Source organism: Gastrolobium bilobum, unplaced genomic scaffold (assembly GCF_033153095.1).
Source record: "Gastrolobium bilobum isolate Gb01-03AN ecotype WA unplaced genomic scaffold, APGP_CSIRO_Gbil_v1 utg51766, whole genome shotgun sequence".
In the NCBI taxonomy this organism is placed as follows: Eukaryota; Viridiplantae; Streptophyta; class Magnoliopsida; order Fabales; family Fabaceae; genus Gastrolobium; species Gastrolobium bilobum.
Genome location: NW_026898840.1, coordinates 1 through 63933, shown reverse-complemented (window position 1 = coordinate 63933; position 63933 = coordinate 1). Strand labels below are relative to the sequence as shown.

General features: G+C 35.1%; 4 protein-coding genes across 8 annotated transcripts; 2 read left to right on the top strand and 2 right to left on the bottom strand.

Moving 5' to 3' along the window:
- The first annotated feature begins 18077 nt into the window (after window positions 1-18077).
- Window positions 18078-20115, top strand: LOC133284627 (probable glycerol-3-phosphate acyltransferase 3). The gene is made up of 2 exons (XM_061481692.1): window positions 18078-18797; window positions 19128-20115. Exons 1-2 carry the CDS (start codon window positions 18078-18080, stop codon window positions 20034-20036), a joined length of 1629 nt encoding a protein of 542 aa, XP_061337676.1. The 3' UTR covers window positions 20037-20115.
- Window positions 20116-27265: 7150 nt separating this feature from the next.
- Window positions 27266-31413, top strand: LOC133284626 (probable pre-mRNA-splicing factor ATP-dependent RNA helicase DEAH2). Of its 3 annotated transcripts, XM_061481690.1 has the most exons (7): window positions 27266-27651; window positions 28097-28299; window positions 28427-29511; window positions 29924-30049; window positions 30146-30384; window positions 30509-30627; window positions 30983-31413. In XM_061481690.1, the coding sequence occupies exons 1-7, from the start codon at window positions 27385-27387 to the stop codon at window positions 31086-31088; spliced, it is 2145 nt and encodes a 714-aa protein (XP_061337674.1). In that variant the 5' UTR covers window positions 27266-27384; the 3' UTR covers window positions 31089-31413. The 3 variants fall into 3 exon arrangements, 1 of the variants encoding a protein (XP_061337674.1); XR_009747917.1 differs by lacking the exons at window positions 30509-30627; window positions 30983-31413 and having other exon boundaries at window positions 29824-30049; window positions 30146-30166; XR_009747918.1 differs by lacking the exons at window positions 30509-30627; window positions 30983-31413 and having other exon boundaries at window positions 29814-30049; window positions 30146-30166.
- Window positions 31414-35502: 4089 nt separating this feature from the next.
- On the bottom strand, window positions 35503-41788 carry LOC133284624 (long chain acyl-CoA synthetase 1-like). Of its 3 annotated transcripts, none has more exons than XM_061481688.1 (20): window positions 41707-41788; window positions 41089-41252; window positions 40455-40518; window positions 40282-40371; window positions 40115-40171; window positions 39979-40027; window positions 39776-39852; window positions 39618-39657; window positions 39442-39536; window positions 39188-39355; window positions 38985-39095; window positions 38365-38452; window positions 38223-38289; window positions 37995-38070; window positions 37679-37796; window positions 37326-37571; window positions 36721-36860; window positions 36441-36623; window positions 35899-36018; window positions 35503-35800 (listed from the first exon to the last, which is right to left on the bottom strand). In XM_061481688.1, the coding sequence occupies exons 2-20, from the start codon at window positions 41232-41234 to the stop codon at window positions 35747-35749; spliced, it is 1989 nt and encodes a 662-aa protein (XP_061337672.1). In that variant the 5' UTR covers window positions 41235-41252; window positions 41707-41788; the 3' UTR covers window positions 35503-35746. The 3 variants fall into 3 exon arrangements, with proteins under 3 accessions (XP_061337672.1, XP_061337673.1, XP_061337671.1); XM_061481689.1 differs by having other exon boundaries at window positions 39442-39509; window positions 41722-41767; XM_061481687.1 differs by having other exon boundaries at window positions 41722-41766.
- Window positions 41789-62115: 20327 nt separating this feature from the next.
- On the bottom strand, window positions 62116-63856 carry LOC133284628 (uncharacterized). The gene is made up of 5 exons (XM_061481693.1): window positions 63262-63856; window positions 63045-63163; window positions 62731-62919; window positions 62577-62628; window positions 62116-62433 (listed from the first exon to the last, which is right to left on the bottom strand). The coding sequence occupies exons 1-5, from the start codon at window positions 63550-63552 to the stop codon at window positions 62323-62325; spliced, it is 762 nt and encodes a 253-aa protein (XP_061337677.1). The 5' UTR covers window positions 63553-63856; the 3' UTR covers window positions 62116-62322.
- Between the last annotated feature and the right edge of the window lie 77 nt (window positions 63857-63933).

The window sequence follows — 63933 nt, the reverse complement described above, 5'->3', positions numbered from 1 at the left end:
GGCATGATGATTTTCTGGAAAGGTTAGCACAAAATAAAACAATGTGAGATAATTCTCAGTAATATTGAGATTTTTGAACTATAACCATTTCCAGCCGTGATAACGGAAAATATTAATCTCTCAAGTAATTCTCATAAATTGGAATAATATCACAAATATTAATATGCAATCTCGTAATATTTATCTGTAGCTAATTTAATTCCCAATTTTGTGGGTTTCCTGCATGTGAAAGGTTATAATATGGCGGAGCTCAAGCCATGATAAGGCGTCCCTTACCCTCAAACCTTTTGATCCCAAACTTTGTGGGTCACTTCATAGCAGTATTATTAAGATAAAATTTACACATTCTTTTAATATTCAATTGGTATGAAAATAAAAATTCAAAATCTGAAAGAATCATATTAACATAACAAGCATAACAAAATTAAAAGAAAGATTAAGGTAAAATTAATAGATAAAAAAAAACATTACTAAAGAAGAGAAGAAATTAAGAGAACATTTTGGCATAACAACAACATATAACTTTCTAAATATATATATATAAAAATATGATTGAAGAGAAGAAAGTAGAGAGAAGATTTTACTATCTCAATATTACCTTTTACTTATTTCTACGTCTCTCTCTTTTTCTCCGTAACAAAGCAATGAAATTTACTCTGATTGCTTGATCCCTTCACCGTAACAAAGTAACGAAATTTACTCTTGATTGCTTGAAAATGACCACTGAATGATGTTGTTGTTATCAATTTATATAGATGCAATATGATGACTCACCACTTCTTTCTTTCTTTTTACGTTCTTATTTTTATTTTATTTATTTTATTTTATTTTTGACATCATTACTCATACCTCATTGGTATTACATCATTTCACTTAGGATGTGGCTTTAGAGGTGTGACCCACGTGGCCCCCTCCTTGCCATGTATATATATATATTTTTTATTACATTAATTTATTTATAATATTCATTTAATTAAAATAGTTATAATATTGTTATTATTAATAATTTAGAATATCTAAAAAAAATATTTAATTAGAATTTTAATGTAATAATAAATTTTAAGAAATTAATTTAATATATATATATATTTTATTAAAATTTATTCTTTTATTTAATTATTTTATTTACCATATGTTATTTAATTTTTATAAGTAAATAGTATTCATCATAAGGCTTATCATATATTACATTCAATGTTGCCCATATAATTTTATGTAGTAACACATGTAACATAAATGAAATTTATTTTTTTACTTATTTATTAATAATACTAACTTATTTATTTATAGAAAATATAATAATGATAATAATAATAATAATTCATTTATATCATATATATATATATATATATATATATATATATATATATTTTCTATATTATTTCTTTGACTATTATTTTTTTATTATTTGGTTATTATAGGTTAGGTTTCACGCGGGTTAATATCATGTTTTTTTCTCAAAATTTCGATGGAAAAAAAAATTTGTCAAAAGTTTTCGATGAAAAACAAAATTTCTCGAATTTTCATGTAGATTGATGAAATGGGGTGAGGTATCACGCTGATTGTTGACTTTGTTTTTTTGAATTTTTTGACAAAAGAATATTTCGTTAGAAATTTTCAACGATAAAATATTCCATCGAAAATTTCTATTGACAAAAATAATTTCTTAAATATTTCGTCGAAAGTTTTTGACAGAAAAAAGAATTCTGTTAAAAGTTTCGACGGAATTTTTTTCGGTCGAAAATTTAAAAAAAAAACCCATGTCATCAATCCGTGTGGAAATTTTCGACAAATTTTTTTTTTTTGAAAAATTTTCATCGAAACTTATTGATGGAGAAAAGAATTCTGTCAAAATTTTGGACGAAAAATAAACAAAAATATTTTCATGAAACTTTTGATGAAATTTTGACCGTCGAAAATTTCTGTTAATAATTATGACTAAATCTTGTTTCGTCTCTAATTTCATGTTTAGTTTCGACAGAAATTTTTTTCGTCTCTATTTTTTACGGAATATGATTTTTGTCGAAAACTGCGTCGTGATGTAATTCCGTCGGTATTTGAAACTTTTATAGTAATGGATCACATTTAAAAAATGATTCACACTTATATAGTTTTCACATTTTAATGCTAAGGGTAGATAAGTAATTTCTAAAATTTTCTCTTCAACACCCCCCCCCCCCCAATTGGGGGAACTTTAATTTTAAGGATGTGAAGGATTTTGGAGGATTTTACAAAAAATCCTCAATTCTCTGTCCCATGTTTTTAAACTCACAAACAAGCAAAGATATAAATAAAACTCTTTCCTTCCTTCCATTTTCCTCCTAAAAGTGACTCCCAAACAAGCCCTTAATTACCGCGGTATATGGTGGAGCGGGGTGGAAGTGTGTGTTAGGGCTAGGTTCTAGTAGGAGGAAGGAGAGGGAAGCTCAGAGTGTCTAGTTGTCCAGAGAATCAATGGCTAAAGGACAAAGGTCGCTTCCTCTATTTAAATAATTGTGTCATTAGGTCATGTTCGTATCAGGCTAAGACATAAATGTGAATACACTTAATTCGAGTAAAGTATGTGTTACGATTATTAGATCATTAAGTCACGCTTATTTTGTAGATTGACATGACGTAAATAACATGCCTCAAAGCGTCTTATTTGTTGTGCAGGTTGAAAGATAGAACACAAATACCTGTCAACCAAGAGTCTTGTTATGTGGGTTGTGCTATGATCACATGGTTCACTTAGTTCATAATGAATAGCATGACAATAGTGGATAATTTTGGATAACCGTTTTAGGAGATAAGCATCCAGTGTTGGGTTGTTTTGTTTTTGTTTTATTTTGTTTAATTGTTGCTGGGTGATTATTATGTTCAGTTTGTGTTTTGTCTATTTATTTGTTATGTGGAATAAAATCAGTAGAAAATTAGATTTTTATTTTACTTGTGTGCTTGAGGTAGAGTTTCCTCAATAGAACTTAATTTTTTTTTCTTTATCAAAATAAGCGGCAGAGCCTTATATATATCAGATTGACATGATATAAATAATTTAAAAAAATAATATCGATCAAGATTATATTTACGGGTTAACATACAACACGAATTTGATAGTACAATACAATATTGATAAGTGAATAAGAAGGTAGCATGTTATTAGAATAGTTAAAACATTTCACTAATAATAGAAATATTTAAGAATCTTCCAACCGCACGACATTATATATTGTACTAACAGTGTTAGAATCAAGTTATATAAATTCTTATCAATTAATTTATTAAATTTTTTTACTACTTTTGATTAAAATAAATTACAACTTTTTGAAGTGTCTAGCTTCAAATCACGGAGAAGTTCTATTCATATATGCTTTGAACATATGGGCCTATTTGGTATGACGTATAAGGCATGATAGTATAAGCTTATATATATTATATGTTATGACATTTTCAGTTGTTTGGAGTGACCATCGTATAGTATAAGCTTATACTATACGTTATGACATTTTTAGTTGTTTGGTGTGACTATCGTATAGTATAAGCTTATACATCATAATCTCTTAATACATCAAAACGATGTATAACTTAATCCGGCCTAAGGGTGAGAGATAAGGCCTGATAAGAGATTAGTGTATTAACATCGTTAACCAATGTAATTCTCAAAAATTAATATATTATTTTAATATTAATCTATTAAAATAAAAATTAATTTTTCAATATATTAATTATAAAATATTGAATATTTTTATTTTTATAAAAATTATTTTATATTTTGGACACACTGATCAATAAATTTTTATAAAAGTTAATACCATATGACATTTTTTTGAAGAATTATATAAATTCTTTATTAAAGGATATTTTTATTAAAAATATTTATTTTTATCATATATAGTATTATACAGTGCATTACTAAATACTAGATGATATTATCTTATATAACATATTATTTTATACAATATCGTGTCAAACGCTGGATAGTATTAAATTTCAATCAGGTCTTATACAATCAGACTTTATCCTATACTATCAGATCTTATACTATCAAGTCTTATCCTATACTACATACCAAGCATGCGCTATATGTACCAAATGATTAAAATGAAAACGGTCGCTGGCAGATAAGTGAATGCACCAAGGCCGAACCACGCCTTCGAAGAAAGAGTAGGTAACTAGGCATGAGTTCAATTTCCTTAATATGTGTGCGTGAATTTTCGTTTTTGGGCCATTCTTATCTATCTTGATAATTCTCTCGCAGTTTGAGACTATTCGAGGATCCACAATTTCTGCGCGAATATTGTAGAAACTAGAAAGAAAATGGCGAGGATATGATGATAATGGTCTGCATGACAATCATTCTATTCCCTAGCATTGTTTCTGAAAAGAAACAATTCTTTTCTATTTATGTGCTTTGGAACAGTTTCTGAGAAAAACAATATATTTGATAACATGTTCTATTTTTATTCCGAGAATGAGAATTGTGTTTGATAACGTAACAAATAAAATAATAAAAAATAATTCTTATTAAATATAAATTTTTTTTGGATCATTACTTTCCTTTCCATATGGTATGGTTGTGGTGGTGGTAGTGGCGGCAGTATCGGTGGTAATGGTGGCGGCGACGTGGTAGTGGTGGGGATGGTGGTGGTGGAGGTGGCAGCAGTGGCTGCAACAATGGTGAGGGGATGGTGGTTGGTGGCGGCGACAATGGTAGCTATGGCATGGTAGTGGTGGTTGTGATGGCATCAAGGTAGTGGTGGTGGCAGTGGCGATGGTGATAGGTGATAGCGTTGATGGTGGTGGTGGCGATAACATGGTGATGATAGTGGCAAGGGTGGTGTAATGGTGCTGATGGTGGTGGTAGCGACGGTAGTGGCTGTGACGATGGTGGTGGTGGTTGGTGGCGATGGCGACGGCGAAGACGGTAGTGGTTGCGCAATGGTAATGGTAGTTGGTGACAATGGTGGTGATGGTAGTGGTGGCGTCGTGGTGGTGGCAGTGGTGGCGATGGTGGTGGTGACAGTGGCATGGTGATGATGGTGGTGGCGGTGACAATAGTGATTGCGATGATGGTGGTAGTGGTTGATGGCGGTGGTGACGGTGACAGTGATAGTGGTGCTGGTGATGGCGGCGGCGGTAGTTGTGGTGGTGGTGATGGTGGCATGGTGGTAGTGATGGGTGGGGTGGTGGTGATGGTGGCGGTGGCGGTGGCATCATGGTGGTGGCGGTGGTGACGACGGCACTAATGGTACAACGACGGAGGCGGCGATGGTGTCAGCGGTGTCGGGATGATGGTAGTGGTGGTGGTGGTGATGATGATAGAGGTGGAGAGTGATTGAGAGAGATAAATGTTTCTCATTTTGTGACCAGGAACAAAAAAAACAGAAATTTTTTTATTTTATTTTTTCTGTTCCCTAGCACAAAAATTAAACCGGTTCATCTTGTAAACAAAAAAAATAAACTGATTTTACCAAATGAGTTTTCTATCCATTACTGTTCTCGAGAACAAAAATTAAAAACGAATTGATTTCGGAAAAGTTGTCATCCACACCCTAAATTGATGGAATAGATGTATACTACTTTTCGAGTGGTTTAATTATGGTACATTACCCTTGTACGATTCACACGGAACATGAACGCCGAAGACCAAAGGTAATTGAAAAATTATCACGATCCTTCAACTTCACATGAGTTTTGGTCCGTTAACGTTATGGTATATGGTCCATAGAGCATGGCCATATATCATCAACAATAAAAGCTCACGATGGCATGGATCTTATATGCATGTTTGCCCCTTCCCTCGTCTGACGATTACAAGCCACGATGACGACTACTCAGCATTTATAATGCAATGAATTAATTAAATGGAGCTTATATAATAATTTTACAAAATTCAGTGAACGACTTCATACCCTCTTCCTTCTCCATTTTTTAAAAAATTTTAGAGAAAAAGAAGAAGATCTAAATGCAGTTTTTATGATATATGATATATCCATACGTATTTAATCATGAGACATTATTATTACTTCAGTGTTTGTATTAAACAGAGGCATGGGCTACTGAGTTATATCCACACCAGACGTATCTCATTTTGCTTGAAATTGGCGTGCACGACCATATCGAATTGTCAGCGCCTCCAGCAGCACCCTTGCGCGTTTCGACAGAAAGATTTCAAACCGTGGTCGGCTCAAAGTCCATCATTATTTTGCGTTGACATGCACAATTTTTCATCCACCTCTTTCCTTATGATATCATACCTGGAGAAGGGCAGACCCATGAATTTGTTGGGTCACGCACGGAGAGCTCATGACGGGGAGAGACCGTCAACCATGGGCCAAGTGAGCAGCAACATTAAGTGGGCTCGGAATACCACAATCAAACCCAAAACCTTAAGGCATTAGGTGCATGGGTCCTTCCACTTATATGGTGCTCACTTAGTCCATTCTTAACCAATGTGAGACTTTTTTCACTCAATCATTCACACTTGGATTCCTCAACAGAATTTGGGTGATGGGGCAAAAATTAAGAGTAGATTTTAAAAAAGAAGTATCAATATTCGACAATTTAATATTAGGAGTAGACGAGAACAAAGACTCGTCATTTTTTCTTTTAAAATAAGCATCAGTAGCATGCTTTCCCGTAATAATCACTTACAAATAACATTAGGAGTGAAACTGGGCCGGACCAGCTTACAGGGGCCTACGGCTCGGCCTACGTCAGGCCAGACCTGATCTCGTATATTTCGTAAAATAGGTCGGGTTTGAGCCTTGAAAAAGCTTGTTTAATAAAAAGGCTGTAGGCCCACTTTCACAAGACCTAGCCTATAAGTCTACAAGCAGACCTATATTGTACTATTTTTTTAAATAAAATAAAATGCAATAAGTATGCCTTGAAGAAAAATTAAAAGATATAAATTTAATCAATTGCAATTATATATAACTTGATTATATTCGATTATATTTTAATAGAAATATGATTTTATTTCTTGTGTAGGAGGAACCAACATCTCAGCATGTTAGATTGTGTATATGAATATATTAAAAGGTTTTTGGGAGATGTTATACTTACTACAAGCATCATGATGTGTTTGTTGGATTCATGTAGTTATTTTAATTTACATAGTATAGATTTGTTTGTTAGATCTGATAAAATATATGTTATTTAGTTTAAGCATTTTGCTTTTGAAAGTGACTTAAATGCAGATTGTATGAGTTTTGTTGTGATTCATAATTATGTTTGGACGTTGAAATTATGATTTTTGGTTTAGCAACAGAATTTGAATATTTTGTAAAGTTGATTCATGATTTTGCTTGGAAGTTAAAAACTAACAGGCTAACGGGTTAGGTCAGACCATTTGTTTTTTATAAACGGGCCAAACCAGGCTAATAGTTAAACTCGTACTAGACTTGAGCAAGCTAAATTGAAACTTTTTGACGTAGGCTTGGGCTTTTCGAGGCAAAGCTTGGCCCAGCCCATCCCACTTTCACCCTAAATAGTATGAATTATTTCATGACTAGTATGATTTTAAAAATATTATTAATATATATCAAACAACTAGAAAAACAAAAAATATATGCAGTTATGATAATAGTGTATCGCGGTATTTACGTGAAATCTTATTGTATACATGTTTTGTTGGTGTCTATAGAGGCTATAACTTGTTCCACCAAATTAAAGATACTACACCTAGTTGAAATATTATTACAAAAACTTGGGTTTTTTTTTTTTAGTTTTGTACTTTTACCAAAAGTGAATTAGGATTTTAATTTTAAATTTTTTTCTGGGAAAAATGTAAAATTGTATAAACCCAAATAGATTACAAAGTAGACGGGGCATACCTGCTACAGGAACCAACTAGAATAAATGCATTAAGTGCAAGTGTCTAAAAACAAGAAATTTAATCTTGTCAATTACATATTTTTCAATAAGGGGAAAATTCTCAAAGAGTCACAAGTTTCGAGCCATCCAGGTGCAATAGACAATGGTGGCTAATGCCAAGCGACAAGTTTTTCTTATATGACCTGAGATCGCCCGCCCATGAATAAGACTGTTGATGGTGCCTGTAGAGAGATGATGTGTTTGTTAAAGGGGAGCCGATCACGGATGGTAAGCCTGGTGCGAAGAGTGACGTTGCACAAGAATAAAAGGTGGTTGTGGCTCTCGGCCACCGTGTTGCCAAAAAGGCAGAGAGAGCCTCTGTTGGGTGCTCAGAGGCTGTTGGATGAAAATATAGTATGGTGAAAACGTCCCTCAGTTTACTAAGAAAGAACACAAGTGTTTTCTTAGTTCAACCCAAGTGCGCACGTGCACGCATCAAGTAATAAATAGGAGTATTATGGCCAGATTATCGATCCTACAAGGATAGAACTCTAATTAGTGTCTTATACTGTTTTATAAAGAATGAAAATAAAAAAGGAAAGTTAGTAATTGACCTGTTTGGTCAAACGTTCCCTACTGTCTTGACAACGTTCCTCAAGGACAATAGGTTCAATCAGACATCAAACAGTTCATCGCTTCGTTATGTATGTCAACCTTCTTACCTATGAAAGGAACAACAATATTCATGAGAGGTTTATAGATACAAGATTAAATAAAGAAAAAATACAAAAAGTAATAACAATAATCAAGAGACAACAGGGTGGATGGTTTAAGAACAATAATAACAGAAGGAACGGATCCACTACTCCATTCATAAATAATTATTTTCTCTACTCAGAACTCAACACTTAAGTATTTGTTCCAGTTTCTTTTCTGCCAACGTTTGATTCCTCAGCTTATGGACTAGATGGCTCACAAGTTTCCATATTCCTATGGCTCCCTTGACTCCAACAGGTACTTAGTGCAGAACCTTAAAATGAACGAAGTGGCCCCTTATTCCTAAGGCAACCAGCAACACTGTTTCCACAGTACTGCCTTTCCCTCTGGTTAAGCTGTCTGAAATCCCTTCCTTATGGAAGATCCTTTCTCAGTATGTGTTCGATTTCAAAAGATACACAATGAAGATAGCACACTTAACCAGAGAAACACAAAAGCTGTAATACAAGAGTTTCGAAAATAACTTTTTAAGAACTTTGCAGTTTTTTCGTTCCACAAAAAGTTTAGCCCATGGCTACTAGTTTAAACATAATTATTCCAAACTGAAGTCTCATAGACCCGAGATGCAGTTCAGAGATAACGAGTGGAAAGGATATAAATAACACTTGTATTTAAATGAAAACAAATTGCTTACAACAAAATGAAAAGTGGAGAAGATGGTTCTTTCTCGTGAGGAGTCTCAAGTGGGTGATACAGAAAAAAGAAGAAGTGTTGTCACTTAACTAAAGTTAAAACTGTACAAATAAAAACTACGAAAAATAAACTAAGTGATCTCTTCTTAAGGAATTCTATCCCTTAGGAATTCGATGATGTCTTCGTGCTGGAACGTCCTATTTATAGGCAGAAGAGTAAATGGCAAGCTTGTAAATTCTTCGGAGTCGGTTTCTTGACTGCATGAAAGGGGCGGTGTGACGCACGTGGCTGGATGAGACAGTTTTTGCTTAGATTTGTCTTTCCTTCTGAACCTCCCATGCCTTGCTTTTCTTTTTGTCCAATAGGAACCGTTTATTCCTTGCTGTGCACCTTTCTCCTTGGTTGAGTGTTGCCCACTTGTGCTTAATTGGAAACTTCTTTTCAACGTTTTTTGAAAAGTGGTCAGAGGGTTGAGTGAGTGAAGCAGGTGTAATAAATGTTCCAAATTCGTTTCCCTTTTTATATGTTTTCCAAAGATTACGTCACCTTCCATTTCCACCTGTGTTTTTGTGATAAAGATAGGAAATATGTGTTTTTAGTGCTAAAGTTGCTCATCGGGTGAAGGAACGGATGGTATTTTTCCATCAAAATGGGCTTAGATGGGCACAGATTTCTGTCCCATCAGCCTCCATTTAGAAACTCTGCTCTATCAAGAGTAACAGTCTCTACTTTGCAGCAAGCCAGAGGATGAATGAAATTTCGAAGGTAGAGTTGCATTCCACACAACGAAAAACTAGTGAACTCGCGACTTATAATCATAAGAAATGCAAGCAAGGATCTAGTCATTGTGAACCCAAGAATCAAGCTTCTACTTTGTCGCCTCCACATGACCCTCTCTGTTATTTATTAAGTCACGGATGAAGGCAATCCTCTTGAGAAGAACAGAATCAGAACCACTGTTGTGGAAATCCCAAACTGAGCCATCTTTGAAATAAAAATGATTCACCCAACGAACCTTTTTCGTCATGATTCTTATGCTTGTGTTTACCCCCTTATCTGGCTCAATCTGAACCTCTCTGTGATGATTTTCTTTGCTTGGCAAAGTTTGTTTCTGGTGAGCTTTATTATGAGCCTTGTCAACAGTGATTTTGTGCGGCTGCCGGGCATTATGAACTAGAGCAACAACCTATGCAGAATTTGTTTGACTTAAGGGCAGACCCTAAAATTTGGGTGACGGGAGGCAAAAATTAGGAGTAGACTTTGAAGAAGGAGTATTAATATTTGACAATTCACTATTAAGAGTAGACGAGGGAAAAGACTCGTTATTCTTTCTCTTAAAATAAGCATCAATGATAGCACACTTTCCCAAAATAATCATCTACAAAAAGCATGAATTATTTCATGACCAGTATGATTTTAAAAATATTAGTAATATCAAACTACTAAAAAAACAAAAATATGCATTTATGATAAAGAATGCATCATTAGTTTGTTTTCTTTTGCGATGTTTAACATCCATTTGGGTTTTAGAATCTTACCTGAGTTGCATTAAATATATTTCGTATGACATATAGTTCTGTCCTTTTTGTTTAAGACTAATAATAAAAAAAATACAAAAATAAATATATTACAAAAAAGAAGATAAAATATTTTGGAGTTCCTTTCACTGAGATATTAGAATTTGCATAGCTTCATACCATGCACTCTTTATGCTCTGATATGACTCAAAGCCTTAATTGCTAAGATGGGAAAAGTTGGAAACATCATACTGTCTTAAGAATTTAGGATCCTTTCATGCTTCTATTAGTTTGAATTACAAAACTAGTTCACAAGATAATGCTATAAAGTGTCTTTATTCCGTTTTATTTTTCTTATAGCGTGATGATGTTATACCAGTGTTCATTATTAGATCAAGAAAAAACCAAATAATAATTAGAAAACAAAGGAAACAATTTTCTAGCCTGGAAGAGTGACCTGCTTAACTAGAAGATGATCTGGAACTATAGTTGACTCAACCACTTCATTGGTATGTGGAGAGTTTCCTGGCCTGGAGGAGTGACCTCTTCCTGAAGAGTGACATGGGCAGGAATGACCTTCTCAACCACTGCTGGATGTGTTATTTGCATGTATTTCTTTCCTCCTCCTGAAGCTTGGCAGTTTTTCAGAAGATGACCAACCATATTACAATAAATGCAAAAAGTTGGAGTAGTTTCATATTCGATCTTCTAAATACATGAACGACCATTAAGGAGTTTGAATTGAACTTCATATATGATATCTTTGGCTGTGTTAACCTCCACAAGTGCCCTAGCAAAGTAAATTGACCTAAGGGATGTCGTAAGATGATCAGTGCGAAGAGGAACCCCAACCCGAGGCAAGATTATTCCCAGAGCATGAGAATTACAAAGTTTCAAAGGTAGATTACAATTTACAAAGCTTCCCAGAGCATGATTTTCATGAGCAAAAGGCGATAAAAATGAAGTAAGGACTCTCTGTCATCATTGAATTTGAAGACCAACCATCCACTCTTATGAACTAAATAGGAGAGTGACACTCCCCATTTCTGATGGGCTTGGAGAAGGGCTTTCTTTCTTGAAAAATGATCTGCAACATACCCTCTAAAGCTAAATCCCTAGATCTCTTCAAGGGATTTAACATCTTTCTCCTCAAGCAAAAGTTCATCAGTAGAGTTTTCTGGTGAATATTGCAATGTGAAAGATTTTGAAGGTTGTCAATTATCTTCGAAGAGATTCGCCCAGGGGGTTAAGGCATCACGTTTTTTCTTCACTTGCAGGTTCGTAGCTTCATTAGGAGGGTGTGCATCAGTGCCATTGGAAGCGAAAATCTCTTCATCTAAGTCAAAATTATCCTCCCCAAGAGTGCGAGAGACACTCGATGACTCCTTAAGACCTAGCGTTCTCACAGACCTTTTATCAAACACATGGTGTGCATGTGTAGGCCCTAGAATGGACATTGGTTCTCAGGCAGGTCAACGGGAACTTCCTGAGCCTTAGCGTCTTCTGTATCTACACCCACAAAGGAGGAGCCAAGCTTAGACGCCTTGGGATGCTTTTTTGTTTTTGACTTCCCCATGAAAGAGATAACAATAGAAGAAATTCAAGATTACAGTCTAGTAATAGAGAAAAGGAAAATCTCCAAAGACGAAGATTATGACATACAGAACTGGTATAAGACCTGAATCCGAGCAGGAACAAACTCATAGCAAGCCCCAACGAGTATATCCGAACAGTAGAAAAAGAAAAAGACACCAGCGAAATGCTCTGTGTTGTTGATCTCCACGTGTACAACCCGAAAAACCTCTACCACAGTGATTGGAGCCACTAGGATAAGCCCAAGGAGGAAGAGGAAGATGGCGCGACACTGTACTAACTAAGAGTTCTTTTTCTTGACTGACTGCTGACTGAGACGACTATTGAGAGCTTTTTTATTTATTTTTAAATTTCATTATGACCTTAGGGGTTCATACGACATTTCGTGTTAGGCATGATAAGATAATCTAATAGAACATATTATAACTTTATCAATTATTTGATGTGAGTATCGTATGGGATAAATTTATCCATCAAATTCCTCTTATGCATACATTGAAATCATAGATAACTTAATACGACATTGTGGTAGGATCAGGTTTAATTGGGTTTTGATGTATAAGTTAATGTAAAATCTTTTTCATTGCAATCCTAAAACATCATATTTTAATTTAAAGTTTTCAATATGAATTGATTAAAAATTATTTAAAATTAATATTTTTGGACTCTAATTAAATAAATAAATAAAGCAAATGTTGGCCAATAAGTTTGTCTGGATACCCCAAAAAACTACTAATGGTTGGGGCTAGGCAAATAATGAGCCAACTTGAACTGTACTATGACTCAAATTGACACTCTTACATCTTAAATGGTGATAACCATGATCTCACTCGCATAATAGATTTTCTAAACAAGTCTAAGCTTTGGTCTTAGGGCTCGTTTGGACGGGCTTGAAAAAAAAAGATTTATTATGCTTTACTTATTTTAGAAGTACTTTTCACAAAAATTAAACTATTTATAGTTTTTTTAAAAACATATTAGTTAAGTATACCTTATGCAAGATCTCTTGGTGACTTATGCTAAGCATTATTATACTACAACTTAAAGTTGATATCTACTTGAATTTATTATTGAAATGATTGAAGAGACTCGTCCATTGTCATCCACGAGAAAACTTTCGGTGCAACAAATGTTGGTACATCTATGTGTAAAAGGGAAAGTTTTTTGGACTTAAAAGGAAATATAAGAAAAAGTATAGGTTAGGATGGAATTTTTTTCCTTTTTAGTAAAAAGGAGTACCGAGTTCAGTACTACTGTAGAATTAAAAAAATATCCACCATCCACCTCTTTTTATTACAGTATTATTTAATGATATATTATTAGAATAATTTTATTATGAAAGTAATTAATTAAAATCTCATTAATACTTAATACATGGCTGTATTACAATATAAAAAAATTAGTAACAGTAAATTTTTTTTAGTGGAACATTGAGGTTTAAACATGTGACCACATATAAATTGGCAAAAAACAATATATTATTATTTTAAGAAAAATTACTAAAACACAGCTATTTTGAACCAATTTATAAATTTATTGCACTTAGTTACGCCCCTGGTAGGAGCAACAAGTCGGGCCTCACACAGGTGCAACCTAAGCAAAATTGCGCTGCGCATAGGTGCAACTCGTCTGGTGACGACACTTGGCCCAAAAAAAAGTCAACTGTTTGATCATTAAACTTCGTAGGTCCATAACTTTCGAGTCGGGTGTCCGAATCAGGTGATTTTTTTTATTCTACATAATTTTTTGAGATCAACGCAATGAATCTCATTGAAGGGGATTTGGTCAAAAAAGTTTCCCAATTTTGTTTCGAACTTGAGATATTTTACCGTAAAACTTCAGAAGCCACAACTTTTGACTAAGGTGTCTGAATCAGGTTCTTTTTTTTATTCCATATAACTTTTCGAGAGCGACGTGTGGGGGATTTTGTCAAAAAAATTCCCAAAAATGCTTCCTTGTGTCTTGTTTAGCATATTTTATCTTTGTGAATGATGTTATTTAAATTTTTTACTTTCCAACAATAACAAACAATCCTCTAGGAATTTTCTAGTGCGTAGATCTCAAAAAGTTACATGAATTAAAAAATACACCTGATTTGGACTTTCGAACCAAAGATTATAGTCTTCCAAAATTTTATGCTAAGCTTGAGCTCATGTAATCGATTATATGGACTATTACTCATGTGTCCAAATGTTTTTTGACCAAATCTCTTTCAATAATATGCAATTGCGTAGATCTCGATAAGTTATGTGGAATAAAAAAACTTCAAATTCGGACACTTGAGCCGAAAGTTATGACTTTCCAAAGTTTTACGGTCAAACTATTGATATTTTTTGTGGCACATGTCGCCACTAGACAAGTTGTGCCTGTGTGGAGGGTAACTTTGCACAAATTACATCTGTGTGCGACTTGTTGCGCCTACCATATTGCGTTGAATCCACACTCAAACTGGCTAATTCCAAATATTAATTTAGATAGTAAAGACCATAGTTATTAAAACCGGACCGATCCGGCTGGGTCGACTCGGGAACCAGTAAACCGGTCATATAACCAGTCCGGTTGAAGCAACGGACCGGCCATGCATCAGAACCGGTGCGACCCGGTCCGACCCGACCGGTTTTCACAAAAACCGGTGACCCGACCCGGTCCCAAAAATAAAATTCCAAATTTTTTATTTTTTTCAAAAAAAATCATAATAGTCATATTTGAATATTTTTTTGCTTATTGACTTACATAAGTTATGTACCTACAACACTAATATTATTTCAATTATGTACTATGCATAAAAGTTTGAATTAATTTATAGTTAGAGATGTCATTTTATGAACCTAAAGCCTCGTATCACGATCATTATATCTTTGTTTGATTTTTTATTTGATAATAATATGTGATTTATTATTTTTTGTATTAAAATATTTGAAATTTTTATTAATTTTTTTTAGATATTTGAGTATGTTTATAATTTTTCAATATAAATTATAAAATTGCATATAATTACCGTGTCATGCGGTTAAACCAGTAACCTACTAGTTGAACCAGTGACCCAGTACTTTGACCCCATCAATTTTAATAACATTGGTATAGACATAGCCGGTTTCAATTTTAGGGTTAAGTCAACATTTGTGTGGGTTATTTGACCAAATGTCATTTAACTCTACTTTAGTGCCTGATTCCTTCTAGCCGAAGGTAAAATAAAGCTTTTTCTTTAAATAAAAGTTTAGCTGCTTAAACGCAAATACGGATAGCTTAAGCTCCACCGAAAAGAAAATACCCACTACCTTCAAAAAATAAAGAATAGCATAACAAAACAACCTTTTCATCAAGCAAAACAAGTGCATGCTTATCCATATATATTTATTTAAGGGTTTTCAAAAATTTTGTGGTAGTCATGTCATGGCTCTTCTTGTCATGACTAAGAAACATTATTTTTTGATATTAATCAGAGTAATTCCTATTATATGGAGGGCCCTTAATTAGGTTTGAGATGCATCATATATCATCAATAATCACCTTTTTAGTGCGCAGTGTACTATTTGCAAGTACTACGGGTGGTTAATGGGTTGGAAATCGTCATGACTCATTAGGTTGTCTGTCAATTGCAGCCTCAATGAAATCGATTCTTTAAGGTAAATTTCTTATAAGATTATATGAATGAAAATATAATATAAAGATTATAAATAGTATTTTACAAAACTTAACCTTAAAAAACTCTATTGATTAGATTATGTTTAGGACTCCTTTGGTGGTTATGATAGAAAGGATAAAACATGATAAACTTTAATATCATACACTTATCCTTTTGGTGAGCTGACAAGATATAATAAATACCAAAGTGATTTTTGCAAGTGGTACATGCTTGATTCCACTTAAGAAAGATCTTGGATTCAAGTTTTTGTGAATGTATTTTTTTTCTGGGAACTAGCTCCACCATGATGTGAATGTTTTTGCCTCGATCAAAATTACCTCCTGTGGAGTGTATCTGTAGTTTATCCCAAAAAAAATATATCATAAACTTATAATGTTGATTTCTTTTATTATGTTCACATTATGATAAGTTATCCGGGCATAGGTTAGAATTAGACAGGTTAAAATAACAAATATTACATTCTCTTATTTCGAATATAATCCTTTGCTCTTTTTTTAGGAACTTTGCTCGAAACGTGAACCAGTTGCTATCACCGCCACCCTCGACCACCAAGCACTAGTCACATGGGCATCGACCACCACCACTAACCAATGACCAATTTTGAGACACAATATAGAATTTATTTTTAAAAATTTATTTAGTGATGATATAATTTTTGTTTTAATATTTCTAAAGTGAATACAGATAAGTTATTTATATTCACTTTCAAAATGACGTAGTTTTAGGTTGAAAGATTACAAATTTATAATGATAAAGATTATTATAACTTCGAAATAAATTATAATTATAAAAATATCTTTATTTTCGCCCCAAAATGATATCATTTTTGGCTCAATGCAGATAACTTATCTGCATTCACTGCAGAAAAAATGAACATACAATTTTTATTTAAAAATTATAAGTTATTTGTGTATTTTAATATATTTAATTTCAAATCATGTTTTTTAGAATTTTAATAATTTAAAAGAAATAATGTATAGATAAGCCATAAAAAAAAAATTGACAATATATTTAAACAAGCGACTTTTTTTTTATAATTGTTCTAATTTTGGTGAAATAAAAACTAATTATAATTATTAAATTACGTGTTAAAAAATTTATTGATAAAGTCACATAAAAATTGATTCTTGCAGAAAAGAAGCCAACATATTAAATTTGTAAAAAAAATGATATACATTTTTAAAACCATTTAACTGTTAATATAAATATTTCACCCATTTCAAAATATCAGCTGCTTATAAAATTTTGTTTTAATTTATTTGTCGCACTAAAAAAAACTATTAACTATATATTTTTAATTTTATCTCTGTCTCTTAAATTTCTTTACAATGTAATAAGGGGAAATATTAATACAATAATAGCATTTTAAGTATTTAAATGAAAGTTGATTTAGTTAAATGTAATGATGCTTTTTAAATTCAAGATTATCTACTAATTTTTTAAATTATTGTATATTTTTCTAAGCAACAAATACTCTACAGTGTAGACTGAATAGCTCAGGCACACATATACATAAGCTCGTTCTGCGAGCATTAGTTCTTTGTTTTTAATTGTTATCTAATAAAATAGATTTCAAAAACATTTTGCAATTTAAGGAATAAAGAGGCTGCGTTCAATAGCATTCCCCAGAGGAAGTAACTGTTTACGGGATCTAGTTAACCACTTTCTTCTAAATTCATCCATATTCATGATGATTATTAGCTCTTGAAAGTCGATTATTTTTCAAAAAAAAAATATATAATGCTACATGAGAGCCCTGTGCCGACATTGGTATTTATTGATAAAGCACATAGATGAATGAATTCTTTTCTATGGACGCGGGAGTGTGCCATTGTGAATTTCTAGTCAACTAGAGCTCATTTTTGTAATATTTTATCAAACAAGTAAAAAAATTATAGCGAACTTGGGAATTTGGTCACCAAAAAAATATAAGCAGAAAATAGTTGGCAAACCATGTCAAATTGGCTGTTAACGAACAAGATGCCACTGGCGTAATAATAGTGGAAAAATATGGGTATTGATGTATCCATAATTCTATAAATACAAGCAGTTCCTCTTCAGAAAATGGCGGCATATATACAGTATCTAAACAACTTGTTGAGTCCTAAACTGAAATGGCAAAAATAATGTTCAGGGTGTTTTTCTTCAAATCTCTTTTCTTCTTTTGGTACCGTTTTCTCCTTAGGCAACTGAAGAACCTCATAGGCTTCCCCAAAACTATTAGCAATTCATTTGCAAGTACAACACAGTTTAAATACCAAAAGTTCCCCTCTCTCCTTCCTCGTTCAGACCTCAATGACCACACTTTGATCTTTGATGTAGAAAATGCCTTGTTGAAATCCTCTTCTCTGTTCCCATACTTCATGCTTGTGGCCTTTGAAGCAGGAGGGCTCCTCAGAGCCATTCTTCTGGTTCTGCTATACCCTTTTGTTTGTTTAGCAGGAGAGGAGATGGGGTTGAAGCTAATGGTCATGGCATGCTTTTTTGGGATCAAAGCAGAGAGCTTCAGAGTTGGAAGGTCTGTTCTTCCTAAGTTCTTCTTGGAGGATGTTGGTTCAGAAATCTTTGATGTGCTGAATAGAGGTGGGAAGAAAGTGGGTGTCAGCAATTTACCTCGAGTAATGGTGGAAAGCTTCTTGAGAGAGTATTTGGAAATTGATTTTGTTGTGGGCAGGGAGCTTAAAATGTTCTATGGTTACTACGTGGGATTGATGGATGACAGAAAAAATATGCATGTTTTGGAACAAGTTCAGGAAGGGAAAGGGTGTTCCGATGTGATTGGAATTACAACATTCAACAAGATTCGCGACAATGAATTTTTCTCTCATTGCAAGGTTTGTGTTTATAATTATATTATTACCATTTTAAATGTTCACAAAAGAGAAGTTATATTTATAATCTTTTTCGTTTACAATCTTTTGTAACTAGATCTTAATTGATGATTTCTGTGAATTTAATGGTTATAATTTATTGAATCATACTTATTAAATAATAAAGGTGACTCGATAAATTATAACCATCAAATTAGCAGAAATCAACGATTAAAATTTGATTATAAGAAGTTGTAAACAAAAGAGATCGTAAGTAGTGAATAGTTTATTGTTTAATAAACTTCTAGCAGTTCTGTTTACATCAAACTCACGTTTTGTTTATGTTTTAAATAGGAAGTTTATATGGTGTCGGAAGCTGACAAGAGAAGCTGGCAAAAGCTAGCAAGGGAAAGATACCCCAAAGCACTAATCTTTCATGATGGAAGATTGGCTATGAGACCCACTCCAATGGAGTCTATAGCAATGTTGATGTGGCTTCCTTATGGGATAATCCTTGCCGTTATTAGAATCTCACTTGCCCTTTCACTTCCATTTAACATCTCAACACCCTTGTTGATAATGAGTGGTATACGTCTCACTACCTCAATCCCCATAAGCTCCCAACGTAACAAAGAAAACGGTAAACCCAATGGTCATCTTTACGTGTGTAACCACAGAACATTGCTAGATCCTCTCTACATCTCGTTCACATTAAAAAAGAACTTAATCGCCGTCACATATAGCTTAAGCAGGATGTCAGAGATATTGGCACCAATCAGGACCGTGCGATTAACCAGGAACCGTGATAAGGATGCAAAGATGATGCAACAATTGCTGGGTCAAGGTGACCTAGTTGTGTGCCCAGAAGGGACCACTTGTAGAGAGCCATATTTATTGAGGTTTAGTCCTCTGTTCTCAGAAATGTGTGATGAAATAGAACCCGTTGCTATTGAAAGCCACGTTAGTATGTTCCACGGTACAACTGCTGGAGGGCTTAAGTGCTTGGACCCAGTGTTCTTTCTCATGAATCCTTCCCCGGTCTACACGGTTCAATTGCTGAACCAGGTGTCCCGTTCACGTTCACACACAACAAATCTTGATTATGATGGTGAGGGTTCAAGATTTGATGTGGCTAATCAAGTTCAAGCACAGATTGGAAATGCTTTGGGATTTGAGTGCACTAAACTTACGAGGAAAGACAAGTACTTGATTTTGGCTGGTAATGAAGGCATAGTTTCGAACAGGAGGAGTGGCAAATCGTAGGGTAGCTACTCATTCATTCCTTTTGATTGTACTTATTATCATTTTTTCACTTTGTATTAATTCCTATCTTGTAGTATAAGGCAATATTAATTTTTATTTGTAGTCCTTGTTTTGCAATTAATGTAGCTGGCTACCGCCTAACCACATATATAACATATGAATGTAACAAGCGAACAAAATTTCAGAAACAAAGTACTCTGCTCCAAATTTACAATGGGATGTGATTTTGTTAATATTGTTCAAAACTTGTGTAGATACCAATATTTTGTTAAACTCGACCCCACCATCGAATGGATCATATACTAAGTTGGCAGTTCAATGAGTAAATTATTAGTTGAACTTATTACATATATAAAATTGACCCAACAATTCATACTCAAAAGTACAAAAAAAATTATAACACACTATTGTTCTCATTCCATCAAATTACATATTGTAATTCTCTCATTATTTCCCCCCCGTAAATTCTTTCCTTAATTTCTATCATGTTTAATGTTTTCAAACAATTAATACTCCTATTAGCCGCGGACTTTAAAAGTAAAAATAGGAATTTCGTGGAGGACCTTTTTTTATTAAGTAGTCAACCCAATGTTTAGAAATTAGAATTATCTATTTATGTTTATACCTAAAATGCTAAATTTTATAAAAATAATTAGTAAAACGATACATAAAAATTGATTCGTAGGAAATCATTCAAACTGTTTGTGCATGATATATGGCATTACTCTACTAATATATAGTTAAATTGGTTTTTTATATTTGGTATCCTTTAATCATATTAGTTTTACTAATTTCTATTTAACGAAAAACTTATTCTTATTATAAAAAGTAAAAATAAATAAAATGATTTTACAATGAAATAATTCTATAATTTTTTAATTTAAAATTATTATTATGAATTAAGAAATAAATTGATATGCATATTAATGTCTATTATATGATATACAGTACAACTAAAAGTAAACAAACAAAATAGGTTAAAGAAATATAATATAAAATTATTAATATAGTTTTACCCAATATATAAGTTAAACTTTTAGATGAATTAAATTTTTATATAGTAGTAGAATCTTTGTGATAAGATGGTTACAAGTTCCATCTTCATGGTCCTCATTCAATTAAAAATGAATAATTAAATATCATGGAATTTCTAATACAAATAAGTAGGTTCTGATGCATTTTTCATATTTCAATTCCAACAAACTCTTATGTGAATGGACGAATTGGAGAAATATAATATAATATTTTTTATATAACATCACTTAATAATTTAATTTTTTTTTTTTTGGATAGAAAGAAAATCAAAACAAGCTACCTACGAGTCATCCTTGAGAAAGCGTCTCACATACAGCCTGAAGCAATCAGATTACGACAAAGTTGAGAAAAGTGCTCAAAAAGATGAGTATCCCAACCAAAAGGGGACACATTGGCAGCAAGCCAATCTGCCACAGAGTTGCCTTCTCGGTGAATATGCGATTGCACAACAATCCAAGGTCTATTAATAATTCCTTTAAATTTTTGGTTTGAATTATTTATTTAACATAAGTATAATATTTTGATTAAAATATAGAAATGTGTTCGATTTTTTTCAGTATCACCTTTAAGAGAGATTTAAAATCTTAATTTCAGGACCCATCCCGAATCGGACTAAACTTAAAGTTATGAATTTATTGAATATTTCAAAAAAAAAAAAAAAAAAAACTTATAATAGCAAATAGCTAAAAGCTAAAATTTTCATGACGCGCGCGCACGTACATTGGTGACCGTATGAAAAGTTTCGTTGACAAAATCTTAATCAAATTAAACGAACTTAGCCACTTTACGCTGCCAGTAAATTTTTTGGAATATCTGCTCTCTGCAATTCTGCATCTTTCTCCCTCAATCTCTGCTGCCACAAAAAGTAGCAACTTTGGCTGCTAACTAAACTCTCTAATAAATGCTGCACCCTTGAAATGCGCAACTGTACCAGGAAATAAAATAGATAGGGAAGGGTGTGTGGAATAATCAAATACTATTTGACCCGAACTTATGAGTGCTCTGAGTGGGCAGAGATAGACTTTATAAAATGCTTCAACTCTGAGGGTTAATAAAATATTGGGAAATGTTTTTGTTATGTAACATAACATAAACACAAACTTTCTATTCTCACAAAAGGAAGAGAGATGAGAGAGAATAGGAAAAAGAGAACAAATTTAAAGTGGGTCCCATATAAAATTTGTGTGCGTAGAAAAATGATTTTATGTTATGTAACATAATAAAAATAAAGCGCTAAAATATTCTAGTGCTCCTATTGCGGTGAAAGGGAAGTTATGGATCCCACATCTTCTTACATGGCCCATCTTATGTTGTTTATGTTATCTCTTGCAACATTGAATCCTAAGCTAGGAAATGCACATGTACTTTTTTTTTTGGTACCAACCATAGCCACATAAGAACTTTGATGTGAAACGTGATATACTATTGCTGCAGATCAGTGGGGGATCTATAAGACCAAGTTGCACCGTAACTTCAGCAACATTAGCGATCTACTACAAGAGTTTGTGCCAATCTAAAAAATAACTCTTGTCACGGTTTTGAACGTGACTGAATCAAAGATCCATAACTTAAGGCTTGAACTCACTGAACATGTGATTTGACTTTGAAGCAAAATTCACAATGCAGATCCAATGCATCAGTTATACACACAGTTTTTGTTTTATATAACGTACAAACACGTGAGTCTATCAGGATCGCTCATAAAAAAAAATTTAATTTTAAAACTAAAATAACATAAGTATCATTAAAGTTTAATTCTAATTCTGTAAAAAAAAAGTTTAATTTTAATTTATTATTAGTGTAAACCTTAATCTAATATGATGATAATAACTACTTAAAAAAAATCAAAATCTTCAGGATAAAATGAATCAAAATTAAACAGATATTATGACATAAAAGAGTGCAAGTGATGTTACGGTTTTGTTTTTGTTTTTGTTTTTTGTTTGGTATAAACGGTTTTGTTTCTTTATATGGAAAATAGGCGCGAACTTAGCGGCTAGGCGCGTTGTGGTTGGGCGGTGGAACAGGGAGCAATGATGATAGAGCTGCGATCAACGATTTCTATAATGCGTCATTGGTTTTGGAAATGGATAGGCACTTGTTCATGTTCATGCCTCAACCGCCAACCATCACTACCCCATTCATCTCAATCATAATCTCCATTGGTTCTAAACAACCACGAATGGTCCTGGTTTTCGAAGATTAACAATTGACCACAAACGCAATGTTTGGAATTTGGAAACAGATGTCAAGTACAAACTACAAATACAACGTCTGCTCGTTATTCGTTTGGATTTATAATATGTACCATAATTTGTGTTCGTGTCGTTTATAAAATTAAGCTGAAATTTATTAAAAATCGAAAGAAAATAATATTCATATGTTTCATTTTCATCCATCCTCTTCTCCCTTTGAATTAGGTCAGCATCGTAACTGACCTGTACAACGCGTGTTTAATTTCGAACAACTTCAACGTGTGTTTTTTTATTTTTTATAACGCATTTTATTGTAGTTAGTTATCGCGTTATATTCATTTTCAGATGTACAATTGCTCGAGGCCCAGTTAAAGGTAGGACATAACCCCCAACAAGGCCCACACGGAGCATGCGGTTCACATCATATGGCATTTGCCATCTGGGAAATATAATTGATGACAATTTCCATGACGTGGAACACCAGCTATAAAAAAGAATTTGGTTTACCACAAATTTTTTGGTAGATATTTTGAAAAATTTATGGAATAGGTTATTTTATCTATATATATTTATTTTTTTTTGTAATAAAGAGGGCCAAAAGCCTCAAACAAAACAAAAATTACACGACGCGAGAACTGTCTACAGAAGCATCCTGAAGAAGGAGCTCTAACAAAGGAGAAGGAGGAGAATGATAAACAATAAGATTATTATCATCCTCAAAATGCCTAGAAGCAAACCAGTGAGCACATCTGTTATTTTCTCGAAAGGTGTGGACCCAACGAACATCCCAATCTTCAGCAAGCCATTTGTGAATACGGGAAACAACCTGAGAGTTTCTGTGATTGTTGCTCCCTTCTTGGATAGTGCTAAGAGCAATTTCTGAGTCACATTCCAACTCCACTCTCCTAGCACCAGTACCCCAAGCAAACCTTTGAGGCCTAGCACCTTAAAGATTATCAGGAATGTTATTTTATCTACTTTTGTCTACTATTCTAAAACAATCCTTAGATCAGAATTTCAATTAATCTTTATCTTTCTCTCTTCCCTTGAGATTCTGATATAATAGTGTCGAAGAGTGGTAGAAAAGATATGCAGAAAAAAAGTAAGTAGAATAAGCTATCCCAAAATCTATTCATTAAATATATATAAGATATTGTTACTACCAATGTCACTTCCACTTTGTTTCACCATTAGATTGATTATGTTGATTCAACGATTATATTTATTTCCACCTTTATATGGTCATGATTCTCCATATTTAATGTTTTCACATTAAATATGGAGAATCATAACCATACAAAGTGAAAATGAATATAAAGTATTAAATATAGAGAGAAGAAAAAAGATTTTTAGAAAATTAAATCATACCCGTTGAATCAATATAATTGATCTAACTGTGAATACTAATTGGTAATAAGAATATCATATCTCTATTAAATATCTCCATTAATTAGCAAAAAGCTTTCCAAATTTTTTTTTTTTTGTAATATAACAGGGGTTTGAAACCACCGTAACTTGAATGGTGTAATAAATATCATTGAAAACGCAAGCACACCCGGTACAAATGATTTAATGGTGTTCCCACAAAATGTGAAGCCTGAGGTTCGATCAGGAATGAATTTTTTCATGTAAAAAATTGGTTCATGTAATTATATTCTATGATGCACGGACACGGATACAGAACACGACACGATATGCCGACACGTTAATTCTAAAAAATATCATATTTGGACACGTTGGGACACGTTTTGATATTAAATAAAAATTTTAATATATATAATATAATTTACATTTAATACATATAGCAACTCATAATAACTCATACTAATCAAATATTCAAATTTTATAATATAAATATTAAAAAAAACATTATGTAGATTGTAGACAATACATGTAACCTCAAACTACATTAAGTGAAATTCCTAACTTAAAGCTGCATATGTTGAATAGATACTATAAATATCCACGAACAGGGCAAAAATTGCTTGGGTAGCCTTATGCATAACTTACAAAGAATAAAGTCCTATGCCTAAATGCTTCCCAGATGCACCACAAGAGTTACTAGCTGAAAGCTGTTTAGAATAAAAGTTAATAAAAAAAAATACCCAAGCATTAATTCAGTCCACCCCCACTGTTACCACAAACTAAGTAACAACAAAGAGAGTTATGTCGTTCAAAAAAAAAACCCAAGCAATAATTATGTCGTTTAATAAAAAAACCCAGTTCCAAAACAGAATATACTCCATTATAATATTACCTACTCACAAGAGGAACCATAATATTCACAATAGAAAGAGAAGATTTCAGGTACCACTCTCAGTTTCTTGGGGTACCTCTTAAAAGCTTCAATTTCAGAGTTTATTGTTCTTTCAAAGAGACTCAAGAAGAAATCAACCTCCACCTGCAACATCATCACAAAGCAAAACTCAGCAAAACCAACAATTAAAACAATAGCGAAGGTAATCTTCAAAGGAAAAGACATGAACAACCTTTTGGGCGAACCAAGTTATCAGTGGAAAAGGCGAACAGAAACCATACGTTCCTCTTGTGAGAAAGGAATAAAGGATAGGGTTTCAGTTCCAGAATTTTTAAATTTTATTAAATATTTTTTATTTTTTTAATTGTAATTTTATTTTATTTTTTACAAAAAAAAAATGTAAAACGTGTCCACATACGTTGACCACGTGTCCGATACGGTCAAATTCGCGTGTCCCACTAGTCAACGTATCCCAAAAAGTCTACTGCTTGTCCTAACGTGTCCGTGTCGGGCACGCATTTTTTCTCCAAAATTGCGTGTCCGTGTCTCAGAGATTATATTATTTGATCACAACTACTTATTTAAAAATTATATAATTTTGTCTCTCTTATTTCATTATCAATAAATGGTTGTGATCAAATAATATGACCACATGATCACTTTTTCACATGAGAAGTTTCACTCTGGATTCAATCCCACAACTCATATTTTCCCAGCTATAAATCGTTCTTTACTTGCTATGACAATTAAAAGAAAAAAGAAAAGAAAAAAAGGTATCCATGAAAAGGCTATCCATGAAAAGGCTGGCGACATTTCAAAATCCGAACTTAAACGAAATTCCTATCTCGGAGCTTCATATTTCAAAAACAATTTTTTATAGGATGTATGATGAAATAGTTCTAAAGGGCCTAGTTCTAAATTTCGTTTCTTAGGGGGCGTTTGGTACAGGAGAAATTTTTATTTGTCCGGGAATCTCAATTTTCAAAAATATGATTTTTGCATTCAGTTTACGATAATATCTGAAAATTTAAAATTTAAAAAAATTCAGTTTCCCGGAAATCCATCAAAATTCCGCGTACCAAACGCCCCCTAAGTTTTTTGAAATTGATATAACTTCCAATATTGTTGTTCAGTTCAACACGTTATAATGCAATAAAGACCGCCAAAATACCATTCAAAATTATCAACCTTATGGGCAACATACTTTTCATACTCGAGAGCTATATATCCATACCTCAAATGATTGTACGTACCATTCATAACACATGACTCTCACGTCGTCTAAGTACATTTAACCTTTGAAAACTTTGAAACAGGTAAGCTATATCCATTACGAACCTTCCACTTTGGTCACTAGTAGTAACTCAAAAATTAATAAGTATATATGAAAAGCCAATACAAAATTGTTTACGGCATATATAATTATGTCAATTTTCCGTATTCAGATTCGCAATATAAAAGACAAAATTCGTCGATGTTTATGTAAAAAAAAAAAAAGTAATAATTTGAGATTAATTTTTTTTAGTAATTAGATTAAAAAAAAACATTATTGATATTAGAAAGCTTAATGGGCTGAACAGTGTACAGGAACATAAGACAAACCTGCTTGAGCATAAGCCCAACTCGTTAAGTGCAATGTGGGTCGAAATATGAGAGGCCCAAAAGAAAAAAACACAACAACGACAATGACAAAAACAAACATTCATGTTCTTCTTCATCATTTCTTAGCCCTAGCCTTGGTCTCTGTGTATCGGGGGTTAACTCGTTTCTAAGGGGCTTCGATTCAAGGATATTCATACTTATTATTCCACATTGGGTGTGGAGCGGTGGTTCTGAGTGATCAATTAAGATTAGGGTTTTGATGGGTACGGAGAGGAAGAGGAAGGTGAGTTTGTTTGATGTAGTGGACGACGCTGCCGCTAAGATGGTTAAATCAAACGGCGGTGCCGTCGGTAACAGCCTCATTAACCGATGGAACGGAAAACCTTACTCGCAGAGATACTACGATATTTTGGAAAAGAGGAAGACGCTTCCCGTTTGGCACCAGAAAGAGGAGTTCTTGCAGGTTTTGAAGGACAACCAGACTCTGATTCTCGTTGGCGAGACCGGTAGTGGAAAAACCACCCAGGTTAGTTTCTCTATTCAAACTACATGTATGTTTCTAGTGCCTTTACTGCTTCTGCGATTTTACTTGATTTTGGAGTTTATGTCTATTTTTTTAAAGGTTCTGATTGTGGCAAACATGAAATAAAATAAATGATTGATTAGCATAAAAACCCTAACGAGTGCCTTGTTTGGAATGTAAGCGTTACTATGTATTCATTTCCTAGCACAAATCTAAATTAATGCAGAGGCATCAGTGTTTCTAAAGTCAGTATCTGTCGTTGTAGTTATAATAAAAACCTATTGTTTGTCCATTTATTTTTACATGTTCAGTTCATATTGGCACAATAATTAATAAAAAATTGTTGGATGCAGACTAGGAGTAAATATTAGATGGGTTATCAGGTAATCTTGGTTATCTGTGTTTACGTCTCTAATTTTATAATCTTGTTTTATGTTTTGGGTGACAGATCCCTCAGTTTGTTTTGGAAGCCGTCGATATAGAAACCCCAGATAAACGCAGGAAGATGATGATTGCTTGCACTCAGCCTCGTAGAGTGGCTGCAATGTCTGTTTCCCGGCGTGTGGCTGAAGAGATGGATGTGAATATTGGAGAAGAGGTTGGTTACAGCATCAGATTTGAAGATTGCACTGGTGCGAGGACGGTTTTGAAGTAAGTTTCATTTTACCCTAAAATTACTTTCTGTAATTAATTTGGGGCTTGCTATGCTATTTTATATGATGTTTTTGCTCTCCTAAGTTTAGTCTCAAATGGAATGCTCCCCACTTCCCTCAAACAGGTATCTCACAGATGGCATGCTTCTGAGAGAAGCAATGACAGATCCACTTTTGGAACGATACAAAGTAATTATTCTTGATGAGGCGCATGAAAGGACTTTGGCTACAGATGTGCTATTTGGCCTTCTTAAGGAAGTCCTTAAAAATAGACCCGACTTGAAGTTGGTTGTTATGAGTGCAACTCTTGAAGCTGAAAAGTTTCAGGGCTATTTTTTTGGGGCTCCTCTTATGAAAGTTCCTGGAAGGCTACATCCGGTGGAAATTTTCTATACACAGGACCCAGAAAGGGATTACTTGGAGGCTGCTATTAGGACGGTGGTGCAGATACATACGTGTGAACCTCCTGGAGATATACTTGTTTTTCTAACTGGAGAGGAAGAGATTGAAGATGCATGCCGCAAAATATCCAAAGAAATTGCAAATTTGGGAGACCAGGTGGGCCCTGTAAAAGCTGTACCCTTGTACTCTACTCTTCCTCCAGCTATGCAGCAGAAGATTTTCGAGCCAGCTCCACCTCCTCTTAAGGAGGGAGGGCCTCCTGGAAGGAAGATTGTGATATCAACAAACATAGCAGAAACTTCCTTGACGATTGATGGTATAGTGTATGTTATTGACCCTGGGTTTGCTAAGCAGAAGGTTTATAACCCTCGAGTTCGTGTTGAGTCTTTGTTGGTGTCTCCAATATCAAAGGCTAGTGCTCACCAGAGATCTGGGCGTGCTGGAAGAACTCAACCAGGGAAATGTTTTAGACTTTACACTGAAAGAAGTTTCAATAATGATCTTCAGCCGCAGACCTATCCTGAAATTTTGAGATCTAATCTTGCCAACACAGTTCTTACATTGAAGAAACTGGGTATAGATGATTTAGTGCATTTTGATTTCATGGACCCTCCTGCCCCTGAGACCTTAATGCGTGCATTGGAAGTGTTGAATTACTTGGGTGCACTGGACGATGATGGTAACTTAACGAAGCTGGGTGAGATCATGAGTGAATTTCCATTAGACCCTCAGATGTCAAAGATGCTCGTTGTCAGTCCTGAATTCAACTGTTCAAACGAGATTCTTTCAGTTTCTGCCATGCTATCAGGTATTCTTCTTTTATTTAATTGTTTTTGTGTCTGTCCAGAGTCTCATCGTAATGTTAAGGGAATGTAGTTGTGTTGGACTCCACCTTGAAATGGATGCCCAGCGTCTGTGCATGTGCACAGGAACAATATTGTGTGTATGATGGGGAATTGGGGATGTTTGACTGCTTACATGTGTGTTCCATTGCACATAAATGCGGTCAGTGGAGTGTGTCCTGTTAGGTAGTCATCAGCAACTGTCTTCTCTGGGTTCCATGCCCCCGGTTGGCATGCACCATAGGATTCTAAGTAAGTGCTGATGCAGATAGTTGCAGTTTCTCAGTATTCTCTCATGAAGAAAATGGTGTGGTCTCGCCTCTATGCATCTGCTGACCTCCGTGGGCCTCCTCTGTGATAATCAATTTCTTTCTTTAGTACCCAATTGCTTTGTCCGGCCTAGGGAGGCACAAAAAGCTGCGGATGAAGCGAAGGCTAGGTTTGGGCACATCGATGGAGATCATCTCACGCTCTTGAACGTATACCATGCCTACAAGCAAAATAGTAAGTGCTTATTTCTGCAAGCTTTGGCTTTATTCTCAATTTTCGTGCTATCTCTTTTTTGTCAAGTTTATTAATTGTATCTGAATGGCTTTTCAGATGAGGATCCTTCTTGGTGCTATGATAACTTCGTTAATCACAGGGCGCTGAAAGCAGCTGATAATGTTAGACAACAGCTAGTGCGTATCATGGCCCGGTTTAACCTGAAGTTATGCAGCACTGACTTCAACAGTCGTGACTACTATGTCAACATAAGAAAGGCAATGCTGGCAGGATATTTCATGCAGGTGGCTCATCTGGAGCGGACAGGACACTACTTGACAGTGAAAGACAACCAGGTTTGTTAACATGAGTCGTTATTTGTAGTTGTCTTCCTCTTCTATTTTTCCTTTCGTATTAGCAAAACAGCTGTACTGTAGGCTGAAAGATTGTATTTATATTGATGATTCTTTTCTGGTATAGGTGGTGCACTTGCATCCATCCAATTGCTTGGACCACAAACCCGAGTGGGTAATCTATAATGAATATGTTCTTACAAGTCGAAATTTTATTCGTACTGTGACGGATATACGCGGGGAATGGTAAGATTTTTTATTGATGTTATAATTGTAAATGCTTTTCATCCATGATATTTAAGGGGGAACTTGTGTTCAGTAAAAACGGTAATCAGTAAAATATATAGTTTTCTATTATAAATTCCAGAAACACCTGGTTTTGCAAGTGAAAGAACATTCCTGTCATCAATTAATAACTTTTGAGTGTGATGAAGCACCCAGATATAGACTCAATTTGTCATTTTGAATTCCAGTCTTTGATTTTAGCTGGGAGAAGAGTTGCGAAACGGATTGTCAAGTATATTGTTGTAAACCTTGTGGTTCTTCTTTGGTTGATGTTATTGAGATGTACTTAACTTTATGATCAATTTTTATTCAACAGGTTAGTTGATATAGCACCACATTACTATGATTTGTCAAATTTTCCACAATGTGAAGCGAAGCGTGTTCTTGAGAGGCTTTACAGGAAGCGAGAGAAGGAAAACTAGGAAGCCAGGAGTCGTAAATAAAGTCCTTGCCATCCAAGCCTTTCTTGCCTTTGGATTTGGAATTGGATGTTTCGTCTCTTGCAATTTGACATCATAATTTCGTCATTCCCCAATGCTACTGTTTTTACCTCCGAAGAACATGCTGATTGTCGGTAATTTTAGTGAAAAATTGGCCCTAGTTCTTTGTACCATTTATCTAAGTAGAAATAACATGTTTTATATTCTTCGTCCTAGTTCTGTTCTACTTCATGGAGTATTGACTATTCAAATTTGCTTTTCGGATGTTAGTTTCGTCAAAGCTTAGTTTTCTCATCATTGCATTATTCGAGTGATGCTAACACTGAAAATGAGATTTGCTTTAAGTAAACAGGTTATATGAAATGTTTTATTCGAATATTATTGCTTGTCATAATTTACCCGGCTCGTCCTATGTTTACTCTAATATTTCAGGGGTGTAAATAGGTTAAGTCGGCTTACAGGGGTTTACGGTCTAGCCTATATTAGGTCAAATTTGACTTCTTTATTATAAATAATAAAATAGAACGGGTCTAGGTTTTTGAAAAAATCTATTTAGAAAACATGTCATAAGTTTTTTTTTGTATATGTAGGTTTTATATCATATTATTTATTTTAAATAAAATAAATAAAATTATTATTTTAATAATTTTGAATAATGAAGTAATATTATTTTAACTATTCTTTTAATTGTTGAATGTTTAATAGGATTAAATAAGTTAACAGACTTGGGCTAATTTTTTTGTTTTTTAAATATAGGTCAGATTAGACTTGTAATTTGAGGTCTATACAGGTTAATAGGTCAAGTTAGATATAATGTTTTTTACATAGATCTGATTTATTTAAGTCAAAATTTAGTCTAGTCTATTTACACTCTTAATTCTGTAAGTATATTTTCTATGCTCATCCGATTGGATGGCAATTGCTAAGTAAGGTGATACTCCAAATGAAATGTTTCCATCGCTTGGCATTTGGTATATTCTTCGGTGCCCGTTTCGATGCATGACTACTTTCTTGAGAATTTGACCATTAAATAATGTTTTTATTGCTACATAATCGATACTATCTACATGCTGACTGAAAGTTGTTCTACCTTCTAAAGCTTTTTCTCTGTAATTGGTTGTTTCAATTTCACATTTGATCAGTTAATATTTCCTTAATTTTTTTTTCTTAACTTGTTATATATGTTCCTCAACTTCATGGTTACAGTTGTTGCGTATCCAATAAAAGTCATGTTTATTATCTCTAATTTGTTGCTTTTATAGCATTATAAAAATGGGAAAAAAGTATCTGATGTATGTAACTTCAGATAATTTTATCTAATGTTCACTAAATCATATCGTTTTGATGTTGAAAAATTAAAAAATTAGAATGATAAAGATTATTATAATTTTGAAATAAATTAAAATTACAAATACACTATGATTTTTGCTCTAAAACGATGTTATTTCGGTGAATATTACACAAAGTTGTCTAAAGTAACTTTAGAAAAAATGAATCTTATAAAAATACATATCAATATTTTGTATTTTAATTTTTATAAAAAAAAAATGTTCATATTAAATTTTTGTTAATTTATATATGTTGATGTTAAATGTATTGTTGGTCAAATATAGTCAATTATATATGGAAAACACCAGGCATTCAGTAGTCTTTTTAACTGGATCCGAAGTGATGTAGTCATGACTATCTTATATATATTGTAGGGATGTGTTTACTCCTGCTCTGCAGCAGTACTCGAGAGAATATTTTGGTATTATAGATACATTGAAAACTCGGTGTATCTTTTATTTATATTATGACACGTGTCTTACTTTATATCAAATCATTCTCTCTCTTAATTTTAAAATAAATTATTTATTATTAATTTGACAAAAATAAGATACATGTTATAATATGAGTGAAAGATGCACTGAATTTACGATGCACCCGTAGCACCAAAGAAATTTCTGCAGTACTCTTTGAAAATTTAGAAGTCCCGTAACAATTGTGTAAAAGAATCTCAAATTTAGCTTTTTTTTTTAACTGTATTTAAGTTAGTTTATTTAATTGCTCTTCCTAGAAAAAAAAATAGAAAGATTAAGATTATAATTCTTTTGCTATGCCTATATCAATCTGTATTTGAGGGTTGAATTATATTAAAAGAAATAAGTCTTGAGAAGGTCAGTCATACTTGATTTTGTTTTACAATTAATATAAAAAATTAAATTTTCATTTCTATATCAAGATTTAGCCTATATGAAATGTTACATTTTAGAAATTTTTATTTTAAATTTTTGTAATTTGAATTGCTTACTCAGAATGTTACATGTATGAAAAAAATATATTGAAATTTTTTATTTTCACTATTAGTTAAATTATTTTTTATACACTTCAGTTTTACTACTTTAGTTATTTCACAAGTTCAATTGTGTAATCGCATTCTAAAAAAATTATTTATTTTTATTCCATCATAACTACTTATTAATTAAATATTAAATGTATATTAAAATACTTTGGTTTAGGGTTTAAATGAAGGAAAAAATGTTTTTACAAGAGATAAAATTATAAGCAAAAGTAAGTTTTCACAAAAGCTTTTATAATAAAAAGAGCTTTTTTTTATAATGAAAAAGAAGAAGCCAAAAACTTCTAAGAGTAACTTTTTTTTAAGTTGTGTCAGTTTTTTTTTTTTTTAATGAATAGCTTTTAAGTAAATTTTAAATTAAACTTTTTATATAATCATCAAACAATTTTTAACTTTATTTTTAATTTTTTTTTTTAACTTTAGCTTAAAAGTAACTTTTAACTTGAGGAAAGAAAAAAAAAAGCTGCAAGAAGCTATAACTCATACAATTAGGATATACACTTGCTCCTTTTTAGTGTAAAGTTCAACACTCTATATTTTTTCCTCTTCGTCGCCCTTCCATAACCCGCTCTTAGGATATTGTATCCAAAAAATTACTAGAAGTTTTTCCTTCGATTTTTTAGAACTGGTTATTTGAAAGGTGCTTATTTAGAGTATACCCTATGAAATAAATGTCACTTATAAATTAAAAAAAAATGGGTTATTGAGTTTTTCAATTAACATTCCCAACATAAAATTCCAAAGCCGAATTATATGCTTCTTCTATTTTTTTTTTTTTAAAATTATATCTATCTTTTTGTGCATTTTTTACCAGAACCAAATTATACAAAGAATACATAGATATTTTCAGAAAATATAAATATCAGTATCATTTGTTAAATAACATTTGAAATAAGAGAAGTAACAGTAATTTTTACAATTAAATTTTTGTTTTTATCAAACTTTAAGGGAGTGTTTGGTACCCGATTTTTTTTTTTCCAGGATAGCTTGCTATCAGGTAAATGAATCCCATGTTTGGTTCGTCTAAAATGAAAAAAACCCAGAGTTCAAATCTTTCTCGACAAATCCTATCATATGGTATCTACAGTACAAAAATCAATTGTGAAAGTCCATTGAAAACTTGGAACTCTGTCGATCCCGGGGAAATATAACACGAGGAGCACAAAATTTGACGTTTCTATCCTTAAAAAGTAATAGCAAGTACGAACTTCTTTATAAAGACAAGTGAAACTTTGCCATGACTGCATAACATTTCCGCGGGAAGAAAGAGTCCACCGTCGAAGCTCTGGGTTTTATCGGAATGGAGTTCAGAAGGTATGGTGGTAGAGTGAAATCATTTTAATTTTTTTCTGACATAATTTTTTAATTTCTATATTATTTTGTTTCCTGAAAAAAAAAATTAGAGAATGAAGATCTAAAAAATTAATTTGAAGACAATTTCCATCCTCTTTCGTTCTTTACGATTGGCAACTGTTAAGATTCAGGATAACGGATACCCTCCCAACGTTTTGATTATTAATCTTGTGGCTTTGTTTAAAAAAAAAAAGGTTAACCTGAGGTCAATTTCGTCAAATAACATCTCTTTTTCACTAATATATCACAACTAACCAAATACACATTCAGTAAAATTAACCATATATTCCCGGAAAAATTTTACCATACCAAACACCTTTTACTAATATTTCGAAAAACATATTATTTCTCACTGTATTTCAGTAATAATTGTTTTCCAGATTTTAAAAAATTTCTCCTCTGCCAACACCCTCTAAAGATAAATATCTTAATTCATCCAAATGTGAAATTGTTACCTGTGCCACCTACGAACTCACTCTTCCATCTAATTCATGGACATTATTTCAAATTTTGATGGAAACTATATTCCTTCATTTTGCTGGCACTACTCGAATCTATGGTGTTATGTTATGTATGTAAAAATTGATTTTATATTTAAGATGTTCATAGCATGCAGGATTTAAAACATAAAGAACACTTTTATTCCAAATTAATTGAAGTCAAACTCACATTAAGTGGACGGATATTGCAACACTTACCACTAAGCAACAGTCATTCAAATGAGGATTGACAACAAATTTAGTTTCTTTCTCTATGCGAAATGAACTGTTCTCGTATACAATTTGACAAATAGGTACAATAGTTCAGCACCTGCTGGGTGCTGCATAATACATCATACAACATACTATAAATAGTACTGGCTACTAGAAGTTTATAGCTGGGAATTTAGGAACGGGAATAACTGTTACAGAGGACTATTAAACAGGCTTATCCGTGTCTAGAAATCTCAAGCTTTATGCTTATCTCCGGTCAAACTTCGGTATAGTTCATCTATTTCCACCTGTTACAATGTCAACAATTTTGTGAGCACTTGGAATATATATAATAACTACTTAGACTGCATTAAGAATAAAGAAAAAAGTAAGTATATCCTATTACCTGATAATACTTGAGCATGTGGTTTCTTTTCTTCTTCAGTGTTGCAGTCACCAAGTCTCTTTCCATGTCAAATGGATGCGGGTCTAATATGACCCCTTTGATATTTTCAAAGCCCCTCAGCTAGTTTTATGAAAGTCCAAAATTGAAAAGGAATTAAGAAAATTAGAGAATCATATATTACATGATGGAAACTGTGACAAAAGTGCCAATGCATTGAGCAGGATTATCCTGTATGATACTGGGCTTTCATATGGGTTCACAACATATCTGTATAAGCATAGTTTTAGGAAGGTACTAATAGATTGCAAGACCAAAATCTTATAGTTTTCATTCTATCGTTAGCGTCTATGCTTCGTAGTTTACAAATCTTTCTAAAAATATAATTTTAAGCTTCTTTGTTCATATCTAAAGCAATGAAGGTTCATTTTAACATCTTTTAATCACCTAAAACTGGATATAATATACAGTGGTGCAGAAATAGTTACATAAAAAGATCCAATATACTCAATTTACTATATTATTTCATTATCCGTAGATGTTACCTTGTTTCTCTCAGCAGTTGACTTGAGCTCAGATAGAACATATTTCTTCAATTGGTCAAGAGAACAGAGTTTGGAGAAAGAAGCTATGTGACCATTTGAATATGCCCACTTATTGGTAATTTCCTCATTTGGAACTACTACTGCAACCAGCACTGACTTGAAGCTATTCCCATAGACCCAGATCTTAAAGTAGAACATACATAAAGCAAAATCACAAACTTACCAACTAAGGACTGAAAAGTGTACGTATTAACAGTACTGAACTCGTGAAAATACTTACATCTTCAACTATTGGAGTGATTCCATAAACATTTTCCAGATGCTCAAGAGCTATATACTCTCCTTGAGAAAGTTTAATAAGATTCTTCTTCCTGTCAATAATCTTAAGAACCCCATTAGGAAGCATTTCTCCTATGTCCCCTGAGGATACCAAACAATGACGGGTTTTTGACCGTACCAGTTCGATTTTCAAAAAGTTTAATTAGATTAAGCTCTTGATCAAACTTATTATCAGACTAATGCAGAGAGATGTGGACAAGAGACTGACACCTAACATACCACATCTAAACGTGGTAGTCTAAGGCGTTTAATGTGACTTCGCCATGTGACATGTGAAATTGTGTTTGTGTTTATCGTTACACTAAACGTGATATTGTGACTACCACGTTTAGACGTAACATGTCAGGTGCCATGTCTCTTGTCAATACGTGCCACGTCTCTTTATATTAGTCTAGTAATAAGTTTGACCAAGAGCTTAATCCGGTCAAACTTTTTGAAAAACAAACTAGTACGGACAAAAAGCCAAACAACCACGCAAATCACATCAGATCATGTAAGGATTCAAAAAAACCAGATTCAGTATGAGGCAGGAAATGACAATTGAACCTGTGTGAAACCATCCATCTGTAATGCTCTCCTTTGTTAACTCAGGATTTTTGTGGTACCCAGTAAAAACAGTTTTCCCTTTAACACATATCTCACCACACGGAGGAGTTCCAAGAGGATTGTAACCCATCTCTGGAACCTCCTCCAACCGCACTTCATTATATACAGATACAGCGCCAGCAGCACCGAGCATGCACATTTCATCAGGAAAGCAAACAGTAGTTGGTCCACATGTTTCAGTCAAACCTGGATTAACCGTAGTGTCATGTCTCATTATATTGTGTTATGTTCTAACAGTATTTTTTTCACATATATTCTTATTTCTAAATAGTATAATAAGAAGAGTTACTTACCATAGCCTTGGCATACAAAGGCACAACATGTGACACGCAAGAATTCCTCAATCTCAGGGCTCAAGGCTGCACCTCCAGATATTATGAGTCGAACACGCCCACCTAGCCTAGCTTTGACCTAAATAGAGAATGTTTAACCATATGTAAAAGTCGTCAAATTTTAAGAAAAATAAACTGCTAAAATTGAGAAACTGGCCATATTTTAAGATGCAGTTGAAGGTTTCCATAATATGATGACTAATAATTAACTGTGGGGATTGTGACCACTGACCAGATTATTGGTTTTAAAATACAAGTTCTAAAGAAGAGATATAACCTTTCTGAAGGCTAATAGATCTGCTAAACGTGATGCATTTCTCTGTTTATATCCTTTATTCATCCAACCAAGTTTACTGTATCAAAAAGAAAGAAAAAAGAAAGAAAAAAGAAAGAGAGAATTAGCAAAACTACCTCAGGCCAAAATCCATAATCTCAATCAGTGAAAAATAATTCTACTTTTTCCAAAAATATTACAATAAATATAGATTTTGGAATACCAACTTACTAGTTGTAGAGCATGCCAAAAACTGTTCTCCTCACTGGATTGAGTTCTTCCACTGCTTTCTTTATACCTGAAAAAGATGTTCTTGAATGAGTTATACTGAAATCAAATAAACAATAAATTTTCTGTTGGCGTGTAACCTTGCCTTCATAAACTTTTTCAAAAACCCGTGGGACCCCAGCAAATAGTGTCGGCTTTAACTCCATTAAATCGTCCCTCAAAGCATTCAGATCCTTCATACAAATGGTTCCAGGAATCACAGTGAAACATGTATTATGAATAATGAAGCATTCAATAATTTGTAGGACAAGGGAAAATACGGTTCTGGAAGTTCATGTACTTATTCAGACATATGAAACATATACTTTACCATTTTTCCCCTGCATATACCACTTCCAAGACCATGTTGTCTTGGTCATGGTATGTACCACGACACTCCCCGGCTACGAAGCACCGATACTCAGAATTTTTTTTTCCAACGTATTGGATAGATGTATTGAAAATGTATCAACATCCCGTGTGTCGAAAACATATAAAAAAAAAAAAAAAAATTCCGTGTCAGCGGTGCTTCATAACTCAGCGGGACACCATTAATATTTAAGGATAAGGTTTTTATCTTCTTACTTTTTATTTTTTTATTTTAAGTGAGTTTAATTTTAAAGTGAATAAGTGTGTATTTCTATCTTCCGTTTAATTTAAAATATTTCGTAATTTATTATTAAGATTTAATTGTAAAGCTAACAAGGGACTCGTGGACCAACGTACCCCATGATAGTAGCCTACAGATGCACCATTACGGAAAAAATACTCCTCAATTGTGCGATCAAGGATATGAGCTAAGGGGAGGAAGGATAGATACACATCTTCCACAGTCATCTATGCAAAGTAAAATACATTTATCAGATAAGCTATATATGAAAAATGGTATCATAAAAATTTGCCAGTGGATCAAGCATCAATTTATTTACCTTGTCTTCAAATTGATCCAAGAAAAGATCAAGTCCTCTTACTAAAGCTACTAAGTTTTCATGGGATAAAACAACACCTTTTGGGTCTCCACTTGTCCCACTTGTGTACATTATAGTGCAGATATCATGAGACTGAGGTGGAAAAATACTTGATGGGTATTCTTTTCCCTGTAAATAATAAGTTGTTCGTCTTAACCAGAATTAGAGGGATAACTATGAGGAATTCAACTGCAGAGAACAGCAGTAGCACCAACCATTTGCAAGAACTCTTCCCACGAATATGGCTTAATTCCAATCGTGGAGGCCTTATCTCTCTCTTTCTCTGTTAATGAAGTGAAGCACACGATGGCTGTAACCATAACCAAACTCATTTCAATGCTTATGTTAGATGTAGCACAGCAATATTGAAATTTGATATAAGTAAATTCACCTTTCAGTCTCTTAGAGGATTTACAATCAGGATTCAAAACCTGCAAACGGTAAATGGACTCAGTCAGAACCTATAATAGCGGTTCTGAATCTCTGATATACAAACTAGTTTGGAATTGAACATTATTTATTCTCAAGAAAGTGATCCTTATTCCTTACCTCTTTGACCTTCTTATCTTGTACGAAAACAAAATCTACCTCTGCATGATCTATGATATAATTTACAGCACCAGGCCCTGCATTTAAAAAGGAAGACTTGAAATTTGAATTTTGCTTTCATTGAGTACAGAAAAGTAATTAATTAAATTTCCAAATTGCAGAGAAAGAAAGAAGTGAATGTTCATTGCAGAAAAAAAACTTACCGAGGGTGTCATAGAGAGGGACACAAACAAAGCTGTGCGCCGAACAAGCCTTCACCAATATAAACATGATTATGAATTATGATATCATAATAGAAGGAATAATATAGAAAACTTTGAGAACACAGAAGTGCCAAACCTCCATTGCCACAATCCATTGAGGGCAATTAGCTCCATAAACTCCAATTCGAGAGCCCTGTCATAAGATGACCACAATAAACATTAAAAGAAGATTATTTTCCCTTTGAAGATTACTAATCTACTGTATGTACAAACGATGAGGGAACCCCTTTTGTAAGCACATACCGGTTCAGCACCAGATGCTCGTAAAGCAGAACCAACATGTAGAACTTCATCATAAACTTCCTTATATGTTTTCCAAACATATGGTCCTATCTATGAACATGAACCAAAAGCCAATTACCTTATCTTCTTGACAAGTAGTAAGTTACATAATAAAATGATTTTCCATAAATTACCTTTCCATCAACAATTTTACGCCATCCCAGCATCCGGTTTCGAGGATGATTTTTGACCGACACACTGCAATCATCAAAGAAAGGTCATTCTGAAAATATCATTCATTGATCAACCACCAAACTTTCAAGTTTCAGCTATCTCTCCATTAATATCATTTAGATTATACCATTATAGTCCATTAGTTTTCTCTACCAACTAGCAATGGTTCCAATCCAAACATTTAATATGAGTATTGTATACTAGCAACTTACTACCGTTCGAATTCAAGGAATGCAGTATAAGTACGGTGGAGGGTTAGACCCGCTGTTATTCCTATGTTCCAGATGGTCAATTTTTAGTCTTTTTCCCTTCATTTCCCCAGTTTCTTCTTGTCCCTTTCTTTTTTACTTTTATTTATATATACATATATTTTTATTTTATTTTTTATTTTTTATTTTTTTATTTTTTTTGCTTTTTTATTTTTTTTCAATCGTTTTGTATCTTTCATGTGGGTTCATCTACCACCGACCCCAATTAATTTGGGATAAAAGTGTTGTTGATGTTGATGATTGTATACTAGCAACTACCGAATTTGTCTAGAAATTACATAATCTGACAAGGGAGAACGTTAATTATTATAGGCAGTGAAATTACCTGAAAATATCCCAAGCGGTGCTGAAATCAGGATCCATTGGAGGAAATTCATTTTTGGAGAGGAGGTTACGGTATACTGGACCAACAGATGGCATGCCATTTTTACCTTCCCTTCCTTCCTCGACCTTAGCAGCAAAGGCCTTCATTTTCCTTTGTTACAAAACCTGAACAAGACACAAGCAAGCATCAACCTCCAAGCACTTGCGAAGAAAAAAAAGCACTAACTCTCTTTTATTTCCTCCAACCCAACCAGTTAATATCTGTGTATGCTTTGCTGTCAGTGACGGGAATTGAAAATTCATGAATTAAAGTCAATTCCAAAGTTGATTTTTTTTCTTAATTTGCTTAAAATGATAAAGACAAAGATAAAGTATGACTTGTCACATAGAGCTGGCATTATATAGTAGCTAATTTACATGTCATATATATTGAAAAACAAGTACTGAAAACATGGTTCCGAGTCCCCAGGAACATGAAGGTTAAGGTTAGAGTGGTTTTGCACAAGACAAGAATGATATTAAAATCAACTCAATCATAAGGATATAAGTCAAACTTGAGATCACATTAAAAGCCACAAATGTACTATGCTAGTGAATTTCTGGGTAAAGGGTATTATACCTGGCTGTCTCCTACCTGTGCTTGTGTACTGCGCATAGAAAGCAGGGTCGAAGCTAGTGCAAACAATGGTGGTGGAACTTGGAACTTAGAAGTAATGTAAGAGGGAAGAACAAAGTTGAGTTTTATAGGAAAAATAAAAGAGTTACAGTTGTAAATGAGGTAGTTGAATGTTGATACAAATAATGATTGCAATCTCTATCAATTTTAATTCCGTTGTCTCCATGAGACGTTGCCATGCCATCTTATCTCCTTATGCTACCGTTTCTATATTTACTCAAAATGTACTGCTCAAATCTTGGTGGTGTATTTGTTTCCATCTATTTGGCTCATATATTTAATAAATTAAAACTAGTAGATATAAGTAGAATTAATAAGATTAAGAATATAATTTATATTGATGTAAAATAATCTTAATTTAAAATTAAAATATTGTCAACCTATTTATCTTTGTATCACTAGAATAGGAGTTTGATGTTTCTCGTATAACATGATATAGTCATATATTAGATGATGCCCATATCAGATCATGGAAATAAACAAACTCTTTTACCTCTTTGTCTCTCTCGTTACCTTCGCCCTTTCTATCTCTTCCTTTCTTCAATCTTTCCGGTCAAAAAGATTTTAGTTTTTTTTTTTTCGTTCAAGAAGTTTTTAACAACAATGAATCAATACTCTAAAATCCAATAAATTCTGGGTTGGTCATTTCACATGAAGATCTGAAACTCTCTGACCTCAATTTTTCAATTTTCTCTGCACAATTGAACGAATCCAGATATAAAAGTACTGTTGTTTGTGCTTTTTGATGGTTCATTGTAGAGTGATGTTGAGAGAAGTGAAAAAAGGAGAAGGTGATAGAGCGACTAAAAGGTAAAAGAAATTTTTTCTCGGAAAATATTCACCATTAATTAATATTATAATCTAAACTCTAATGGTTCATTGTAGTGACAATTAATTAGTGTTACTACAAATGTTACTACCAATTAATTTCATCGTTAGATCAATTATGTTGATCTAACGGTTATATTTATTTCCATCTTTGTATGATTATAATTCCTTATATTTATTGTGAAATCATTAAATATGAAAAATTATAATCATATAAAGCTGAAAATAAATATAAAATATTAAATTTGAAGAATCACAACCATACAAAAATAGAAATAAATATAATTGTTGGATCAACGTAATCAATCTAATGATGAGATTGATTGATAGTAATATTGATAGTAACACTGATTGATTGTTACAATATCTTTTCCTATTAGATTAATGTGAAAAAAGACATGATATTCCATATCTTATACATAAATATTTTTCAAAAGACACGTTTCTTTTACGATTTTACCTGTTGGAACAAACTAATCAAACACATTTTGCCAGAAAAAAAATGGAGGATTTTTTCAAGCTCTTTGACCCATTTGGAATTTTTACCTTATTAATTTTTTAATCTGATATTTGATTCACATTATTTATAAATAAAAGTCATTTAGTGTCGGGATCTAACAGGTGAACCTCCCACGTTACTCACATATTTTTTTTAATCGAGTGATACTCTCGTCCCCTCGAGCACCCATAAGATTGTATATCAAATACCAAATTATGATACTGAATGACCCTCATAAGATTGTATATCAAACCTGCTGGGTCCCCGCAGGTTTTAATGTACCAAAGGTTTTAATTACCCTCATTTGGGGTTTTTACTTCTGTTAGGTGAGATTTATGGTGAACCACTCAGGAAATGGTATATCAGAGTACCACTTAAAATGACTTGCTATCACAGGTCAATCCACTTTCCTCTTATTTACTTTTAAATCTTAATATAATGATTTATTACTTGTTGGTTCCCAAAGTTTATAGATTTTTTGCAAAAATACCCATCCTCCTTTTTTCCCATGTTTTCTTTCTTCTCCACTAACAAAGAACATCACGCTAGCGAGGATTCCATCGTAGGAAAATTTTTAATATGGCCCAGGATTATTATGGTCTTTCCACTAAAAACTTGACATCTGAATCAAAAAAAAAAATTCTTCCTTCTTCTCTTTTCTCCTTCCTCAACTTTTTTTTTTCTTTTTCTCATCTCAATAGCATCAGATTTTTTTTAGTCCCGGAGCATACTAACTTTGCTCACACTGTAGATCCACTTCACCGAGCAAATTTTAAGTAATTTCATAGTAAGTGCTTCTTTTACTAAAATTAAAATAAAGGATTTTGTTGGTGGGTACAGTTGGCTAAGGGTTTGGTCCATATTCTTCGAGGGCGTGGGTTCAACCTCGCTGGTCGATGTGAGGACTTCGTTGGTGGGTGATATGTAATCCTTTCCAGAAATTCTCAAAGAGGTTGGGGGGTCTTTCCTGATCCTAGTGGGATACTGGTGTCTAACCTCACTTAAACTTTTATTTGTAAAATAAAAATAAAAATAAAGGAACAAAAAAATGTAATTATTTTCTAACTATAATAAGTGATGCAGTATTAAGTAATACGAGAATATCGAAAGTATTTTTCACTTCACTTACTCCTCCAATAGTCGACCCAAGCCAAAGCGAAGGGGTGCATTTTCTTCACAGATAAATGCAATATGAAATTATAGATCATGAAACGCTCCCTAGAATTCAGAAACAGTTAGGAACAAACACCAATAAGAAGAGAAACCTGCTTGCTTTATAACTCTTCAAAAGAGAATATACACACTGGGGAGTGGGGATGATAATTAAGAAAGTAATTTTCATTACCTCGAGTTAACTGCTTGAAAGAAGAGAGAATTTCCACTATATACCGCAAGCTCCACCGAAAAGAGAATAACCACTACCTTCAAAAAATAAAAGAAGAATAACCTAGCAAAATATCCTTTTCATCAAACAAAACAAGTGCATGCTTATATATATATATATATATATATATATATATATATATATATATATATATATATATATATATATATATATATATATATATATATTTTATTTAAGGGTTTTCAAAAAAATTGTGAGAGTCATGGCTCGTCTTGTCATAACTAAGAAACATTATTTTATGATAATCAGAGTAATTCCTAGTTATTATGTGGAGGGCCCTTAATTAGGTTTGAGATGTATCAAATATCATTGATAATCACGATGGGTTGGAAATTGTCATGACTCATGAGGTTGTCTGACGATCGCATCCTCAAAGAAATTGATTCTTTAATGTAAATTTATTGGAAGATTATATGAATGAAAATATAATATAAAGATTATAAATAATATTTTACAAAAACTTAACTTTAAATAACCTTATTGATTAGGATATGTTTAGGACTCGTTTGATGATCATACTAGAGATAATAAAATATGATAGACTTTGATATGATACTTTTATTTATTGTTTGGTGAATCAATAAGATATAATAAATTTAGGGAATAAAGTTTCTAAAGTTACTTTAGAAAAATTTGTCTAATGTTCACTAAAACGACGTAGTTTTGGAATTTTTTTATTAAAAAATTAGAATGATAAAGACTATTATAACTCTAGAATAATTAAAATTACAAACATATCATGATTTTCGTTCCAAAACGACGTCGTTTTGCTGAACATTAGATAAATTTTTCTAAAATAAATTTAGAAAAAATGAACCTATATCATGTTGGTTCATTTTATTATATCCACGACACGATAAGTTATCATGACGGGCCTTAGGTTAGAACTGGATAGGATAATATAATAAATATAACATCCTCTAATTCAAATGTGGTCATTTAGGGTGTGCATGACAACCATTCTGTTCCCTGGCAGTGTTTCTGAAAAGAAACAATTATTTTCTATTTCTATGCCTTCAAACAGTTTCTGAGAAAAAAAATGTGTTTGATAATATGTTCTATTTTTATTCCGAGAACGAGAATTGTGTTTGATAACACAACAAATAATATAATAAAAAATAATTCTTGTTAAGTATAAAAAAATTTAGGATCATCACTTTCCTTTTCATATGGTGTGGTGGTGGTGGCGGCGGCGGCGACAGTAACAATATTGTGGTGGTAATGATGGCGATGATGGTGGTAGCGGCGGCGGCGGTGGTGATGGCATGGTGGTGGTGGTGACGGCAGTGGCTGCAGCTATGGTGGTGGTGATGATAGCAGTGGTGTGGCGATGATGACGGCTGTGGCTGCGACGACGGAAGTGGTGGTTGGTGACAATGATAATGGCGTGGTGATGGTAGTGGTGGTAGTGGTGACGACAGTGGCTGTGACGATGGTAGTGATGATTGGTGACAGTGGTGGGGGTGGTGACATTGGCATGGTGGTATTGATGGTGGCGATGGATGGAGGTGGCATCGTCGTGGTGGAGGTGGTGGTGGTGACGATGGCACTGGTGGTACGACGACAACAACATTGATGATAGCGGTAGTCGTGTCAAGATGATGGTGGTGGTGATGATGGCAGTGGCATCATGGAGGTGGTGGTGGCGACTACGGCACTGGTGGTACAACGACGACAGCGGTGGTCGTGTCGAGATGATAGTGGTGGTAATGATGATGGTAGCGGTGGAGAGTGATTGAGAGAGACAAGTGTTTCTCATTTTGTGCCCGGAAACAAAAATGCAGATTTTTTTTTTATTTTTAAGACCGTCCACAATTACTTTGTTTGCTGCTTCAGCTTGCCCATTTGACTGTGGATGCTCCACAGATGCAAAGTGATGTTTGCCTTGTAAGTCTTTTATCAATTGTTGGAACCTTTTATCTACAAATTGAGTTCCATTATCAGTTACCAACTCGGCCGGTATTCCAAATCTAGAGACAATGTTTCGTTCAAAGAATCTTTGTACTCTAGCCGAGGTGATTGTGGTGACTGGTTCTGCTTCTATCCATTTTGTGAAGTAATCCACAGCTACAACCAACCACTTTAATTGTCCTTTAGTAGCTTTGAAGGGTTCCAGCAAATCCATTCCCCATTTGAAAAAAGGCCATGGAGCCGAGATATATTTCAGTTCTTCAGGTGGTGAAAGAATTAGTTTGGCATGTTTCTGGCAACTGTCACATCTCTTGACATGATTTTTTGAGTCTGCCTCTATAGTTGGCCAATAATAACCACCTCGGAGGGCCTTTCTAGCCAAAGCTTTGCCTCCCATGTGATGTCCATTTATTCCTTCATGTATCTTGGCCAGAACATATTCTGCTTCTTCCGAGCTCAATCATTTCAGCATGGGGACATGCAACCCATTTCTAAACAGCTGATCATTCACAATTGTGTATTGTGCCGCATCTCGGACCAGCTTCCTGGATTCCAGACGATCCTCTGGCAATATTCTTTTCTCAAGGTATGCCACTATGGGTTGCCTCCAGTCATTTGCCGAGGTGATGATCATCACGCAACTCGGCATAGTTATGCTTTGTTGTACCACGGCTATGTGGTTACCTGGATTTTTGGTGCTTGCCAATTTAGACAAGATATCAGCTCGACAATTTTCCCCTCGAGGAATATGAGTAACTTGCACTTCATCGAAATTGGCCTTCATCTCTTGAACCTTGCTCAGGTATTTCATCAATAGAGGACTTTTGGCCTGATACTTTCCTTCTATCTGTGAAGTTACCAACTGTGAATTACTGAAGATTTTTACCTTCCTAGCTCCGTGTTCTTTAGCCTGCATCAATCTGACTATCAAAGCTTCATACTCTGCTTGATTGTTCGAAGTTGGGAATCCCAAGTTCAGAGAGTGTTCTATTGTCACTCCTTCTGGGCTTTCGAGTATGATTCCAGCTCCACTTCCTTTATCGTTGGAGGATCTATCTACGTAGACCTTCCATGCATCCTCAGATTCGTTATGTTTCGGGTTCATCGGTATTAGCTCCATTAAGAAGTCGGCCAGAGCTTGTGACTTGATGGCCTTCTAACTTTCATATGTTATATCATACTCACTGAGCTCAATTGCCCAATTAGTCATTCTTCCTGCCAGGTCCGGCTTGTGTAGCACCTGCCGTATAGGTTGATTAGTCTGAACTATTATTTGATATCCCTGGAAATATGGCTGCAATCTTCTAGCCATGATCAGCAAAGCAAATACCACATTTTCTAGCTTTTGATATCTGACCTCTGCACCTTGCAATGCCCTGCTGATGAAATAAATCGACTCTAGGCCTTTACCAGTTTCCTTGATCAGGACAGCACTTATTGCCTCTTCCCCCACAACCAGGTACAAGATCGGAGTATCTCATGGTTCTGGCTTTAAGAGTACTGGTGGGGTTGCCAAACATTTCTTGACTTTTTCAAACGCGGCTTGACATTCTGGATTCCAGCCTTCCCTTGCTTCCTTTTTTAACAATTTAAAGAAGGGGAGGGCATTTTCAGCAGATTTCGGCAAGAAATGGGTTAATGCAGCTAATCTACCAGTTAACTGTTGAACCTCCTTTTATTCTGGGGTACCTTCATATCAAGTACTGTTTTGCACTTTTCTGGGTTTACTTCAATTCCTCTATGGTTAACATGAAACCCAAAAACTTCCCAGCTGGGACTCCAAACACACATTTTACCGGGTTTAGACGGATGCGATATTTCCTGAGCTTCTGAAAAGTCTGCTCAAGATCCTGGACATGATTAGTCATATCAAATGACTTTACAATCATATCGTCAATGTATGCTTCTACATTTTTTCCCAGCTGGTCTTCAAACACTTTATTCATCATCCTTTGATAGGTTGCCCCTGAGTTTTTAAGCCCAAATGGCATCACATTATAGCAGTAGTTGGCCTTTTCAGCAATAAAGGCGAGTTTTTCTTGATCTCCTGGGTACATTGAAATCTGGTTATAACCATAATATGCATCCATGGAAGACAACAATTGAAATCCAGCCGAGTTGTCTACCAGCTGGTCTATGTTAGGCATAGGGTAGGAGTCTTTTGGGTAGACCTTGTTCAAGTTTGTATAATCAGTACAGACTCTCCACTTCCCATTTGGTTTTTTCACCATCACCACGTTCGCAAGCCATGTTGTGTACTGTATTTCTCGAATGAACCCAGCATCCAACAACTTTTTCACGTGTTCCTCCAGGACTTTTTTCCTTTCTGGTCCCAACTTCCTTTTCTTTTGAGAAACTGGTGTGGATCCGGGGTAAACTGCCAGCTTGTGCCAGCAGAAGACAGGATCTATGCCCGGGATCTCTGATGACTTCCAAGCAAACACATTCGTGTTATTTTTTAGGAACCCGACTAGCTTTTGTTTGATCTTAGGATCTATAGTCTTACCAATTCGGGTAAATTGACCGGGTTCTTTTCCTAATGCAAGATCTTCTAATTCTTCATCAGGCTCAAGCCTCAGGATTATTTCTTCTCTCATGTCAAGTTCAACCACGTTAATGGGCTTCCTTGAATGGTGACGAGTTGTCTCCCTGCCGAGTTTGTCGCCTAGATGAATCCGAGGAGGACTCGAATGTCTGCCTTCATTCTCTTTGACTGTGTCAAAATAGCATCCTTTGGATTCCTTTTGATCTCCACAAACAGTAATTATTTCATTTTTACTGCTTATCATTTTTATTTTCTGGTCCTTCGTGGAAACCAGCATGTCCCACTGATGTATGGTTGGTCTTCCCAGAATTATATTATATTCTAATGGAAAATCAACCATTAAGAATCTCACCCATTCTGATTTGAACGCTTTTTTTGTTCCTAAGGTCAACCTGAGGTCTATGTAGCCTTTCGAAGGTGTATGCTCTCCATTAAAAGCTATCAAGGTCGTTTTGTAAGGTTTGAGGTCCTCCTCATCCAGGTTCATCTTTTTGAAAGCATCCCACAGTATGATGTCAGCACTACTCCCTGCATCGACGAAAATCTTCTTAACCCGACAATTCACCAAGGTTCCAGCAATGGCTTATCCGTCTACGTGTCTCGGCAATACACCATGCATATCTGCTTTGGTGAAATACAAGAGAGGAGGGTCTGGTTTGCTTAGGTCTTCCTTGAATTTAGGAAGATCTCGAATAGAGAGGACCTTTTTCAAATACTTTCTTCTGGCACTTACAGTGTCTCCTCCTCCTCCAAGGGCTCCACTAATTACATTGCAGTCAAATTCCACTCCGGGAATTCATCCTGGTTGGAATCATCTTTCTGGTTCCTTTCATCCTTGCTTTTCTTTTCAGGAACCGGGCTTTTACTTCTCTTTCTGTTTCCCGATTTCCTTTTATTATTTTTGGAACCCTGGGTTTTGATCACATACTGGCGTAATCTTCCATCTCTAACGAACTTCTCCACAGCATCTCAGAGATCCCAGCATTGATCAGTAGTGTGACCCGGTCCATCATGAAAAGCACAGTACTTAGACTTGTCCAAACCTCCTCTGTCGAATATGGGCCGGGGCTTTTCTACTTTCTTCATCTCCGTCATTGCCACTTCCCTCCAAATTTGAGAGTGTGGTGCATTCAACGGTGTGTACTTATCATATCTTCCAAATCGATCTCGGTCGTCTGGGATTCTGGCCCTTGAGTCTTTTTTCTTATTGTCAACTCGTTCATTTCCTTTCGAGGCCGGGCTTCTTCTTCTCAGGCTAATTCTTTTACCCTCTTCAGATTGCGCATTTGCAATCTCCATTTGCTTAAGTTCGAGGTACTTCTTCGAACGGGTTCTGAATTCTTCCAACGTCCTCATTGGGTCCTTATAAACCTACTTGGCTAGCCTGGATGCACCATCCAAACCAGCCACAATGAGATGTACGTGGACATTTTCTTGTAAACCCAGCACCTGCAATGCAGCGTCCTTAAACCGATTGAGGTATCTCTGGAGGGTTTCTCCGGGTTGTTGACGTATCTTTCCCAGTGCGAACTCGGACTTTGGATATTTTTTGCTGGTTGCAAAGTTTAAGAGAAATTTTTGTCCGAATTCCTTAAAAGATTCGATGGAATTAGCAGGAAGGGTTGAAAACCATGCCTGCGCTGCCGCAGTTAGGGTTATTGCAAATATCCGAGATATGAGGGATTCATCAATTCCTCGGATATACATGTCTGTATCAAAAGCATCTATGTGGACCTGTGGATCCTGACTTCCATCGTACTTTGGCAAGCGTGCCGAGTCGAAATCCTCTGGGAAAGAAGCGTTCAATATTTCATCAGTGAAAGGGCTATTGTTATATTGTCCTCTGCTGTACTTCCTTCTGTACCCACCGGGTTCCACACGCCCTCTGATGATCCGTGCATTCTGGTTGGGGTGGGTTCCATCCCGGTCTCTTTGCCCATTAGCTTCTGCTAAAGCGTTTTGAGTTAGGGCCTGCACAGTGGCATTTTGATCATCCACTGTCTGGTTTCCCAAGTTCAGATTCACCGTGTTCACCGGATTGGGCCTTTCACGGTTTTCCTCATCAGTAACCCGATTCTGATGAACCAAGTTGCGATTTCCTTCCCGGCCATTGGCATTCTGGCCTTCGTTTCCTCTCGCCACTGGTCCAGTTACCCCCATTAAGCATTGTTCTAGGTCTCGCTTTCCCCTGGTATTTTCCTCCTGTATCACTTGAAAGTCTTGTTGCCGCTGGAGGTTATTACGATTCTCCATCTCTGTCATTCGCTGCATAATTGCAGCAAACGTATTTTGGGCCAGCCGAGAGTCTGGATCCGCCGATTGAGCAACACGCGCATCAAAATCCCCAGGATGCTGGGGAGGATTATTCCTTACTGGAGCCATAACTGGAGTCGTGCCCCTATCATGACGCGCTGGAGTGGAAGCGGTGTCCGAGACATCTCCACTAACATGTACATGATCATAATCCACGTCGTTTCCTAGCTGGTGTTGAGGTTGATTTACCTCTTCCAGAACTGGATCCAGCGGTTGATTTTGGTTTTGGGGTGGCTGCTAGCTACTACTCCTTGTTTGGATTGCCATCCTTCGTCAGATTAGTGGGAACTTCAAATTCAGAGAAGAATTTCCCCATAGACGGCGCGAATGTTATGTCCTTGGGACAGAGATGTCCAGCCCAATAGGCTGGTATGTTTCTCTTAGATCTAGTGCCCTCTCCAAGGTATCTATAAAGGAGATACCCTTGAGTCAAGCATATCATTGTGCACAGAATACTATAACAGCGTTAGCCAACTGGGTGTGTGTGTGCGCACAGTGACAGCATAACAGTAAGAGAGAGATAGCGTAACGTACCTTTAGGGTTTACCTTGTATTTATAGAGGTTACCTGTAGGTAGCGTGGATGGGCCTTTGGTGCCTCTGATAAGGGCCCTGCCCTGCTTGCTATGCTGTCGTATTAGGATTAGTATCCTTGATGGATATCTATCCGTAATACTTGAAAAAGGGTATTCTAATATATTATAGAATTGTAAATAATCTGTACAAAGGGTTCTCTATTTATAGAGAATATTTGACCTACTTTTAACCTAATGGGCTTGGCCCAATACAACAAAGGGCTTGGCCCAATACAACAATAAATGACTAAATAAAAACTAAATAATAACTAAATCAATATTATTTACAACACTCCCCCTCAAGCTGAGAAATAAATATTTATCATTCCCAGCTTGCTAGTAAGTTCTTGAAATCTGTCTGAAGGAAGCCCCTTTGTTAATAGATCAGCCAATTGACGCCCAGTGGGAATGTATGGAGTGGTAATCAACCCGCTATCAAGTTTCTCTTTGATGAAATGGCGGTCAACCTCAATATGTTTAGTCCGATCATGTTGAACTGGATTATGAGCTATACAAATAGCGGACTTATTATCACATAGCAGCTTCATAGGTCCCTCACATTTTATTTTGAGATCATCAAGAACAATTTTCAGCCACAGTAACTCACAAATGCCTTGAGCCATAGCTCGAAATTCAGCTTCTGCACTTGATCTGGCAACCACATCTTGTTTCTTACTTCTCCATGTCACCAAGTTACCGCAAAGAAACATGCACTAACCAGTGGTAGAACGACGGTCAGTCACGGATCCAGCATAATCAGCATCTGTGTAGACTTCTAAAGATAGATTGCCATCACGTCGGAATAACAATCCTTTACCAGGAGTACCTTTAAGATACTGAAGAATTCTCTCTACTGCCTGCATGTGTTTTTCTTTTGGATCGTGCATAAACTGACTGACAACACTAACAGCATAAGCTAGGTCTGGTTTAGTATGGGCCAGATATATCAATTTCCCAACTAGCCGTTGATATTGTCCTTTATCAACTGGAGGACTCTCTTCTTCATAGCCCATCTTGTGATTCTGCTCAATAGGAGTATTAGAGGGTTTACACCCGAGCTTTCCTGCTTCTTTGAGAAGATCAAGAACATATTTCCTCTGGCTGATAAAAATTCCTTTGCTTGAATGAGCTACTTCTATCCCTAGGAAATATCTCAGTTTCCCAAGGTCTTTGATTTCAAACTCAGAGGCAAGCCGTGTTTGCAGAATCTGTCTCTCCACAAAATCATCACCTGTGATAATAATATCATCAACATATACAAGGAGCACAGTAAGCTTCCCATTTTGGGAGTGCTTGAAGAAAAGAGTGTGATCTCCTTGGCTCTGTCTGTATCCTAAGGTCATCATAACCTTAGTAAATCTTCCAAACCAAGCACGAGGTGACTGCTTCAATCCATACAAGGCCTTTTTTAATCTACAAACTTTATTTTCCCCTTCACAGAATCAAAACCAGGTGGGATTTCCATGTAGACTTCTTCTTCTAACTCACCATTGAGGAAAGCATTTTTCACATCAAATTGATTTATATCCCAATTGTAATGGGCAGCAAGGGATAATAAGATTCTCACTGTATTCATCTTTGCAACTGGAGCAAAGGTTTCTTCATAATCAATGCCATAGGTTTGAGTGTAACCTTTGGCCACTAATCGAGCCTTATATCTCTCAAGAGTGCCATCAGAATTATATTTCAGGGTATAAACCCATCTGCACCCTACTGCTTTCTTTCCGTTGGGTCTATCAATAACCTCCCATGTTTTATTTTTCTCCAAAGCATTCATCTCCTCTTGCATGGCTTGAGCCCAATTCCTATCTTTCAAGGCTTCATGTACTGATTTTGGGATTGCAATAGAATCTAGTGCTGAAACAAAGCTTTTGTGCTGCACAGAAAGATTAGCAGAGGAAACAAAGTGGGAGATAGGGTATTGAGTACAAGAGGGACAAGAGGAACAAGTTTTCTTGTGACAAGATCTTTTTCCTTTTCTAAGAGCAATATGTAAGTCATCAGAAGTAGAAGCAATGGGTAAGTCATTAGAGATATCAGAAGAAATAGACAAATCATGAGAGGAAATAATATTAGAATCAGAAACAGGAGATTCAGAAGAAATAGGAGATTCAGGACTTACCAGTGGTTCAGACGATTGAGGTTGCTGGTGAGACAGTATGGGTTGTATCTCAGGTGTATTTTAAGGTTCTTACACACCAGGAGCAGACACACTAGGAAGAGAGAAGATTGATCCAGACTCAAAGAAGGAAGGGGACGAGTCTTCTGAAGAACTATTCTCCCCCTGACGATGAGGACCCAGGAAATAAGATTCAGATTCTTGAAAGGTGACATCCATAGAAACAAAAAATTTCCGACTTGGTGGATGATAACACTTGTACCCTTTTTTATAAGGGTTATAACCAAGGAAGACACACTTAAGAGCCCTAGGATCCAACTTACTCCGATGTTGTTTATGAACATGGACAAAGGCAACACATCCAAACACTCTTGGTGGAAGGCTCTGCAATATGGGAACAGAAGGAAAGAAGGAAGTCATGGAATGAATAGGACTGATATTGTTAAGGACTGATCAAAAAAGTTGCAGCTAATACTGCTTCTCCCCAATAAGAACTAGGAACAGATGTCTGAAAAAGTAGTGCTCTAGCAACTTCAAGAAGGTGACGATTTTTCCTTTCAGCAACCCCGTTTTGTTGAGGGGTGTCAACACATGTGAGCTTATGAATCATACCTCTGTCTGAAATGAATTGTGACAGGCGTTGATTGACGTACTCAGTACCATTATCAGATCTGAGTCTTTTAATACCCTTACCAAACTGAGTCTCAACCATGTGATGAAACCGAATAAATATCTCTGGTACTTCAGACTTGTCTTTCATCAAGTATATCCATGTTATCCGAGTACAATCAAAAATAAAAGAAACAAACCACCTAGCACCTGAAACACTGTGCACTTTAGAAGGGCCCCAAACATCAGAATGGATAAGAGAAAAATGTTCTCTGCTTTTAATAGTGCTAGAAGGAAATGACACTTGATGGTGTTTTGCAAATTCACAAACATCACAATGAAAGGTCTCAACCGACTTATTGAGAAACAGAGAGGGGAACACAGACTTCAAAAGACTAAATGGTGGATGCCCGAGACGCTTGTGATGGAGCCAAATCATAGACTCTGCAGTAGAAGGATGACGTGTCATTAATAACTGATTTTTGCTAGCATGGTCTGGAAGGAGAAGATACAACCCATCCTGTTCATTAGCAACTCCAATTGTCTTCTTCGTGGTAAGATCCTGAATAAGACAATGAGAAGGAAAAAATGTGATAGAACAATTCAAATCAGTTGTAAGTTTTTGAGTGGAGATAAGATTAGTAGAAAGCTGAGGAACATAAAGAACATTTTTAAGAAACAAGGAAGGTTGAATTTGAATGTTACCAGAACCAATAACTGGTTTATGGGATCCATCAGCTACGGATATAGTATGACTACCAACAGTAGGATGATAAGAACAAAATAACTCAGTACGACAAGCCATATGATCAGTTGCACCAGAATCCAAAATCCACGAGGTTTTAAAATCAGTGCAAGAAGCAAGAAGAGATATAGAACGTGTGCTCTTACCAGATAAGATCGAAGAACTATCATGCTCAGCCATTCTTTAACAAAAAAAGTTAACAACCAGCGATAAAATCAACCAAACAGAATATCAAATGAACTCTGATCAGAAAAATAATTATAGATCCAGACAGAAGACAAGAAGACGAGAAGAATGGTGGTGGTCCGGTCCAAAAACACGGCCGCACGCGCCGGAGAAAGGAGCTGCGCGTGGGATTCACTCGCCGGGAAAGGGGCGGCGCGTGAGAGCGCGTGGATGGGCTTCGCCGGCTGAGATTTTTCTGGTGTGGTCGTCCGGTGAGCGCACACCTGTCTGTGGGTGGTCGCGGTTGAAAAGTCGCCGGAAAGTGGTCCAAACGGTGAAGACAGATCTGATTGGAGGCGATCGGAGGTGTTTCGGTCGTTTGTGGCGGAGGAACACTGCGTAGAATGATAGATCGGAGGAAAAATAAGGTCAACAATGGTCCCCTTGGTCCAAAAGGTCCCCGGAAAAATTTTCCGGTGGCGGCTAATGGCGGCAAGAGGCAAAGAAATTAGGGTTTTGTTAAAAAAGAAGATAATATGTGCGGAAGCAAAACCCTCAGATCGAGAGCTCTGATACCAACTTGAAAAAGGGTATTCTAATATATTATAGAATTGTAAATAATCTGTACAAAAGGTTCTCTATTTATAGAGAATATTTGACCTACTTTTAACCTAATGGGCTTGGCCCAATACAACAAAGGGCTTGGCCCAATACAACAATAAATGACTAAATAAAAACTAAATAATAACTAAATCAATATTATTTACAACAGTAATCATTACTGATTCAGATCTTGGATTGCCCCTTATTGGGCTTATCACTTAATGGGCCCCTTATATGGGTCCATAACAGTTCTATATTTTGTTGTTTAGATATACATTAAATTTATTAATCTTTGTGAAATTATAACTCCTGATGATTGTATATCTTGTTTGGATAAATTTTTGTTGTCTTATTTTTTTTAACAGGTTAATCCAGACTTTTATTTTTTTGTAAATAAATCAGGCCACAGGCCGATAATTATATTCATAACAGGTAATAGACTAAGTCAGGCTGATATCATGGTACAGAGAATATTTTTGTAAAGGAAAACATTACAATTACAATCAACAATGTTGTAAAATTGAAATAATTTTTTTTTCTCAAACTAAAAGCTGTTACATTTGTAATCGACGCAAGGTATAACTCCATTAATTGATGCCAACGAAAGGGTGTATCCACAATTCCAATCTCACTTGCCTTAGTTTGGAAATTTTTCGAGCCTAAGCTGGATGCTAATTAGAGCACCAGTTTCTTTGTTGTTTCTTCTTAGGATGTGTTGGAGTATTTAAGTGTGATGAGTCCTACATTGGTTGATAATGGACTAAGTGAAGTGAATATAAGTGGATGAACCCATTAACCTAATGTGTTGAGGGGGAGCAAATCAATGTGGGTTTCACACTTGAGGGGGGGATTGTTGGTGTATTCAAGTATGATGAGTCTCACATTGGTTGGTAATTGGCTAAGTGTTTCACACTTGAGGGGGAGATTGTTGGAGTATTCAAATGTGATGAGTCTCACATTGATATGACTGGTTTAGCTTAACCCATTGGTAGTGGTCCCCCGCCACAGTCTTCCCCTGGATCCACCTGACAGTGGTATCAGAGCCGGGTTGTGCTCAAGCTAGCCTAGTGATTGGCTAGGAGACGGGTTGAGTACTTGGACCCTGAGGTACTCGGTTGAGGGGGAGCATATCAATATGGGTTTCACACTTCAATGGGAGATTGTTGGAGTATTCAAGTGTGGTGAGTCCCAAATTGGTTGGTAATGGGCTAAGTGAAGTAAATATAAGTGGATGGACCTATTAACCCAATGCCTTAAGATTTTTGGTTGAGATATGGTGTTGGATCCCCTTGTTGTGGTGTCGGGTCCAGGTAGAGCCCAACTTGGTAACCTGCTTGGGCTCGAGCTAGCATGGTGATTGGCTAGGAGGCGGGTTGAGTACTTTGGCCCTGGGGTACTCGATTGAAAGGGAGCATATCAATGGTGAGTTTCACACTTGAGGGAAAGATTGTTGGGATGTTCAAGTGTGATGAGTCTCACATTGGTTGGTAAGGTGCTAACTGACATACATATAAGTGCGAGGACTTATGAACCCAATACCTTAAGGTTTTGGGTTGAGACATGGTGTCGGACCCACTTAGTATAGTTGGTTTAGCTTAGCCCATTGGTGGTGGTCCCCCGCCATGGGCTTCCCCTGGACTCACCTGACAGTGGTATCAGAACTGGGTTGGGCTCGAGCTAGCCTGGTAATTGGTTAGGAGGAGGGTTGAGTACTTGGCCCTGAGGTATTCGATTGAGGGCGAGCATATCAATGTTAGGTTTCACAAGGGAATATTATTGGAGTATTCAAGTGTGATGAGTCTCACGTTGATTGGTAATGAGCTAAGTGAAGTGCATATAAGTGGATGAACTCATTAACCCAATGCCTTATGTGAAGTGCATATAAGTGGATGAACTCATTAACTCAAGGCCTTAAGGTTTTGGATTGAGATGTGGTGTCAAATCCACTTGATATGATTGGTTTAGCTTAGCCCATTAGTAATGATCCTCCACCACAAGCTTCCCCTAAAACCCACCTGACACGATGATTACCTTTTAAATTGGATGGTTCTTAAATCTTTGCTAGCGGTAGAGAATAATTAAGGACCTGTCAGAAAGTTTATGAAGTTTATTACTGCATATTGGTCGTCTATCCAATCTTATTTTCTTCTTATCTGACCCGGTGATATAAAAGCAAAGGACTAACAAGCAATACAAAAACATACAAGGGTTAAAATATAAATAACGAAGACCTACAGCAGCATGATATTAGAAGTTATCAACCAGGTCCTACGTGGCTGTAAGAGTGGCTTGTCTTGCTTGTTTAGGATGAATAAAATTATTACTGGGACCTGTGGCCGCGTCGGACCAATACCATTGAACTATAGACCACGAAATTTAACTAGCAAAATACCAAAACCTTGAAACCACCCGATTCCTACTAGCTTTTAAAATTCCCGGTTTTCAGGTAGGGATGCTCTCTTGAATAGTAATGTAGCTTCCCCCGGATTAATGACCTATAACTATCATCAGGAATCAGGATAAAGAAGATAATTATAGGTACTTAAAGTGTTAGATATACCATTATTATGTAAGTATAAGTAGATTATCTTACAATCAATGTATCCAAAAATCTTTTTTCCATTTATATATATGAATTCAATAAAAAAAATGATTGAATGTTAATCTTAGAAGAATAAAAAATATCTAAAAATTAAGGGTATTAACCAAATATTAGTCGACTTATAATAAGTCAAGTATAACGAGATATCCACGATGAGTGCAGCAAATCACCGTAATATTTTATTTTAGGTTTCTCATTTCTGCTGTCACTGCTGATGGAAAAACTTAGCAAATATATTTACATAAGATATGGAGCCGGATCCTGAAATTAAAAAAAAAAAGTTTCAAGATACGAAATCGGATCCTAGTGAAAATAAGTATTGCTGCAACAGGAAAGCTATTAAAGCCTTTCTTTTTATAGTAATAGGACCCATCACGAACGAACAGTCACATCAATACTGATTAATTCCTTTCTGATCATATCGGTTGTCGCTGCAGTCAGCTGCGAGGAAGTTCGGTGATAACTTGACGACGACAATGTGGTCCGTCCCTCTTTTTATGGGATACCACGACTGCCACTAGCTCAACATTAATGGCCTAATAGACCCAGAACAGGTAAGAATAATCCACGAAAAAGGTTTAGCTTTAAAATAGAAATAAACAAAAACAGGGTTTATACCTATTTCGAAGAGCCTTTAATTTTTATATGGGTAAATGATTTCTACTTCAAAAACTGAAAAAAGATTCTCTAAGACTGAAACAAAATGATAGAGAGAAAAAATAATGAGATAAAAAACATAAATTTTATGTCTCGTTAACAGATAATTTTTTTTGCTTTTAAAGCAAAAATCATTTGCCCTTTGTATAAATCACAATCTTCACTATAATTGTATAAGGCAAAAGTATTTCTGCAATTACGGCCAAATATTTTGTCTTCCACATATAAAAAACTATTAGAATACGACGTTGGATTTTGATAAAAAAAAATTTAAAATTAATGGATCTTATTTTTTGTCTCTAAGAGAGACACTACTTTTCTGTTGGTGCAAAAAACTAATACACTGTATAACGTGGATAATATAAGAATTCTGAGCAAGTCTGTATGTTTCATGCTAGTTGTTCACTTTTGTGAAAGTTTTTTATTTTCGTTTTGTATAGATCCATATGAATTGTATTATGAGTATGGCTATCAAAATCGAAAACAATTCTAGCTCTATAGTAACGTTAATGTTGGATTTTGGGTCTAAATTCCATGGATTATATATGATAATATGAATAAGAAGTTTGGTATTGAAAATGTGTGACTTTTCGTCTACAAACAGATGTGTTTTTTCATCTTAACGGATGTATTGCTTCATCCTAACGGACATATTGTTTAATCCTTGAATTAATAGGTGTCTTTTCGTGTCAAACAAATGTATCTTTTCATGTCGAACGGATGTGTCTTTTCGTATCCAACGGATGTGTTATTTCGTCGTTAAATAAGTGCTTTTTGAATCGTGACTTTTATATATATAGGCGTTCACACCGTCAGAAATTATAATCTATCATTCGTCATTTCTACGTCGTTATTATGCATGCATGCACTGTGCATTCATACCATATTATTAGAAAAATGTGATTTCCTCAAACGTTTGGTTGTGTTCGTTGCGCTCTTGATTGATAGTGTCATCATTCTTGAGACGAAAATCCATTTTATCCTGGGAGGTAATTGTTCGTGAACCTTCAGCATCAATAGAGGGAACAAATTGCCTTAAGAAGACAACTTGTGTTAGGCTTGAGTTCCTTCAATTTTCTGCATTTCTGTTCTAATTTTTTATTGCCCTTTGTTTTTTAAAATTCTGTTTAATTACAATATAAACGTTACATACGAATTCAAATCTCTTGACGATCATTCACTCATTGTCTTTACAACAGTTAAAAAGTTGACTATTATTTACGTTCAATTTTTTTTATCAAATATATAAAAATTTATATCCTCCATATCATTCAACTCCGGACTAACCATAATATTACCATTGAAGATCCTTTAAAACTACTTTTTCATAGGCCTTCAATAAAACAAGGGAGGTATATATATTTGTGAAACACTCCCACGTTCAAATCAGATATTATACAAGCAGATTTAATTATATATGGGGAGATATTATCTTGTGTTTAGAACAGTAATATTTATAATGAAGGATTACTCGCTTTTGGGAATCCTCCTAATAGTTCCCAACAAGCGGGTGAGACGACTAAATCTCCCTGTTGATTGTATATTTGTAGGTATAGGTGGCTTAAGAGGTGGTTATAAAGAAGAAGAAAAAAATATGCAACTATTTTTGTGTACCGGACTTAATATGTCATTCTAGAATACAACTCAATCATATTTTAAAATAATCTATATGACAAAATAAAGTACAATAATTAATGAATTGATTTGTCCAGTATTTTTTTAAGCACATGATCCAACAATAATATTCACTATTTCTGTATTTCCCAGAAGGAGTGGAAATTTTCTGACATGCGCACTAATCAATGGTAAGTATCACACCGCATTGCTTAAGAAATTGGAATAACACCTTGTGACTAATACTCACCTATAGGATTATGCCCAACTACGCATCTAATTAATACTCGTCTAATCACTGAACAGTTCGTTTGTCTTTTTCTTCCCTTATTATTTGGTTGTAAGTGGGGTCTATAGGACAATGGCCCCTGACACAGAGGGAGAAAACCAAGGATTAGGAGGAATAAATCTTTAGTACTACTGTTATACCTAAATTCAGTGCATCTCATCAATGAGAGCATTATTACTACTGAATCTTTGGTACAGCAGTAGTACCAAAAATTTATTCAATTAGGAGGTGAAGCCGAATGCAACATCAACGAAAACGTTCTAGTCTAGCCCAACTAAAGAATGAGATTTCAAAAACTTAGCCCAGCCCAATTTGATTAATGGACAAAAACAAACAATGTTCCAACGACAGGGTAGCCCAATGGCTTCTTTATCCCCTCCTCTCCATTTCCCTTCTCATTTTCATGTTCAATGCAAAGTAAGCAATGAACAAACGCCAGTGTGTGTTAGGCTTGGATGTTTGATAAATTATTGCTATGTAGCTAGAAGCTAGTTTGTCTATGAACTAAGAACACATTATTTGTGGATTGGGTTTTGGTTTGCGTATAAAAATTAAGGGAAAACATTTTCTCATGTTGTATGAGAATTCAATTCTCATGTTGTGACCCAACTAATGGTGGGTTCCACATTTATTAGAAAAAGAAAAAGAAAAGAAAAGTTTTGCACGCATATCGAAGGGTCACAACATGAGAATTGAATTCTCATGCAACATGAGAAAATCAAATCCCATAAATTAAAGGTTGTAAAACCAAAAGAATATATTTGAGGTTGATTTGTTGTCTTGCTGAAAAATGTAGGGTGAACTTGATATGAAAAATTGTATGAGAAACTTATCCTTAATTCTTAACTTGGAAATACTGGGAGAATATCTCTGTTGATCTCATCTAAGGTGTGAAGCTGAAACATTTAATAATTGATTAAAATGGCCTAGTCCTTATGAATACACTTGGATATGAATCAACATTATATAATATATAATCCTAGTTTAGACCGGGATGCCTTTTTACAATGTGTTTGTTGAAGGCTGTGATTTGGTTGCTGTTCATTATAATAGAATAAACAGCACGGTTTAACATATTGTCTCAGGAAGACTCCTCTGTTTGAGCAGCATAAACTGTTCTCAACCACCGTGACAAATTGATTAAGAATGGCGTATACACAAAGTAGCAAGTGAGTGTCCAAGTAACTAGTCCCTGAATGTAGAATTCATTATAATTTTTGTGTTAGGACTCTGGATGATAAAAGACAGTGTTGGGAGGTAGTATGAGAAATCATCAACAATTTCACAAATTAATGAAAGGCCTTTAGCGGAAACAGGTTGTAATATGAACACTACCTGGCCAAGGATTTCAATATTCGCTTGAGGATAGTACCAAAGGTGGAAGAACCTGAAAGAAGCAAAAGAAAGGTATCCATCAATAAGTTATAACCAAACATATTACACACTTGTTCATATCATGTACTGGGGATGAGAAAAAGAAAGTCTTTACTTCATTATGGGTATCTCAGCCAGTGGACAGCCAAGCCCCACAATGCATGCCAGGTTGAACCCTGACCATGTCCTATCCAAGAAAAACCATATGAACTCTGCTGCAGCAAATAATATGTAGGCCTCAATGTTGTCAGCAATTCCGGCTTTGTAAAGTTCAGCACTCAATTCTATAAACAGCACCAGCAATCTAAGACAGGAGAACCACATTTATATTGGCAGGGTGGCATACTTTCAAAAAGCACAATAGGAGAAATAAGAAACTTTTTCCTGCATTTTTTGATTTCATATTATAATGCAGAAGTAGGTACTTACATCAGTGAGGCAATTGTTTTAGCTAAACTTCCCTCTTGAGCCTTGTTTAAGACCCTTTGATCTAGGTAGAGTTGAAGCAAACCAACCGAGCAGTAAAACAACCCCAGCAAGAAAGGAACCTATCCATATCAATTTGGAGAAGAAAGATAAAAGCTCAGCCAATAAAATGACAAACAGCAGAAAGAAGGGTACAGAAAAATTTAAAGTTGAAACTCACCCAGATATTTGTGTGGAGTGGACCTAAGTCAATGGACCCTGTCTTGTACACCACGAGATTGACTCTTGAATGGAGTCCATCGAGAAGGGGACCAAATGAGAAGCCTGTGCCAAAAAGTGAAAGTGACACCCAAGGCCATGAAGTTCTAAGGCTTGTTCGGCTCTGCTGTCTCTGAGCACAGTGAGGCTTAAGCAGACACGGTCTGCATACACTGTGGAGAGGAAAACTGCGACGTTGGAGAGTATAACCCAGAAGACATGAAAAGGAACCAGATGCAAGAAGGTATTGCATATTATTCCTCTTAGGTGGGCATTCAGTGGAAAATTATTGGATTTTGGAACGGGAAAAGAAGGGATGTACCCTTCAAATAATACTACTACTACTACAACCTTTTTTGGGAGTTTAATTTCCTTTTATTAAATGCCTATTTAATTGTGACCACAAACTCGGTTGGACGCTTTATACTCTACGTTGTGATGACTGATGAATGAGAATGATCACTAGTTCACTACTCTAACTCCAATACCTATTACTATTAGTACCAAACGGAGGACTCGAGTTATCATACTTATCATCGATGGAAGAGGGATTCCTGCTGTTTTCCCAGGGAGGACACCTGTGCTTTGCTGGTGTCTTTTATTTTATTTTTTATTTTTAATGTTTACAATATGA

Excerpts from the sequence above, each read along its gene's own strand:
- LOC133284627 (XM_061481692.1), top strand. The coding sequence starts at position 18,078 with ATGGCAAAAATAATGTTCAGGGTGTTTTTCTTCAAATCTCTTTTCTTC. Across the intron at positions 18,798-19,127 it reads AATTTTTCTCTCATTGCAAG|GAAGTTTATATGGTGTCGGA; the intron begins GTTTGTGTTTAT and ends TGTTTTAAATAG.
- LOC133284626 (XM_061481690.1), top strand. The coding sequence starts at position 27,385 with ATGGGTACGGAGAGGAAGAGGAAGGTGAGTTTGTTTGATGTAGTGGAC. Across the intron at positions 27,652-28,096 it reads GTAGTGGAAAAACCACCCAG|ATCCCTCAGTTTGTTTTGGA; the intron begins GTTAGTTTCTCT and ends TTTGGGTGACAG. Across the intron at positions 30,628-30,982 it reads ACGGATATACGCGGGGAATG|GTTAGTTGATATAGCACCAC; the intron begins GTAAGATTTTTT and ends TTTATTCAACAG.
- LOC133284624 (XM_061481688.1), bottom strand. The coding sequence starts at position 41,234 with ATGAAGGCCTTTGCTGCTAAGGTCGAGGAAGGAAGGGAAGGTAAAAAT. Across the intron at positions 40,519-41,088 it reads ACCGCTTGGGATATTTTCAG|TGTGTCGGTCAAAAATCATC; the intron begins GTAATTTCACTG and ends TGATGATTGCAG. Across the intron at positions 37,572-37,678 it reads CTTTGTATGCCAAGGCTATG|GTTTGACTGAAACATGTGGA; the intron begins GTAAGTAACTCT and ends CGGTTAATCCAG.
- LOC133284628 (XM_061481693.1), bottom strand. The coding sequence starts at position 63,552 with ATGCAATACCTTCTTGCATCTGGTTCCTTTTCATGTCTTCTGGGTTAT. Across the intron at positions 62,920-63,044 it reads AAAACAATTGCCTCACTGAT|ATTGCTGGTGCTGTTTATAG; the intron begins GTAAGTACCTAC and ends CTCCTGTCTTAG. Across the intron at positions 62,434-62,576 it reads ATATTGAAATCCTTGGCCAG|GGACTAGTTACTTGGACACT; the intron begins GTAGTGTTCATA and ends TTCTACATTCAG.